The sequence below is a fragment of the Gallinula chloropus genome (genome assembly GCF_964237585.1).
Source record: "Gallinula chloropus genome assembly, chromosome: Z".
In the NCBI taxonomy this organism is placed as follows: domain Eukaryota; kingdom Metazoa; phylum Chordata; class Aves; order Gruiformes; family Rallidae; genus Gallinula; species Gallinula chloropus.
Genome location: NC_140089.1, coordinates 48,307,402 through 48,379,490, shown reverse-complemented (window position 1 = coordinate 48,379,490; position 72,089 = coordinate 48,307,402). Strand labels below are relative to the sequence as shown.

Sequence of the window (72,089 nt, the reverse complement as noted above, 5' to 3'; positions counted from 1 at the left end):
CACCAGGCAAAAGCTGACTAAATACCAGAGCTCAGTCCTGGGTCCAGTCCTGTTTATCAGGATGAAGGGATTGAATGTAAACTCAGTAAGTTTGTGGCCACACTAAGCTGGGAGGAATCATTTCTCTGCCTGAGGGTAGGGAGGCTCTTCAGAGGGATCTGTACAGGCTGGATCAATGGGCTGAGACCAACGAGATGAGGTTCAAAAAGGCTCAGTGGTGAGTCCTGCACTTCGGACATAACAACCCAATGCAGTACTACAGGCTTGGGAGAGACTGGCTGGAGAGCTGTCAGGCAGAGAAGGACATGGGGCAGATGGTTGACAGCAGGCTGAATATGAGCCAGCACTGGCCAGGAAGGCCAGTGGCATCTTGGCTTATTCAGAAACAGCGTGGCCAGCACACTAGTCCGGGAAAATGATCATGCCCCTGTACTCAGCATTGGTGAGGCCACACCTTGTGTGCTGTGTCCAGTTCTGGGCTCCTCACTATAAAAAAAGACATTGAGGTCTTGGAGCGAGTCCACAGAAGGGCAACCAGGCTGGTGAAGGGGATGGAGGGCAAAACTTGCAAGGAGCAGCTGAGGGAACTGGGGTTGTTTGGCCTGGAGAAGAGGAGGCTGAGAGGAGACCTTATGACCACCTACAACTGCCTGAAGGGAGGTTGTAGAGAGGTGGGTGTTGGTCTCTTCGCCCAAGTGAGAGGTGGTAGGACAGGGGGAATGGCCTCAAACTGCAACAGGGCAGGGTCAGATTAGACATTAGGAAAATGTTCTTGATGGAAAGGGTTGTCGGGCATTGGAACAGGCTGCCCAGGGAAGTGGTTGAGTCACCATCCCTGGATGTATTTAAAGGATGAGTAGACCAAGTGCTTAGGGATATGGCTTAGTAGAGGACAGGTATGGTTGGACTCCATGATCTCAAAGGCCTTTTCCAACCTAGTGATTCTGTAAAATTTACTCAAAGGAGAGTGTTACCTGGATGGGCCCTTCTTGGACCTGTGTTCAATTAATCATTAACACATTGTGTACTTAATTATACTCTAGATTAAAAAAAATAGAAGTGACAAACCTAATAAAGATAAAATTTGGTTGGGCAAAACTCTATGAAATGCAATCTCTGAATAAGTCAGATTAGAAACTGGCCCTGGGCAATCCTGTTGTGTGTGAACACTAGCCAGCTGGAAAAGCAAATGCCAAAGGAGAGGTCAAGTGAAAGAACACTCAGAATAAAGTTGAGTAAAGAGTTAAATATGTAGCAATTATTGATACAACTACATGAAATAGTTGGGTTTTACTTTCAGAGTACATATCAATAAGCTTTATAGGAGAGAGTTGTTATAATCTGAGTTATTGATGAGAAAACAGGTACAATTACTTTAGCCAGCAGCTACGTGGTGCTGAGCTGTGGCTGGGGCTAAACAGGGACGACAGAGTATACAGTGACATAGAAAAGGTAGGGAAAGAAAGCTTCTTAGTCTCAGCCCAACTTGTTAACCAATGAGCTGTCAAAAGAGACTGGTGCACAAATAATTAACAACAAAATCAGCTTTAGCATACACAGCCTGCCAACTAAACAGTTTTTGGATATTCATAGTGCTCCTTAGAGCTGCCATGTCTGGGACACTGTATCATCAGCTGGGATTGGAGGACCCACATATGTGGATCATTATTACACAGTCTTAGTGCATGTTCCTTCACAACTGTTCTTGTATCTACTTTTCTCTGTAACCTCCAAACACAAAAGAAATATTTTTTTTTTTCAAGTAGGAAAATTAACTGCACAGGTTGTTTAAATTGATGTTTTATGACTGTTACTCAGACTGCCTAGTGCCTGATGACAAGCTGCAGACATCAAAGGCTGGCTTTATGGCAATCTTGCTTTTCCTGGTAAGAGAGATAGTGGAACTAGCTTATCATTCTTGCCACAAAGAGATCCAAGTCAGGACTCAATACTAATCTGTAACAGTTACCAATTAACTAAAACATTTTATTACAGAAGATGCTGTTTAGGTAAGGGATATCCCCTTCTTTTGAAGCAACAGACTGTCAGAAATAACAGGTAACAACTATAGTAGATAACAATTGTTATACTAACATTTGGGACATACTCACGTATCCCAGCTTAATACACATTCTTGATAAAAATAAACAACACCACATACAGCATGGAGGAAAGAATGTCATTACAAAGACTTGAACATTAGCTGGATTTGAGAGATTGCAAGGAATATTTTTTTTCTTTTAATCAGGAAATACACAAACCTAGTAACAGATTCTAGCTAAGCAAGAAATCTATTATAAGAAGTGCCACAACTCAGGCTACATTCTTTGCGCTTTTCCCTGGGTTCAAAATTATAGTAATGCTGAACATTAGGAAAATAACAAGGGTATACAAATTTCTCCTTGCAATATGAAAAACACCATTCAACTATCCTTTCTGTCTGACTTTATCCTGGCTAGTGTGCATCCAATTGCCAAATAGTGTTAGTTGCTGTAGCGCACAGAAGTGCTGTACCCAAATAGGTACAATGGGTAAGCAATTCAGAGTCATCTAATAAAGCAGCAGCAGCAGCATGGCAACAAGGAACAACATTCGTGCCCACAGCAGTGGAAAAATACTGAAATAAAATTCTGCTCGAGTTCATCTGAGTCCAGACACTCTTTCCTCTTTGCTCTTTAGCCTTTTGACAGTTTACTGTAAGTAGACATTTTTTTTGTGATGAGACCTCTGACAAGATGCATACCTTTCAGGGTCACAATCATCCAGCATTAGACCCTGCACTTCTGTGCCTCACCAGAGCGTAAGGCTGCCTGTGACTCCCTGCGGAATCCAGCTTAGTCCTACACAGACACTAGCAACCATTAGTTCCCAGAGTTTTTGGTGTGAACAGGAGGCCTGATTGCATGTCACTAGGTCTCTGTCACGAGGAGGGACTCCAGAGTTTCACTGGTAGTTTCAGTTGCTTTGGTTTAAGTCATTTGATACGGACAGACAAAAGTAAATGGCGTCTGCTTATATATAAACACATCCTGTTCTGTCAAAACTCGACTGACGGGCTTCAGTCATGGAAAGGACAGCCTGCATCTACCGCAAATCTTGTTAGCAGCCTCTATTCTAGATAGATGGACTTTGAACAATTTAATTAATCTAAGTATTTCAGATTATATTCACACTATTAGCTCTAATGAGTTCAAAGAGTTATATTTTAAAGAGTGAAAGTATTATATTCTAACGTATAGAAGGGAAATGGCACTACTAAAGAGTTTGTCATATCTAATCACCTCAGCATAACAAAATTTTTTCCAGCTTCATCTTTAAAAGAGATAGTTGAAATGACCATTTGCTTCATTTGATTATTATGTTGATTAAAGATTCACAAAATGCAGACTCAACACAGACAGAGCATCCTTTGAGTACTCAGCCTTGTTTCGTATTGCTTCCACTCCAGTTTCCCACTATATACCTTTCTTCACTGGCAAATAAAGGAACATGACCTAGGGGAAAAAGTGTCATGGCCAGGTTCTGGTCAAGAAGGGGGGGCTGCAGGGGTGGCTTCTGCAAGAAGCAGCCAGAAGCTCTCTGCAGGCTCCAGAGAGTAAACACCAGCCACCTTGACACCAGAGTTGTTGTTGACTGAGGCCAAGCCCATCAGCAATGGTCACAGCACCTTTGAGAGAAAAAAGAACCCAAGCAGCTGCATTTTTCCACCACAGAAGGGAGTGAGAAGATGCAAAGAGCTGTGCAGAGACCAAGGCCACTGAAGGGGGGGAGGAAGTGCCCCCGGTGCTGAAGAGAAAGATGCCCCTGCAGCCCATGGATAAACCCAGGGTGGAGCGGGTGTCCCATGGAAAAGGCCAAAACCCCACCTGCAGCCTGTGGAGAGGCCCCACACTGGATGGAGCAGGTGGAGACAGACAGGAGATGCTGTGATCCATGTTGGAGCAAGCCCTTGACAGCACTTGCAGCCCATGGAGAGAGAGACACAGAGATCAGCAAGGGAGAGATTTGCGCCAGAGGAGGTTCGCTGGGGGGAGGCTGGTGACCCTGTGGAGGACTGGGACTGAGAGACATTGTGATTTATGACTGCCCACCATAGCAGTGACCCACACTGGGGCAGCTGGTGAAGAGCTGAAGCCCTGTGGGAAAGGACTCACATTGGAGAAGTTCATGGAGGACTGTGTCCCATGGGTGGGACCCTTGGTGCAACAGGGGAAGGGTATGAGGAATGCCCTCTCCCCCCCTGCCAAGAAGGAAACCAACTTGGGAGGAACTGACCAAAGCCCCCATTTTCCCGGTCCCTGCCCCTCCCTGTGCCGCAGTGGGGGTGGGGGGAAGAAGGGAATGAAATCATGACTGAAGTGAAGTCTGCTGAGAAGGGAGGGGTTGGGGTCTTTTAAGATCTGGTCGTGCTCCTTATTATCTGACTCTGGTTTCACTGTGTGTGCAGTGTAGTGCAATAAATTTTCTTTCCTTTCTTCTGTGTTGAGTCTGTTTTGCCCGTGACACTGATTGTGGAATGATCACTCCCTGTCCTTATCTAACTCCTAAGCATCTCAATATATATTTCCTCTCCTGTCCAGCTGAAAAGGGGAGTGATAGAGCAGCTTTGGTGGGTGTTTGGCCTCGAGCCAGGGCCAAACCACCACAAAAAGCCGAGCCATTGTAAGTGTTACAGGGCTGCAGGCTACACCACTTTTCTGCAGATAAGCAAGGTGCCAAAGTAGCTGTCACAGCTGCTAGTAGGAGCTCCTAATAGTAGTTTTGGCAGAGCACATTGACCCCACTGCTGTCATTTGTCTTGGGGGTTTGCAGATAGTCTCATGAGAGAGTTTTCTATCTAGTATACTAATTTTCATAAGAAATCTGTGGTTTTGCTGTTTGCATAAAAGGAATGCTATTTTAAGGCTAAGGGTCATTTATATTTTACATGCTTTAACTAACCCTAAAAATTCCAAAAACCTTCCCCTTGCACAGGCATACAAGAATGTATAATATTCCACAGCCTTTCATCTCATGGTCTCTGATATTTTAAAACTATTACAAACAGCAAAAGAATTATGAGTTAAGATAGTTAAAACGTGTGGGGTTTTTTGCGCTTAGAAAACAGTATAATCAGAAAATTGGTGTAGGTTGAAGCTCTGCTACAAAAAGAAAAAGCTTAGGAAAAGAAGAGCTGTTCCTTTGGTTGAACATGGGTTAAGAAAACAGTGACTGTACTTCAGAGCTCTGAAATATTTAACTTGGGAGAATGAAAGGTGTCAACAGCTAGTTTCTCTGCTTCAACTTTGGTTTTCATATAATCATATCATTTTCAATTACATACAGAATTATCTTGGCCAGGTGGGAAAAAAAAGTCATAGACAAGTTTGTTGAACAGAATAAATCTTTATGCTACTGTGGTAGGTTAACCTTGCCTGCCTGCCAAATGCCCACCCAGCTTCTCTCTCAATCCTACTGTCTCCAGGGAAGAAGGTGAGAAACTATGATAAGAAAAATAATCAGCTGAGATAAAGGTAAGGAGGTTGTTTACCAACTACTGTCATGGGCAAGACAGACTTGAGCTGGGGAAAATTCATTTATGGCCAGTTAAAAATAGTGTTGGATGGTGACAAACAAAGACAAAATCAAAAATACCTTCCTCCCAACTCCCTCTTCTACACAAGCTCAACTTCACTCCTGAAGCTTCTACCTCCTTCACCCATCCAGGTGGTGCTGAGAGCTTGGCAATGGGAATGTGGTTAGTTCATAACATTCCATCTTTGCTGTTCCTTCTTCTGCACACTTTTCCACTGTTATAGCTTGGGTTCTCTCCTGTGGGATACAGTTCTGACCTGCTCCAGCATGGGTCTCTTTCATGAGATTCAATCCCCTGGGGTCACCAGTCTTGCCAGGGCTCATGTCAGGAGGTCTTTTCTCCATGTGCTCCTGTCAAGAACTGCTCCAGCATGGGCCTCCCACAGGATCACAGCTTCCTTTCAAGTCATCTACCTGTTCTGGTGCAGGGTCCTCCACAGGCTGCAGGTGGATATCTGCTCCACTGTTAACCTCTGTTTTGGGTTTGCAAGGCAAGGCTTTGGTAGTCAGGGGTGAGAGGATGGGGGGGGGGGGGGCGGGGACTGCAAGGGTGTCTTCTGCCCTAGGTTTTACAGAGCTCATGTTAAACAGCTTCAATACTGATCTGTCACTGGCGAAAGCTGAGCCCACCAGCAACAGTAGTAGCATCTCTGGGATAACATATTTAAGAAGGAAAAACCCCCAAAACTATCAGAAGTTTTTGCAGCCAAGAGAGGAATGAGAAGATGTAAAGAACTTTGCCAAGGTCAGTGAAGGTGGCTGGGGAGGGGAGGGGATCCTCCAGGCGTGGGAGCCCTGCAGCCCATGGAGAAGACCTGGCTGTCCTCCTGCAACTCATGGAGGATGACAGGGAGCAGATCCCCCACCTGCAGCCTGCTGAGGACGCCACACTGGAGAAGTTGAACCTGTTTCACTTGTGATGGTAGTTGGTGAGTGATCCCTTACCTCTATTTTCTCTCCCCGCCGAGCTGAGGAGGGGAATGATGGAGCGACTTTGGTGGGCACCAGACCTCCAGCCAGGGTTAACCCACCAAAACCGCCGTGGGCTACAGGGGGACAGCCTGTCTTATCATGGTGTTATCCACAGGCAGGAGAATCTTCTCCAGTGCCTGGAGCACTTTCTCCCCTTCCTTCTTCACTGACCTTGGTGTCTGCAGGGCTGTTCCTCTCACATCTCACTCTTCTCTCAGAGCTGCTGTGCAGCATTTTGTAAACCCCTCTTATGTGGTATGGTCAGAAGTGCCACCAGCTTGGCTGATGAGCTCAGCCATGTCCTGCAGTGTTGGCTGTGTCCAACCTGTGGGCAGGTGCTGGCCTCTTCTCAGAGGCTACCCCTGCAGCCTCCCACCTGCCCGTGCCTTGCCACACACACTGTTTTAGTAAAACAATGCAACTGTTTTAAATTCTTGCATGCCAGGAATAACTTAATTCCAAAACGTTTTATGTGGCTGAAACAATTCCCAGGGGGAGTTTATTTGAAATCAGTTGTCTTCTTCATATTAAAGAAAATTCAAGTCTCTTAACTCTGAAAACCAGCTGCTCTGGGGCGGTTCTGGGGCTAAGCCACAGTGACAGGTCACTGCAAGAGGGACGCTGTGAGGCAGAAAGTCAGACCCAGGATGCAAGGACCAGGAAGCTCTCTACAAGTCATTTGCTGCTAGAAAAGCAGATCTGTTGTCTGCATACATAGGGAGTTAAGTTCTTTAAGAAGCCACAAATCATACATCTTGGATGTTTGCAGTGAGACCACATTGCATTCTGCAACTTCGGCTGTGGCACTAATTCTTACTGCCTGAAGGGCTTGGACCTTGAAAGCAACAACAGGTTTAGAGTGGGACAGGACTCACCCAGTGCCAGAGCATCAAGACTGAGCCTATCTCACTGTTAATCTCCTTGCAAAGACAGCGCTACAGTGTGGGACAGACCAGCCTTAATCTGGCCCACTAATCAAAGGCTTTTTGCGTCAGAGCCAAGTATTTATGTTCTTAAAGCTATGGTAGAGAGCCCAGTAGAAAGCAGGTTCGGTTGCCGCTGTACCTTGTGGGAGCCTGTTCTCTCAACACCGCTCCAACAGACAGAACAAGACTTCAGTCATGTGGCCAGGTGACCTCCTCTTCCTCATTTTCTCTGGTGGTTTTTCTGCACCTTCACCCTGGTGAGTAGCCATTAAAGATTAATGACTAGCCCTAATAAGAAAAACAAAACCATTCAAGTTCCTGTCTTCAGCAGCACACAGGATACTTCCCTTTGTTCTTTGACTCCAGTGGTCAAAGTCAAACAAAACGAAACAAAAGCTCCACGGAGGGGCATGTCAGCAGAAAGCATGAAGAAAAAAATGTTTTTCAGGGACATGACCACATGCATCACAGGGTTTCCACAGTGAGATTTTTAGCACCCTTCAAGCATTTTCCTTCCCTTCACACCTGCTTGTAATCTATGAAACTCTCAGGCAATTCAGATCTTTTTTCACACATTCATATTATCCATAAGAGTGTGATGGGCTAGTAATTTTGTAATCTGCAAGAATGTTACTCAAAATATGGAGAATATTCTATGTTAATTTGGGCAATTTGCCTGCATAATTTGATTATGTTTTTAAATATGAGGATTTCCATGTGTTAAACTAATTCTATGGAAGCCAAAATGCTATCAATCTTCTGCTATGTACACTACTAGCCTGGTAATCTCAGCTACAGACCACAATAATGATGTTTGGATTAGAGAGTATTTCCCATCCTGGGCAAAAATCAGGATTTCTGAATTCAAGTAGTTAGCTTTTCCACCTCTGTTTTTCAGAAAACTGCACTGTAACACCACTTGTTTCATTTTATTCCATCTGCCAGTTTCTGAGTCGACAATACACTGCGCTGCTCTAACAATAGAAGAGAATTTTTCTGTCAGGCAGAGTGAATATCCTTTTAAGGCAGAAAACTGTGAATGAGTGAATAAAGCCCAAGATTAATGAGGATTCCCACAAAGAGTTTCAACCTTCCATAATGAAATGTGCGGTAATGCAGAAAAAAGTTACTCTTGTAACTTCTTGTTCCTATCTTTTTACACACTTGAGCACACCCATTGAACCCTCATAAACATCTCTTCTAATGTTTCTGCTGCTAGTGTTCATTTGTTCTTACAACTTAAAATGTTACTTTGGGTTTTATTTATTATTCACAAGCTTAAGACATCTGCTTCTGTGAACTAAAAATGGCTAGGAGTTTGCAAACAGTGTTGTAACATCAACTACACCAGACCTTTTAAGAAAAGCATGACAACCCGGTGCCTGACTCCAGTAGTAAAAATCTTTGACAGTAATTTAAGAGGTCATCCCACAGTCCAATTAAAGGCAAGTATATACCACACGTAGCTAGTTACTGCGACAGAACTAAAAATCACTAGCCCAAAACCTGGCTGAGTGAAGTGTGCAACGATCTTGCTCTTCCTTTCTCACATATAAAGGACAAGCTGCCCTGTCACGGAGCAAACTTCCGCACAAATATAAGAACAACCCCTCCCCAGCCCTCTCCCCTCCCAAAATAGCGTCTGTTTACGTGAAACCACTTGAATGTGCATAAAGTAATGTAAAGCTGTGTTATTTTATTAACAAAAATATGCCTTGTAAGTGCCAAGTCTGGGTGGAACATCTTTAAAAGTAACAGAAGCAGTTTGTGCAAATCAAGCATACAGATGTCTATGTTCATTACCCAACTTATCTTTGACTGGATCATTCTTTGTGCAGAGACCTGAGGAATAAAATTGGCACCAAAACACATCAAAATGTTCAAAAAGGCCTTGTAGAAGTCAAGTCTCCATTGACTACAAGTGAATTTAAGGATCCATTGCGCAGGGTGAAACCACTGCCACGCCATACAGGTTGGTAACGGTCAAGCTACAAAACCATTTACACAAACTGTAAAGTCATAACCGCTCTCAGACAAACAGCATGCAGAAATCTGTAATACACATATAAGTAGACTAGGGAAGTGTTAGGCAGGCACCAGCTTGTTTACCCTGGTGAGACCTCGCTGCTTGCTGCTGTGCATTCACAGCTGTGTATTGTGTAGTGTGCATGTGCAGCACCGCACTCTGAATTTAGAAGAACTCACAGGGCAGAATAGTTTAAAATGGGAAGAGCAGAGCCTCAAAAAAAATGCTTTGCAGCCTGGTAACTTTCCCAGGCTTCCAATCTCAAAATGAATCAACAGGTATTGATATCGGCAGGGAAGAGAGTTAAGTGATACACCAGGGAGAAGCTTTTCTTGAAAACAGAACCTGTTCATAAGCACAAGGATAAACCTGATGTATGTGAACAGAAAGCATTAAAGCTGTAGCTCTGGGCAGGACTTCTAACCTCCACACTCCTAAACCAGCAGCACACGTTGCTGTCTTCAAAGCATCGACACATGAGCTGCTTGTAACAGCTCCTGAGCCACCAGCTTTCCGGGGAAGCTTCATTACTGCAGTAACACAAGACAAAAACATCTCTATTTTTGTAAGGCTGCTTCCTCTGTGAAGCAAGAAGAGATGCTCCAAACCTGAGGCTGGCTTATCAGCTCCAATACTGAACAGGTTAGGCATTAGTCACAAAATGCTAGCGTTACCTATTTTTAACTACAAGTTAATGTAGCCAGCTCACACAGACTGATGCCTACTTTTTGGATGTAATGCTCTTGCTAAAGCAAAGTCATTTTGTCTCTCATCATCAGCTTTACAGCACATAAATCTGCAGCGGTGCCTGTTCTCTCAGGCACCAGGATACAAGGAACAGCACAATGAACTACGGGAACTGGAGAGGCTCGGGTATCCATCCACGCCGCATGCTGGCATGCTCCAAGATCTTCAGTACACATCTAATGAGCCTGGTGCCAAAAAAAGTATTTTGGGCTGTCCATAGAATGCTTTCCCCACCACTATAAGAAAAGAGGTAGGAATAAAAAAAAATAAATCTGTTCAATGTTGAAATTCTGCCTCGGTAATTTAACAATGTAGGATGATAATTAAGTCTTCATGCATTAATCTGAACAACTCACATGACTTGAAGTCTGCCGCACGGTGATGCTATCTTCTCTGCTCAGCACCTCTAATTCGGATCAACTCTGCTATGTTTTTTTTTAATCATCACTGAAATGTGCTTAATTGAAATTAGAATTTTATTAATTCAAAGTAAACAAATGTCTCTCCTCCTTAACACTGCCAAAGATTTCTGCTGGTCCCCGCTGCTGAAATACTCTGTGCTCCACAGAGACGCCTTCGCAGAGCGGCGTACTCCCCTGCGGGAGAGCTTTTCTGTCTCCAGTAAAACACAATTTAATCTGGATGTTTAACTTTAGCCAAGGTTCTGTCTTACCAGTATTTATCCTTACTTGGAAAAAAAAAAGAATAATAAAGAAAAAATTGGCTTATTTCATAGAGGAAGTCGTGTAGCAGCATATATAGCTTCAGCATTAAAATAATGAATCTTTTTTTAATTAGAAAATTGAAGAAACTGCTTCTTCACAATCTGAAATCACATCACTGCATTTTGCTCATGAGAACAAAGTTTACAGTCGTAAGTTGCACATAAAGGGTTTATTTTAAATGTTTTAAGGATAGAGTTACATCATAATTATAAAAATTACTTACAGAATTAAGTAACAGATTTAAAGTGTTTATACTTCTAAATGCAGAGAACAGGGAACTGTCTACATTGTTCAAAATAAAATAAAAATAATGAAACCAAGCTCTAAAGATGAAGTCATTACCTAATTTTAAAATGTGAACACGAAGACCTTTGAACTATACACATACCAAGAACCATCCAAATTGCACTAATGATGTAAAATACAAAAAGCACAGCATTTCCAAGGAACCAGAAACTGTTTCTACCGTATTTTTTTCCCTGAAGCAACTAGTCAGCCCTATGTAAAGAGAAAGCCTCCCTTTTTAAATAATTCAATTACAGAAGGCTTCTACTTGTTGCAATAAAAAAGGGTTTTTCCAATGCAGTTTAGGGTTTGGCACTCAAAAGAAAGAATAAAAATGTAGTGTTTTTCTAATCAACTGCAACTTTATTTTTTCTCTTTAACAGAATACATGGTCCCTTCAAATGCTGTATGACACATACAACTGGAAAATTACCTTCTGTTGGCACTATGCTCGTCTCACCGGTGCATTTAATCCTACTAACAACCATTAAAACAGCACAATAAGCAAATTCACAAAAAACTGAACACAAAATAAAAAACAGAACAAAACAAAAACCTAAACATTTTAACATGCAACTTTAGTTTGTTACATTGAACGTTCTAACCCTCTAAGCATGCAAAAAAGGATGGTCTGCATTTAAGGTTGTTTTTTTTTTTCTTTTTCTCCTTTTAAAAAGTTTTACATGGCAGCCTGACGTCACACACACGCACACACACAATATACAACAATACTACAGCAGGTAAATGTGAAAGGCGATTAACTTTTATACAAAGATCCATGGCTTGTGCCATCACAAGCCCTATGTGATTTTGGAAAGTAATGTTGAACCCCTATAACAAGGAACCAACATTTAGTTACCAGGGTAACGCAAGCACTGCATGCAGATCTGAAACATGAGCCTAAAACAAAGCCCAAAGCAGATGGGCAGGGAGTGGAATTAGTCTCAAGCCTCAAAAAGGTGGTTTAAGCTATCCAGAAAAAAAACCAACCAAAAAAAAAAAAAGGAAAAAGAAGAGGAAAAAAAGATGAAAAGAAATATCCACGCAACAGAGACAACGGGGACATCTTAAACAACCGTAAAATTTACAGTTTACAGATTATGCTCTAATTGGCAAAATACGTGGTGTGTTCAAGAGGCTTGCAGAAAACCCACAAATGCAAGCCTAATGCTAAAAGTGTTCCAGTAGACCTAAACCTCAGATATTTCAAAACAAACCTTGTATTCCTCAGTTATATAGCCCAAAGTTCAGCATACTAGGTTATCCATGTATCTTGTGTATGATCAATACTCACTCATTCTTGTGCCACAAATATCAATTTGGGCTCATGGAGCCAGGCTCAGCTTTGAGATTTACATGCAGGACTCTTAAGAGTCAATAGAAAACACTTAACAGATCTGCAGGATGAAAACACTGTGTTGCAAATCTGCTCACTTTGTTCAAAACACAAGGAACATTTACGACTCAGGTACTTAGTGCTTAAAGACTGCATTGAGAAGCTATTCACTGAAAGACAATAGCCTGCCTTTGGTTGCCCAAGATGAAATACTGGACATAATGCAATATAGTAGCAATGGACAAAGAATTAAGGTATTATATTTATATGGAGAGTATTTATTACCATTCAACAGCATAATGAGGCACAAGCCTTAAGGCTAAAATATGAAATCAGGCAAAAAAATAGACAGAAAGGGGCTTAAACCACTGAGTCTTCAATATCAAGAATACCCACAACTGAGGTCATCAGGACCTCTGATCTCTGGATAACAGCACCTCTCCTACATCTTCCACTAATGGCATACGGTTGGATATCAGAGTATTTGTTCCTTCCGTCAACAGTGTTGACTGTCTTCACGTACTGTACTTCTGTGAAGAAGCAGTTCTTTGAGACGTGCAGAGCTCTGCCTTAATGTAACATGACAAATTTGTTGCTGTGCTGATCGGTGTTGCAATTCCGATACTTTAAAAAGCTGCCACACGTTAAAAAAATCCTAATCTTCATGTACAAATCTCTTGCAAGATAAAACTGTGAAAGGATTTTGCTGTTGTGGGCTGCTATTTACATCCACAATCTAATGCAGATGGGCTGAACCACTGAGACTGCCTAGAGCTTCCATTAGATAGTACATCACTGGCATGCAGAACTCTAGTGTTCATAGAATGAAGTTCACTTTTAACAGCATAACTCGAAGCAAATACAATGTACACCACAAAAGGCAACAACAGGTTTACGCTGTAAATTTGTCCAGACACTCCTTATGTGGAAAAGCCAGAAAAAAAAAGTGGGGAGAATGCCTTCTTGAACCAAAATAGTTAAATCAAACATATAAAGAAATGCAACAGACTGAGCAGAAGGCAACAAATGCTTCTCCTTCTCTAAAGTAAAATCTTCCATGTAAAAGGACCCCCCAACCCCGCCCCCCCTCCCAAACCCGTGGCATGAGATTGTGTTTTACATGGTAAATATTAACTACTGTTAGGCTTCTAAGTCCACACACAAACATTCAGGTTGCTAGGTTTTGATATTAAATGAGAGACTACTGATTGCCAATGCGTAGTCTAAAGTCTTCCAAAGTAGCATATATACTGTTAAAGTTGTGGCACCAAGCACTTGGGTTTTGCTAAGAAGTGTGTATAGCAAACAAAGAAAGAAAGAAGTACATTTAGGATTGAAGGCAGCCTTGTTGCATGTATTTTACTGGTTCCTACAACTTGTAAATATTGGGCCATTAACCTGCATTTTCTAATTAACTGGTTATACAGATTAAATACATTTTTAATAGTTTAAAGCCTTTTCACTGAAAGGTGCATAAGTCAAACACTTGATATCCTACTGCCCTGTGACTACTAAAAATGCACAAGTGTTTCCACGTACTGCAAGTTCTTAAAAAGCTAAATTTGAAATAAAGTGTAGAAACACAGCAGACTGATGTTACTTGGGTTAGGCACTCCTTCCTCAATGCTGCACAAACTCTTCAAACCTTTCAGAAAAGTCATCTCTGTCCCAACCCTGAAAACAAGGACTGCCAGTAGCCAAGAAATTAAATTTAATGTTACAAAAGAAGGCATACCAAAATATCAAACTACACTTGCATGTGGCAGTTGAACAGGTGAGTGCAAGGTTGAAGAAAAAGTTAAAATCTATGAAAAAATTTAGATTAATGATTACAATACTAGATCAACTTTACACAGCTTGATTTTGCAGCTGTTCTTTGCTTGTAACTCCCCCTCCTGCCCAAATATATTGACTTCCTCGAGAAAAGGAGTTCTCTTACACAAAATGTGTCATGTTTGTATTATTCAGAACAAAACAGTTTTGCTGGCAGAGATTGTGGGTTCGCAGGGACATTTAAGCTTTCATTAAACTGGAAAGCAGTCAAGTCTTTGTGTCTACAAATTTTACATTTAATAGTTCCACAAATTTGGCAAAAGTTCACTACGATGTCTAGGATGTCTTCACCAAATCGTAGACATAAATATGGAAATCATCATCAAACTTGATGAAATACACAGATGGTTTGGCTTCAACTTGATGAATGACCATGCCAGTCCTTTTTGAGCCATCTTCTTTGGCATATTCCACTTGTTTGCCTACCAGGCTGTCCACAACTTCACCTGGTTCCCGTTCTGCAGGAGGTGAATCATCTGCAACACAAAAATAGTGCACGTTGGCAGACATAAATTGAATTCATCAGTACAGAAGACAACTCCAGTCTTCTATTAACAATCCAAAGTTTCAAAGACAGCCTTAGTGGAAAATCAACTTTGTTCAGATAAGGCAGTAACACTTGCTATGCTTCTAGAAAGAACAGTTGCAGAAAAATTTTCAAGTAATACTGTCTTCAGTTTTTATTAAGACGAAAATAGCACTTTCATTGGTAAGAGAAGTAAATCTTGTGACATGAAGGAATTTGTAAGGATAATGAAAAAGGGGGAATGATTCAAAGAAATGTAATCATGCTGAGTGGATTGATGTAGGTGTAGCTTAAGAGACAATTAATATAACTTTGATGTAAGGATTTTCCTGGTTTTAAGAATAGCTATCCAAATCTCTTGAACAACACTGATTTGGTGAAAATCCTACACTAATAGGAAAAGCCCCAAAGACTTTCACTTCAATAAAGGAGGAAAATATCATCCCTCCAGTGGAAAATACTGGGGAATGTTGCTTTTGCAAACTGAACTGGGTTTGCGGTAGTTTTCTATGCTGACTTGGGAAGCTGAGGACTAAGGCTGCTTCATGGGGAATTCTTTGTCAGGGACTTAAGACAGACAAAGAACAACTGCTAATCCAGATATGCAACAGATAGCACAAGAGATATGGGGGAACACTGCTAATGATTATAATTAGCATTATTGTAATAAGTGTTGCTGTTGGTTGTCTTAAAGAACTATGATAAAATTGCTCTCTTGGATAAGGGTTCAATTAGAAACTGAGGAATACATAGCTCTGCTAGAAGATGCAGATGAAACTTATACCCATACATCGGACAATGAGAACATATAAGTGGTTGAATAAGTGGTAACTCAGGTCATGGGGTGGAATGTAAGGAATTGTCTGGCTCGGAGTTCCACAAACAGGTTTTGGCAATGTCTGGCCCATCAGGCGACTCATGGGGGGGTTGTACAGGGACTCAGCCTTGGTTTGCCTTAAGGCCCCATCTCAGCAAAGACAACCCATAGGGAGCTGTGTAGCTAGCTCTGACTTGAGTTGTCCTGTAAAACTGATTAATCAAGGCACTGATGAGTAATTCAGTGAACTGAAACATGGGTTGAGCCTTGAATTCCTTCAAAAGGCAATACGCCCTGAGTCCTAGTCAAGTGACTATTCAGTTGCCTGGCAGTAAGATAAAGGCAAGCAGTTGAGGGTCCCCATTTGGTTTCAACAGGCCTACACAAAACAAAGATGAGCAACAGTTAAGGGCTGTGTAAGAGAAGCAATAGTAACTCAGTAAGATACTGCACTTCGCTCTGTAAACTCATGAATATTGTTTCCTTCACCAAGGGGAAGCAGGAACCTGCCAGACATGCAGTATTTATTATACTATGTACCGCTGTGAAGAAGGCGCTTTGCTTGAGCCTGTAAACCTTGTAAATCCATCGGTAAACAGGGGAGGGATTTCGAATGGGAATAGGGTATGAAAATGCTGCAGACTCTGACCACAGGTGTGCCTACTTTTCTAGGACACATGGTCTTGCAAGAATGTATAATAAATTACTGCTTCACTAGTAAAGTCTACTGTGAGTCCTTGGAGAATCTTGGAGAGATTTGTACCTCCTTCCTCAAGAAGCTACTCAGCTTTTGTACACTGAAGACACCTACCCCCAATGAAACTAATGTGTCTGTATTAGTAGGGCTCAAAATATTATTCCCACAAGAACTGCATCAAAACCACAAATCAAAAACCATCTGAATGAGCTTTGACACTTTAATAAAAGAGTAACAATGCAAAATATTTGGTTTGTCAGTTTCCATTTTAAAAAACCCAAGCATATGCTCTTCCACAGTAGTATGCCTGTATTTTCAGCAGTTAGGAATTAAGTAAAATACTTTTCCTGCAGATGTCACTGGAGATAAAAGTAGAGTATCTTGTCAGTTAACACAGGTGTTCTTTGCTGTGCTATAACCTTTGTTAGTTGTGATACTTAAAAAAAAGGGGAGTAACAAACAAGATCTTTGTCACCTCTCCTGCCCATAAATTAACCACAGCCAGGTGTTAATATAAAAAGCTGCCACCTTCCAGAAAAAAGCTGTGGCCTACTTACTTGAATCAGGCATAATGCGAAGGTCACCTTCTTTATAATCATCTAAGAGTTGGTACATGTACAAGACGGGATCCTTCTCATAGGTAATATAAAACCACGTGTTCATAATAGGAGCTCGAGCCAAAACCATCCCCCTCCATTCATCTTTTGAGCCATCTTCTGTCTCAAACATGTGTTCCACAGCTTTACCAATCATTGTGTCTGCCAGGTGGGCATCACTAATTCGAGATGAAGCTGAAACGACAGCATTTCATAATTTCACTCAAAAGCACAGATATGTCTTTGTGAAAAATAATCCTTACCCTGATTCATAAACAAATTTGTTTGGAAGTTAGTTAGTTCATACACTAAACACATATTCCAGAGTTTACTACTGAAGAACTTCAGCAATGTTGTTAAAATAACAATATATCATTCTATTCACTATGACTAAACAATCATAACGTAATAGAGATCAATCACACCAGTGAAGACTCTATTTTACCCAGACACTGGAGGGAGAGGGGCAGGCAGGGAAGAAGAGGACGAGGTTAATCACAGAACAGTTCTATGAAGCTAATTATCAAATTTGGGATTTGGTTCCCCCTAATACCACTCTAGAAACTGATACCAATTGTGTTGCAGTCAGAATAAGCAACAGCTTATAGTTTATAAACTAGTAACTACTTGGGTAATTCTTGAACTTTGCCGTTTGAAATATCTGCAATTTAACAATCTAGTGCTAATTCTGAACAATAAAAAACCCCCTGCTTGTTACTAATCAAGTTATTTAACTAAGAAAACATCTTTTCTTCCTGTTATTAAAAGTACTTAGGTGAAGCACACGAGGAAAGATGTGATGTTATTACAGAGACACACACACAACAAAGCCAAGGTGGCTTACAGGTAAAAATTTTAACAGAAATATCAACGTTAGCTTTACATTTGGTTCTCAGGGATAATACTGTCCTAGGTTTGGCTAGGATAGTTAATCTTCTTTATAGTAGCTAGTGTAGTGCTGCACTTCCTGGTATCATCAAACCTTTATGGAACCAAGAAAACTGAATAGAACACTAGATTACCTGCCCTGTGACAAATATTAATGTGACCAGTAACACTGAAGTGGTCAGTTGTTGTCTTGGCAGGATTCTGCAGGGATTAGTAGAGAATATCTAACAGCATATGTTAGTTTATATGTATGTGAATTTAGCAGAAAAACCCAGAACACTTACCAACTCTGTCTGGAAGAACTTCAAGTGCTGAAACTCTTTCATCTTTGTGTAGTTCTAGTCCATACACACAGTCAAATCCATCATACTTTATAAGATAGAGGGAGGGATTTACAGGAACTTGGTCAAGAACTGTGCCCTTCCACTGTGTTACCGGTCCACTCCCTTCTTTCCATCCATGCTGTATTCTGCAGCCTACAATATTTCTTCGTGGCTGAGAAATAGGTTTGCTTGGTCCCACATTGTTTCTATGCTTTCTGTACAGATACAAATATAATATTAACCAAGCACATACATATGCAAAATTCTACTCCAGACAAGAGCTGTGTGGCTTAACATGGCAATACATTTTTTAGCTTAGTGTACCTTATTCAAATTAGGGTATAAAGCACATTACACTATATTGGAAAAAAAGAAAAATGCCCTGAAAAGTAGTGAAAAGTTTTATAAGGTCAGTTTCCGGAGAGTTGTTTCTGAAGAACTGTTTTAGCCCTTACTACACTGAATCACAGAACTAAAACTCACCTTACCAGGTCTCAAATCACAAGGTTACCTTGCAGTATTTTAACTTTACTACCTTGTTGCTCTCTGCAGTATAGTAAAACACAATTCCTGCCCCAGGAGGAAGAAGTCAGTGGAAGCGTTACTGGTGTCGGACAAAAATTCTTCCAAAGCATTTTTCCCTAACCTTTAGCTTTCTCCTGCATTTACAGATATTTTTGACTCAAAAGTATTTTTATATACACATGGGGGCAACAACAAATCTCTAGCACTTCTTTTTAGTAAAGCAAAACAAAACCAGTATGTAATGGTACAGCAATAAGAAGGGAGACTCCTTCGTGTGAAAAACAGGTCACATGTAAGTTTTTGTCTTTCCTCTTTTTTCATGGAAGTTGCATGAAAATTCCACCTGGTGAGTAAGTTATTCTGATAAACAGTCAAGTAAGCTATTAGAAAGTTTCAAATCACCACGTTTTGTTCTACCCAGTTATTAAAAACACTAACAATTTTGACTACAAATGGAAGAAACTAAGGAACATTATGACAGTATATTGATGACAGGGAACGGTTGTTATTATTGTATCTCTATTAGCATGTTATAGTGCACTTATTAATTCCTACAAAGACTGTTTAGATGGTTGCCTGATCAAAATTCTCGGGAATGTCAACTAGTTGTAAAATAAATTTTTGAGTTACTAGTTCTATCACACAATTTAAATCACAATAAAATACGCACACCACTATCATACTTAAAAGCAACATATAACCAAGAAATTCAGTTGCCAAAACCAACATTCTCCCTTGGATGAGAGATAGACACCTAAGAGAAATGTCTCCAGGAACATGAATGCTCTTAGAGAAGTCCTTATGTGATCCAAAAAAAGACAAATAACAATCATATCATTGAAATCCTGGGAGCAATCTTGCAGAGTAATGCACTGAGTACATGTTACTGAAATGCATGATCATCGAATCACATAATCCTGAGTTGGAAGGGAGCCAACATAAGGATCATCAAGTCCAACGGCTCCACACAGGGCCAGACAAGTCACTGTATGTGACTGAGCCCATCTTCCAGATGCTTCCTGAACTCAGTCAAGGTCGGTGCTGTGACCACTTCCCTGGGGAGCCTGATCCAGTGCCCAAGCAGCCTCTCAGTAAAGAACCTCTGCCTAATATCCAACCTAAACCTCCCCTGTCACTGCTTTATGCTGTTCTATCACTGGTCACCAAAGAGAGATGAGTGCCTGCCCCTTCACTGCTCCTCATAAGGAAGCCATAAAGCGTGATGAGGTCTCCCCTCAGCCTCCTTTTCTCCAGGCTGAACAAACCAAAGGACTTCAGCCTCTCCTCCTAAGACTTCCTCTCCAGACCCTTCACCATCCTCACTGTCGTCCTCTGGACACTAACAGGTTTGTGTCCCTCTTGTCTTGTGGCACCCCAAACTGCACACAGTACTCAAGGTGAGGCCGCACCAGCACAGTGTAGAGCAGGACAATCTCCTCCCTGGACTGTCTGGCCATGCCGTGCTTGATGCACCCCAGGGTATGGTTGGCCCTTCTGGCTGCCTGGGCACACTGCTGGCTCATGTTCAACTTGCTGTTGGCCAAGACACCCAAATCCCTCTCAGCATGGTGGCCTCCAGCATCTGATCCCCCAGTCTGTATATGTAGCCAGGGTTGCCCCTTCCCAGGTGCAGAATCCAGCACTTGCCCTTGTTAAACTTCATGCTATTGGGGATTGCCCAGCTCTCTTATCTGTCCAGGTCTCTCCATGCGAGGCTTCTCCACCATCAACAGCTCCTCCCAATTTGGTGTCATCGCAAATTTACTTAAGACACCCTTTAGTCCTGTGGCCAGGTGGTTTATGAAAATGCTGAATATGTAACCATAAGGATTAAAAACAATATACATGATTCTACAACAGCTTGTCCTGCCTGTAGACTTTTATTCACCAGGAAGATCTTGGATGGAGGATTGTCGAATTTCACTTTAGATATCATTTGACCATTTCAACAAGATCAACCTGCAGTTTTTGTATTCCTAACTTTGTTAGCACAGATTATGATAGGAACTCCAACCTCTTCTAGTTAAGAGGCACTCTTGTACAAAGGTGGTTCCAATTTTATGCAGAAACTGGAATGCACTTTCAAATTTCACTTCCTGGTCAAGTATACATGTTTTTAAAATTGTAATAACCTTAGTCATAGCTTACTATTACAGAATAAGATGAGAAATCTGGTTCTCAGCACAGTAAAAATTGAGTTTGTTTTGCATGTAATTCTTTGGAGCTATTATATATTATATATCCATTCCAAAGCAGAATAAACCCAAATGATTAAAAAAGTGTAAAATACAATGTCACTTTGAAACAGTTAGTTGATGCTGCTAGTCACCTCATTGTTGAAAAGGTAAAAATAACACTCTTTGTGTTCAACCCTATAGTCTAGTTTACTATCTGCCTGTAAAGCATACTTGATACTTTAATAATTATATTGGAGCAATTAAGCAAAAACCTTCAAACATTATAAATAGGACGATGGAAAAAGATGACATAACTGAGTTAAAACTCATAGCTACCTTTAAACTGCCTCGGAGAGCAAAAGGCATTTCAAGTTTAATTACAAGTCAAGTACCAGGTGTACTTGCAGTTCAAATTTTTGTTTGAAGGTTGTATTACTGCACAGGCATCCTTTCTCATCTGCTATGGTTCACACAGAGATTTTCAAACTAGTAAATTATGAGGGAAAACCTACTTCCTGTATTTGAACACATGGTAGGAAAGCAAGCTAAGGCTTCTAACTATTAATAAAAGAATAGCTATTGATATACTCTCATGAAAGACAATTGAGCAACCAACTCAAACCTCTTGTCTCATCAAAACTGTCATACAACAAAGTGTGACACACCAAGTAATATGAGTTTACATAAGCTTCTATATGATCAAGAATGACCAATATTTTTTATACTTCTGTTCCATTAAGATTATTTTATCAATTCCACTAACACTGGCTTTTGAAGACTGTATAACAGTTTTCCTTGACACTTGGAAATGTGGAGCCAGGAAAACCTGGAAACATCATGTTCTGCAAATATTAGCCCTTGGCACATGAGACACATCCTCATTGTAAACGCCCCAGAAAGCCCCAAAAGTTTCAGATCCTCTCCCTTATCTTGAAGGCAGCAGCTGGTAAATAAAAGCTAGTTATATGAAAAGGTTTCATTATCAGGACTAGATACTTTAGAAACTACACAGGCAGATAGCAGTTTTCCCAGATTTTAAAGTTATATTTATATGGTTTGCACACAAACTTTTCCTTGGCATCTGCTATTAGGGAAACCAATGCAGTGCAGAACTGCACAGGACTGCCAGAAAAATCAACCATTACTTCAGGGTTGTGCCTAAAAGACAAACTAGCATTTATAAAAAGGAGAATTATGTAAAATTACCTATTTAGGCTTGGTTGCTTTGTGTTTGTTTGGGTGTGTTTTTTTTTTTTTTCCCTGATCATCTGATTTCAGAAAAAAAAGCACAGGGTACAACTCAGGAAAAAAAACTAGAAGGGTGACAGCAAAGCATAGGTCTCACAGCTGTGAAAAATGGGAAGGAAAACAGTATAAATACAGTACAACAGTGATGGTCAGTACAGTTGGAAGCCTTTCACAGTGCCAAGGAGAAAAGTTACTAACAACAGGACCCAAAACTTACTACAGCTGTGATCATATTAAAAAGACTATAATTAATAGGAGAATGGTGATGAGAAAGTTGTTATTAACTACTTTTGACAATATTCAGGCTCTGAGGCACATTAATTGAGGCAAGTTTTAAAGTACTTTCTGCACTCCCCTCAAAACCCATCATACAGTTGTGAACTTCATCTTCAGAAGCTGCAGGAATGAATATTATACGTTAACTTATTTAAAGTGGGACCCGAAATTCAAAATGGTTAATTTTGCCTGTAGTTAAATTGCAGGTGTAATCTGTGCCTCAAAGTCCTTGAATTACCAACTGCAAGAAATCTGGAGTTTATGAAGAGAGGATTGTGTTATACTTACACTATTTCTTGTACTCTTTTCCTTATGCACCAAGCACTGAAAGAATGAGATCTGGGAGGTTACTGACTGATCTGATGCCAGTGAGGTCAGCTTCATATTGGCAGAGATCACCACTACCCACTGACAGAGCATTTGGAAGAACTGTCCTATATAACCATGGGAAACCATTCCAAAATGCTCAGTTAACTACCATTTAGTAAAGAAGAGTTCAGAAGCCTCATCCACACTTCTTGCTCTATCACACCCTTAATTACTGAGTCATGCCCTGTTCCATCCTTTCAGCTCTTTCCTCTGTCACAAACCTTCTGAAGCTAACTTGAAAACTTCTTGATGACCTTTGTGTTCCAGTAGGTTTTTTCCTCATTTTATTTAAATGAGGAGCAACTAAATAAATAACTAAATCAGTGGCAAGGTATGCAGTACTAACTCACAGTCTACCTCACAGCTCAGAGTTCTACCAGTACATATGATCATATGGTCATTCATATCCTGCTTTTTTGACAGTAAGCTATATTTTACTACTCTGCCTCACTCTCAGACAAGTCAGCGAGCAGCACACAAGAAATCATCTTTGGTTGGTGCAGAAAACCTTCACTAAATAATTCATAAACAATTGAACTAGGCTAAATTAACAGAAAACTAAAGCTTGGTGGTTAAATGCCTCAAAATCATGTCACTTAGGATCAAAACTTCTTATGCCCCATAAAAGCCTTTGTGCTACAAATTTACAGCCTTTTTAGGTATGTAAGTAAGTGTATATCACCACAACAATAAAGACAAATCTAGCCACCCTCAAGTACAAAAGGCAACCCACCTCTGATAGTCTTCCCATCATACACTCCTTTCTCTGAGCGGTTGAAAGAGAACAAGAGAAATTAAGTTTTAACCAACTCTACCTGCCCCTAGACAAATACATGTTTCTCTTTGCCTTCTATGAAGATAGACAAGAATGGATAATGATGAGCTGGTGGAAGGAATTAAGAGTAGCTTTACATTAGGTGTTGTCTCTGGGCAACAGTTAACAGTTAGCAGTGATTAACTACGTTAATTGTAGAAAATACACCTGTCAAACAAATTGCTTTTGAATGCTGCACCCTCTATAGACATTAAACTTAAAATACAACTAGAAACACTTTAGTAAGTTTCACACTTACCCAGCTTAGATTTCTCCCACCAGATACAGCATCTCACTGTTCCAAACTAAAACCAATTACGTCCAGAACATTACCTCTATTTTCGAACAGCTACTCACCAGTGTTCAGCTGCTACTATTTTAAAATGTTGCAAAAGTACATGCCATGAGTGTGTAGGATAAGCAGGCATCCTTCACACACAAATAGCAGCCTCCTTACACAAGTATTTCAGTATTATTTACTTGAGAAAGGCGAAAAACCCTTTTCAAAGCTACATTTGTAGTGAATACAAGATTAGGTATTTCTAAGGTTATTTCAAGACTGAGATATCAAGTAAGCATGATCTGCAGTTTTTATAGGCTTGGTGACAATGAATGAACTCTTTGCCAGAGAACAGAGATCCTACAGTAGATGTGGCTAATTTCTGGCTCACAGCTCCTTCTCTCTGAATTATAGAAAGATTTATAAAATTGTATTCAAGGATAATTTTGTATAAGCAGTCAAAAGCATGTTTAAAACACTATTTGTAGGCCATTCTTTCCTACCACCCTCCTGAAAGAATTAAAAATCTGACTCCACACATATACATAGACTGTTATTCCACATGACTTTCAAGAACAAAGTGAGTGGGAAAATACAGATACATTTCTAGAACAGTACTTCCAGTAACTAAGAGCTCTACTTTGTACAAATATTAACAACTTACTTGTGGGAAGTTCTTTTCTTCATCATGCTTGCAGACACTCCTGCATGACCTACAACATAAAGGATGATGGAGTTAGTATAAAATAAAGTATGTATACGATACGAAAAAAGCCGTCCTGCACAAGTCTTCCTTTTGAATGTTAAAGAATCCCCACGTTTCATCTTATAACTGATCAAAACATGAACTGTCACAATGGGAGAAGGCTCTGTGGGGACAGACACAGGCTACATGCTCAGGGATGAACAGGAGCGACTGACCACAGCTATTCCAAAGAAAGGTGAACTTCACACAACAGGCACCTGTACGGTCGTTGTTCTAGGAAAAAAGCTGTAACAATTGAGATGATCAATCAGCCTCAACAGTCAAGTGCATCGACTGTGTAACTTTTCATCCTTGCATTAATCAAAAGGGTGCAGTGTAACTTTTCATCCTTGCATTAATCAAAAGGGTGCAAATACATACTGGGGAAGTATATACACATCTCAGTCTAACATAACATACAGAAACCAAACAACGAACAAAGCAAAAAGAGCTTTGAGAAAACCAACAGGCTTGAGTTGGCTCACAAGACATGTACTGCTATCCAGCAACTGGGGTACCCACAACAAGAATTTGGAAGGGCATACACATCCACTGTGGTGCTAAGTTGCCAGCCAGGTTTAACTCATAGTACTCACGATGATTATTCATGTGATTGAGGAAAAGAATGTAACTCCCATGTGTTTGCTCCCATGATAAAAGTTGCAAAAAACAGCTGCATCCCTTTGTGAGAGGTTTTATCTTCCCATCTCCAAACTACATTTTCAGCTAAGCCACAGCATAATCCCCTAGGAATGGATGGTCTGTTTACAGGGGAAAGGGTCAAATCAGGTTAGCCCTCATCATAGAGGAGGCTCATGATTCAGTCCTAAGGACTGTGGATTCTTCTACATACTCTGAATTGCAACAGGCAGGCTTGCCATGGGGTAGCCATGGAGACAGTGGTGGGAGAATACTCAAGAGTTGCAAACTGCAATGCTGAAATCTTCCATCTCAGACATGCTGGGTGTATCTGAGGCTTAGGTCAGGACACGCAGCCACCAAGTCTCCCAGGTGCCACAGCGCAGAGAAGCTTGGTCAGTCATGGGGCAGCCATGTGGGTTTTTAAAGGGCTCAGAATTTCAACTATGGATGCTTAAAGTAACATCTACAGAGAACCATTTGAGTTTCACTGTAAGTCTAAGCAAGACAATTATTTTAAATTTATTATGTGCATGTTACAAGCATAGCTCTGCAATATGTATGTTGAAAACTTTCATGATAATGGTAGTGTTACACAAGAGAGTCAAACACTAGAAGTACCATTAACCTTCAAAGTCTTAAAAAATATTTTTAACATTTACAAGTGGACATATAGAAAAAGTTTTATTAAAATAAATACTACATCTTAAGGATACAATACAAGCTTATATCAAATCCTCAGTAACCTGCATTTCCACCTGTCATGACATCTGCAATATCTGTGTTTCAAAAATTAAGCCTTACAGGCAAATTACTACAGTAAAGATCCTATTTATAATTTCTAGCTGTTATAAGACAAACTGCATATTTATAAAGCCTATTAGATGGAAATTAAAAGCTATCACAAAAAGCTTAATTAGAAATCTAAAAGACTCTGGGACTTGACAACAGTTTTTCTGATCATCCTGCCAGCCTCCTCTTCTGCATATGAGGTGGCTGTGTTTTATTAATATATGATACATTAAAACATGTTTCATTAAAATATGGCAGTGTTTTATTAAAAACAAAATACTTAGAAAAATAAATCTGTTCTTAGAAAGTAGAGGAATTGCATCATTAGAACACGAACATCCACATTTTATGTTTTACATTACTGGCTGATGAGATGAAGATTATCAGCTCAAGTAGTTAAAACCACTACAGAAATTACACCTAGATATTCTACAGAATGGTTGGCACGAAACTTGCTTTTTTTCACCCAGGGAGGTGGTGGAGTCTCCATCTCTGGAGATATTCAAGACCTGTCTGGACGCCTCTCTGTGCAATATGAGCTAGGGAGCTGCTTTGGCAGGGGGGTTGGACTCGATGATCTCTCAAGGTCCCTTCCAACCCCTATGATTCTATGATTTTTTGCCATGTTCACTAACTTCTCACCTTGGGAACATCATATTTTTGACAGGATTCAATTTGTTCATTTATGTAGTACCGAGTTCTAAACCAGATCAACTAAGACAACTAAGCCTTTCTCTCCTGTCAGTCAGTACCTTAAGAAACCTCCCAGTTCAATACACAAAGTTACAGCATTTGGATGTTAAATGCAAATATAACAAGATTTCAAGAGATACAGTAACAAGTATTTGAAAGCCCTAGAACAAATCCACTCTCATAAGGACTACAAGCCTATTTGCCAGAATTCACCTATGTATTTTGCACGCCTGAATTCCATAATGCCTCAAGGATTTGCAAACTACTTTTAAAGACATCTCAGCTTATATGATTGAATTCTGTATCACTTCACTTTGCACAAAATCCTTACATTTAGCATATTCAAGTAACAAGGTCAAAACCAGAATTATCTGATAAACCTGCCTGAATCTTTCTTTGTCCAGGACAATTCCTTCAGCGCTAAGTTTTCCCACTGCTACTTAAAAGTGGAAAGAACTCGGAGCTACATCCACAGTTTGCAGCTGTATCTAAACTTCTGGGGGGGTAGGCTGGGGAAGGAGGTGAGAAGGATGGCAAGCATTCAAGATGTCAACAGTACCCCTTTATTAATTATCACTTGGGACAGCATCCTCCTTACTGTTAACAAGGTATACTCAAATAGAACATCTATACTCCATGCAATCTTCAGTGAGGATTTTGAAATTAGGACAATAAAGAAGTTCTTTCAGTCACCAAAAAACAAGGGTGATGTCCAGACTAAATTGTTTCAAACTGCTTTTTCTCCCATTTGTTAGTGAAACTGCAAAAACAACTACAGATACTGTTTTTGATATATAAAACATAATTTAATAAAATCAAGGAAATGCATTTTTATACCATAGGATTGAAAACCATATATTACATAAGGCTCAAAATTGCCTCAATAGAGATGCACACACTTCTATCTGCTCAACAGCAGCCTGTGAAAGCTCCATTTCCCTAATAGGAGCCTACACTAAAGTCCAATGATGGCACAAAAAGACAGTATGTTCCAACAGACACAAGCATCAGTAGTAAGAATATAATGAGCAGTCCCCATCGCATGGAGGAACAGGTACAGACCTCAAAGCACCTCTTCAACTATTATGTCTTCCTTGCAAAATATGTCATCTGACCCATGTCAAGACTCTTCTTGTTTCAAGCAGCTAATGTAAGGTAGTCTTTGAATGGCTGCAAAAATGTCTCATTTGAACTGGTAAAGCCCATTATAACCAATTCACAAGAAAAATATTAAGAAATGTTGTTATTTTTTTCTTTTCCTTGCAGGAATTAGGTTGTTTATTGGCAATAATAAAATTCCTCTGATGTGTGAAGGTATCATAAATCCTATGTATTTTGGTTTTATGCAAGATTAGAGGCAATAAAGCTGTAACAAAATAAAACAGACACAAAACTCTTTATTCGGCAAGACATCACACATCTGCAGAAGACTATTCTTTCCCAATTTAGAATTGCCAAAAGCCGTTAAGAGTTTCTTTGCAGAGGTATTTATTTGTAAGTGGCATGACAGTTTAATGAGCAATACCTGTGGTGGTGTATTGCTCTGTCTTAATGACTTGAAACATTTTTTGAGAGAAAGTAAATTTTTAACTACCTTTTAACATACACATATATTGCTGATCTTCTCTACCCAATGACTGCATAACATAACAAAACAGTAACCTGGCTTACATAAATTCTCTTGGAAACCTCCAGTACTATCTAAAAAGCTTGGGATAGAAAGCTAGACTGCCTTAGTCACTGTCAGATGCTCAGTTCAAAACAGGAAGGCATTTAAGAAAATCTCAAATGTTTCAAGAGTGGAATCTTCATGCAAAGCTTTCCATAGAAGAAAAACATTTGCATTCAAAGCATCCTGGGGCCAAAGTTTGGCCACAATCACAATGTGATGTCAAAGATGTTAATACAAATTACAAAAACCAGAGTTATTCCATTCCATATCAATGAATGGGTTTAAATTCACATTCTTTAGCTCCTTTTAACTGTGGAAATACATGTAATAACTAGAATACTCCATGAAATGCTGTATTCTAGATAAAATTCAAAATACTCCGTGCAACTAAATTGCCCTGAACATGAAAAACAGAAAAATGCAAGTAAATGGATTAGTCTTAGTCTTCTTTATAGTAAGGAATGAAGGCTCAAACTTTGATGATCTGAGGAGGGAGAAAATATTTATACCTCAGTCACATCAAAGTATAAACACACTGTTTTGTAACAGAAAGTAAACACAAACTGTAACTCATAGAGGAGAGCAACAGAATTAAGCATGTGTCACACAGTCTTGTGTATTTTTGAGGCTAGGTTAAATTTCCTTGTCACAGATACTTAAAATTGATCCTTAAAATTCAATGGCAAAACTAGATACCATGTTTCTGGATACTTCTACTTTATACAAAGAAAAAGACAAGACTCAGTAAACCAAAAATTCTGTCAGGATGTTGATTTCAAGAGAATGATACATGTCATTTCAGCTAGGAGGCACAGGATAGGGAAAAGGATGGGAGAAAGCTACTAGTATTTTTATTTTATTTATTTTTTACTATCATATCAGACAGCACCCTCCACTCAATCCATGAAAATCCATATGAACTCATCAAAACATACCACAGTATCTTATATTTCTGGATGTCCCCCGTGTCTGACAGGCGGCAGAAACTAGATGCCTCATGTTACACTTCAGAACCTTCACAGCAGCAACAGGATCGAGATACACAGTAACTCCTCTAGTATTTCAGGGACCGCTATCCTTACTCACAGCCAGTACTGTCCAACCTCAACTTTAAAGAGTTTGGGGAAAGAAAAGCCTTCGAGTTTCGGGGTTGCCTTGCCAGGGGAGCTCGGTGAGAGCAGAGACCCAGCAGCGCGCAGCGGCTCTCTCGCGAGAGACGCTAACGCTGCGACGGCGTTGCCAGGGCAACAGCGGCCGCGGCACCGCCCGTCGTCGCCTGGCAAAAGCCTCAGGGAGGGGAGGTTGCTGACCCTGTAGCTCGTGTGGCCAGGCAGATAGGTTCTGTCTCATCACCCGGGGGCCTGTCTCACCCACTGAAAGTCTCTGAAACCACAGATTACTGTGTGGCTTCACCAGGCAGAGGGATCGCCCCACAAAGAGTGTGGCGACCCAGACCGAGGGCCTGCCCAGGAGTGAGGCTGTGCAAGTCTCTGGCTGCAGGGAGTGCCTGAGCCTGCTCCGGCCGGCGGATGGTGGTGGCAATTCCACCTGTGTAAGACTGCCGAAAGACAGAAAGGTGATTTCGGTTGGGGATTCAATTCTCAAGGGAACAGAGGGCCCCATATGCAGACCAGACCCTACCCGTAGGGAAGTGTGCTGCTCCCTGGGGCTCCGATCAAGGACATAACTAGAAAACTCCCAGATCCGGTTCACCCCTCTGGTTACTACCCATTACTCATTGTTCAGGCAGGCAGTGATGAAATCTCTCAGAGAAGTCTGAGAAGTATCAAAAGAGACTTCAGGGGTTTAGGGAGGCTGATTGAGGGAGGGAGAGTGCAAGTGGTGTTTTCTTCTATCCCATTTGGGACAGCAAGAACACAAAGTGGGCTAAGAAAGTAGAGGTGATGGATAGGTGGCTGAGGGGCTGGTGCCACCTCAGGAATTTTGGGTTTTCCCATCATGGGACAGTTTACTCAGCACCTGGCCTGATGGCTGTGGACGAGTGTCACCTGTCTCCAAGAGGGAAAAGAATCCTAGCTCAAGAGCTGGCAGGCCTCATTGACAGGGCTTTAAACTAGGTAGGAAGAGGATATAACGAGGCTTGCTAGGGTAGAGCAAGTAGCCTCTAGCTTTATACTAGATTTGAAGGGGGAAGAGGGTAAAATTCAATGAGATAGAAGGGCTTGGGGATGCTGACATTCTAAAAGATTGTGGGGAAATACCTCTGTAGTGTCCCATAGGAACTTCTAGGGACTCCGCAGAGAAGGTAGTATTGCTGACCCCCCTTCCAGAACCTTCTAATGTCCCTCTAGGAAGCAGTGGGAAAACTTCAGATTCTTCCCAGAGGTTTGAGGGAGGGCTTGTCAAAAGAGGTGGTGAGTCAGAAAGGCCACCTGAAGTGTCTTTACATGAATACACGCAGCATGGGTAACAAGCAGTTGGAGTTGGAAACCGTGATGTCCTTGGAAAATTATGATCCAGTTGTAATCATGAAAACATGGTGGGATGATTCCTACAGCTGGAACACCCCTGTAGAAGGGTATCGCCTTTTTAGAAGGGCTAGGCTAGGTAGGAAGGGTGGTGGAGTTGCCCTCTATGTTAAAAAGTGGATAGACTGTGAGGAGCTCTCTCTGAGAAGTGGTCAGGTGCAGGTTGAGGTCATAATTAGGGATGGGACTAATGAAGGACAGCTGGTGACTGGAGTCTACTACAGGCCACCTGATCAAGGAGAGACTACTGATGAGGCTTTCCTCCTTCAGCTGTAGGAGGCATCGCAGTCACTAGGCACTCATCCTGAAGGGGGACTTTAACCACCCAAATATCTGCTGGGAAAACCACACAGAGAGCTGCAAGACATCCAGGAGACTCCTGGAGTCTATAGATGACAACTTTCTGGTTCTGGTAGTGGACAGACGGACCAGAGGCCATGTGTTGCTGGACCTGGTGCTCACCAATGTGGGGGCGATCATTAAGGGTGTTAAGACTGGAGACAGCCTGGGTTGCAGCAACCATGCCCTAGTTGAGTTTGTTATCTCAAGGCACATGGGTCTGGTAAAGAGAGGGATCAGGACCCTGAACTTTAGGAGAGATCTCCTGGGAGGTGGTCCATAGAGACAGAAATGTTGAGGAAAGTTGGCTGCTCTTCAAGGGTGCCTTTCTGAGAGCTCAAGACCAGTGGGCAGGAAATCAGCATGGCTAGGTAAGGCCCTGCTGGTCAAACTAAGGGAAAAGAAAGGCAAATACAAGCTCTGGAAACAAGGGTGTGTTGCCTGGAAAGAATACAGGGACGCTGTTTGGACTTGCAGAGATGGGATCAGGAAAGCCAAGGCGCAGATGGAACTGAACTTGGTGAGGGATGTTAAAAACAACAAGAAGGGATTTTACAGGTACATTGGCCAGAAGAGACAGGCCAAAGAGAGCGTACCCCCCTTGGGAAATGAGAAAGGAGAATTGGCTGCAACTGATGTGGAGAAGGTTCAGGTACTGAATGAGTTCTTTTGCCTTGGTCTTCTCTGGCAGCCAGGATTCTCATAATTCTCAGATCCCAGAACCTTGCATCCCTGGACCACTAGGTGGGAACTGGGGGAGTAAATCCCACCCCACTGTAAGGGCAGAGCAAGTCTGAGACCGCCTCATGAGACTGAATGTCTACAAGTCTCTGGGGCTGGATGACATGCATCCCAGGGTCCTGAAGGAGCTGCTGATGTGGTTGCTGAGCCGCTCTCCATCATATTTGAAAAGTCGTGGCTGTCAGGAGAGGTCCCTGGGGACTGGAAAAAGGGTCATGTCACTCCCATTTATAAAAAAGGGAGCAAGGAAGACCCAGGGAATTACAGGCTGTTGAGCCTCACCTCTGTGCCTGGGAAGATCATGGAACAGATCCTCCTGGATGACATGTTGGAGCACATGAGGGATGGGCGGGTGATCCGGGACAGCCAGCATGGCTTCACCAAGGGAAGGTCGTGCCTTCCCAATCTGGTGACCTTCTCTGATGGAGTGACAGCATCGGTAGATAAAGGGAAGGCGACCGATGTCATCTACCTGGACTTGTGCAAGGCCTTTGACACAGTCCCCCACCACATCCTTATCTCTAAATTGGAGAGATGTGGATTTGATGGGTGGACCATCCAGTGGATAAGGAACTGGTTAACAGACCGTAGCCAAAGGGTGGTGGTCAATGGGTCTATGTCCAGGTGGAGGCTGGTGACAAGTGGTGTCCCCCAGGGGTCTGTTTTGGGACCGGTGCTCTTTAACATCTTTATCAATGACATCAATGATGGAATTGAGTGCATCCTCAGCAAGTTTGCAGATGACACCAAGCTGAGTGGTGTGGTCGACACAACAGAAGGAAAGGAAGCCATCCAGAGGGATCTTGACAGGCTGGAAAGATGGGCCCGGGTGAACCTAATGAGGTTCAACACTGCCAAGTGTAAGGTGTTGCACTTGGGCTGGAACAATCCCAGACATAGATATAGACTGGGAGAAGAGCTTCTTTAGAGGCCCTGCTGAGAAGGACCTGGGGTTCTGGTAGATGAGAAACTTAACCTGAGCCAGCAGTGTGCTCTTGCATCTCACAAGGCCAATGGTATCCTGGGCTCCATCAGAAGAGGGGTGGCCAGCAGGGACAGGGAGGTGATTGTCCCTCTCTGCTCTGCCCTCATGAGGCCCCATCTGGAGTCCTGTGTCCAGATCTGGGGCCCCCAATACAAGAAAGATGTGGAACTGTTGGAGAGGGTTCAGAGGAGGGCCACAAAGATGATTAGAGGGCTGGAGCACCTGCCCTACAAAGAGAGGCTGAGGGAGCTGGGCTTGTTCAGCCTGGAGAAGAGAAGGCTGCGGGGGGACCTCACTACAGATTTCCAGTACCTGAAGGGAGCATACAAACAGGAGGAGAATCAACTTTTTAAAAGGGTAGACAATGGCAGGAGAAGGGGGAATGGATTAAAACTAAAGGAAGGAAGGTTTAGATTAGATTATATATTCTGGGGAAGGTTTTTACAGAGAGAGTGGTGAGGTGCTGGAACAGGCTGCGCCGAGAGGTGGTGGATGCCCCATCCCTGGAGGTGTTCAAGGCCAGGTTGGATGGGGCCCTGGGCAACCTTGTGTAGATCTAGACCTGGAGGTTGGTGTCCCTGCCTGTGGCAGGGGGTTGGAACTATGTGATCCGTGGGGTCCCTTCCAACCCAGACCATTCTATGATCAGTAAAGTAAGTTCTGGCTCTGCTAAAAGATTTCACTGCAATCCTAAACAAGTCCCATCTAAGAGTGGGTACTCTTCTTAGTTCACTAAGACAGTACTGGAAGAATTTGCACTTGCTTTTAAATGAGAAGAAATACAAACTCTAATTCTATTTCCATGCTTTTACTGTATCTTTTCATCATAAGGAAAAATGAAAATTAGATTGCCCATAGAGGTTATGTAGTCTTCTGTAGAGGCATTTAAAATCTGCCTGGACACAATCCTGTGCAACATGCTCTAGGTGATCCTTTTTTAGCACAAGGTTAGATTAGATGATCTCCAGAGGACAAGTCCCCTACCACTCTGAATAACAGAAGTAATATTATTAATGCTTAATTACATACTCCCAGATGACAGCACTCAATCCCACTGTTTAGGAGATCTAACAAAGATACCAAATAGTACTGTCCCTGTACAGACCTTTGAGGGACACCACTTGTTACTGGCTTCCAGTTGGAGATTGAGCTGTTGACTGCAGTCCTTTAGATGCAGCTACCTAGTTAATCCTTACTCATATAACAATACATCCATCCTTCAACCCTGTATCTCTCCAACTACATAGGTACCAAATGATGTGTTAGGTTGGAAGTGACCTTTTTAAGCGTATCCAGTCCAAATCCCATGCAGTAAGCATGGACACCTTTAACTAGATCAGGTTGCTCAGCTTCATCAAGCCTGACCTTGCATGCCTCAAGTGATGGGGCATGCACCATCTCTTTGGGCAACCTGTTCCAGCGTCTCACCACCCTCACAATGAATAGCTTCTTTCTAATTCCTTATCTAAACCTATTTTGCTCTAGTTTAAAACCACTGCCCATCATCCTATCACTACATGCCCTTACAAACAGTCCCTCCCCAACTTTCCTATAGGTGCCCTTGAGGAACTGGAAGGCTGCTATAAGGTGTCCTCTAAGCCTTCTCATCTCCAGCTGAACAAGCCCAACTCTCAGACTGTCCTTGCAGAGGAGGTGCTCCAGTCCTCTGATGATCCTTGTGGCCCTCCTCTGGACCCACTCCAAGAGTTCCATGTCCTTCTTATGTTGAGGGCTCCAGAGCTGGGCAGTGTACTCCAGATGGAGTCTCACCAGAACAGACAGGGAGAGGTGTTACTGTCAATAGTAATTATTTCATATAAAGTACTGAGTTCAGTAGTCACTTAACTGGGGTAAATCCTTAACATTCCCAATAAAGAAATAAAAAAAACCAACCCAAAACACCACCATTACCGCTTGTAAAAGTCTATAAAAAGTCACAAGGATCCGTGATATGTTGTTACTTTGAACACACACAACAATGGCAGGACTAAAAGTCAATCCTCCCTAGCAAATAACCTTTTAACATAGAACTAAGGAAGATTATCTCTGCCTGTTAATAACCAAATTCTCCTCCTGAGAAGCAGGAGAATTGCCACCTAAACCACTCTGGTTGCACTTATGACAGTTTTCTCTCTTCAACACACTTTTAAAAAACATACCCAAACAACTAATTCCCTGTGATCTTAATTTATATCACATTGCAAGATCTCTTTTCCAGCCATTAAAATAATTTTATAAACTCTGATGAACTCAAGGTACCGCATTTGCTGTTCTTTTCAAAATGAAGAACTTGAGCACTATCAGTGGAAGTACTACTGTGATAAACAAGGGAGTTCTGTCTCTTGCTCAGTAACAACAGCCACCTACTGCACTCTTTCCTAACGCATATCCATAACCAAGAAATAAACAGCTGGTAATTCCATGCTTCTCTCCCTCTCCCACCCCACTAAAAACAAACCAAAAACCAGCAATAAAACCTATGTAGCCTCAGACCACCGAAAAAGATCTGAAGGAACAACAACAGCAAGATCAGCAGCTGTCTTCCTCAATAATATAATAGCTGGAGCCTGAAAGTTGGCAACCCCACAACTATGTCAGGAGTCAAGGCAGATGATTTTTATGATTGATGGCTTGTATTTAAATGACAGCAATAGTACATTAATCAAATAAAGAAGCTAAGGAAGGACTTCTCAGTTAAGATTAAAAGCCTTCACAGAGAAAGAGAGAAAGACAAATTGTTACTGATGTATAGGGATACTAAAAACCAAAAATGGAATCTAAAGCATGTCAGTTTTAATGACAGTTTGGCATGGTGCCAGTTACAAGAATAACTAAAATGAAGAAATAATATAAAACACCACTCTTCAAAATAAATACTATGAATTCTCTCTTTTTTTAAGTCAAAAGAAAGCAAAATTTTCTTCTCAACATATTTCAAGAAAATATCCTACCTTAACCTTTTTTTGTTTCAGAAAAAATCCAGCCACATAATCACTCTCTAAGTTTCACATTATGACACCTCAAATCTGTGTTGTAGTTTTGTGGTTCATGGCATGTCACACTGAAGTCATTAGAAAAAAATTCTTCTAACAGTTGCTTTAAGAACCCAGTGTCCAAAGTCTTTGAACTTGGGCTTGGTGCCCAGTTAATGCTTAGAAGTAAACAGGATTAAAACTAAGTACCAGGTCAAGGCCTGCTCTCCTTTCTTTTATCTTCCAAACACAATTCTATTCCCACAGGAATTCTGCTAGTATCGAGAGGAAGGATGAGTCATAAGTTGATGAAATGAAAACTCACTGAACCAAGTGTTAAAAGATTTTTTACTGGGTCTCTCCTTAAACACCATTTATTAAAAGTGTTTGCTGAAGTTACTATTTAAATCAGTAAAAGTTTCCAATGAGTGACAGCAAATTAACATGAATGTAATCTCATCAGAGGTATACACAGTTTTGAATGTTTCCAAACTCTTTCAGAGAAATTTCCCACATTCAGTTGCTACAGTTCCTAATGACATGGATCTGTTATTTGAAAGCACCAGAATGGACTATATTGCTTGGGTAGTTTAAAAGTTAACTGAACTTTCCCATTCATACGTGACAGTTTCTTGAGATTTTTAGAAAAGCACCAATTTTGTTGGTCACTGGATGCTGTTATGTATCATTTCTGATAATTCCTTACTACAGAACACACAAGACAGATTCACTAGTCTTTCAAACTGAAAAACACTGAGTAATCAGAGAATGCATTAGGTTGGAAGGGACCTTTAAGGGCCATCTAGTCCAACCCCCCCTACAGCAAAGCAGGGACACCTCTTTAACTAGATCAGAGTGAGTCTAACTACTCATAAGATAAACACTCTGGTTTTGCATTTCTCTGAATAAAAATTAAAAAATACTCTGACTAACCTATTCCAGTTTACAGAGCACACATTAAAGATTGGAGAGCACACCAGAGAGAACACGTGAAGTAGCAACATTATTTGCATTTCTGTAGTGTTTTCAAGAGGTTCTCTTTTACATTACTAGATGATTAGCTTCTTTAAAACCATCGTTTTACACTTAGGTTATAAATATATAGTGAATTTATCTGTTTTAGCACTTCTGAGATAAACTAGGAATTATGCCCTTAATGTCAATGCCATCCTACAACAAAATTTATTTGCTCCTTATTAGAATTAAGTAACTTACAGTTCTAATGTTGATATAGTCTATTAGAAGCTTCTTACATGTATGTCTGTACTACTAAGTTAAATTTACGTATGCCTTTTCAATTTATCGGCTTCTAGAACAGTAATAAAATTTCTTTTAAAGTGAGTAATGTAATACCTTCATGAAACCATTAACATAACATTAACACCGCCCCACCCCCAGATCTGTAAAGTAAGAACACTTTTTACCCACCAAAACCAAACAAGGCCACCCAGAAAGACACCTCACCTGCATCAGCTCTGGACCGCTGACCTGGCGATTTTCCAAATGGGGTCTTCATTCATCTGTGTTTAAGTGAGCAGCAAAGCTGCTGGACTAGGGTGAAAATCCAGTTCTTCCCAACTCCCAGGATATCTTCTTACTCTTGGAATCAGACAACTACTTACTAATCCACCATTCAATCATGAATTTGTCCTTCAATGTAGACAGATGCACTTTCAATTACAGTACTCTGAAAAACAAAACAGGTAAAACATAAGTAGTTTGATTTGAGACTTGGCTAAGATAAGCATAAACTGACTTGGTTTTGGGTTTTTTCTCTCACTTTAATGCTAGTTTTCATATTCAACAGGACGTTCCTTCATATTGTTACTCTAACAACATTCAGCAAACAGAGGGCAGGTAGGCAAGAGAGCAAAACAACTACTAGGGCTGCTACTTAATACTCCATATCACATCAGTCAACTACATACAGAGAGGAAAGATTAATTGAGTTTAGTAGAGGGAAGAATGACTACCAGCTTAAAAGAAACTGTACTACATTCACTAGAAGTAGAAAACACATTGACCATCTCAGTTTATTAGAAACAAAATACCCTCACACCCACCTAGCAGAGTAACTTTGCTTAATAGAAGTTTAAAAAAAAAACACTGTTGAAAAAATCCAACACATAAAAGCCACCAAAACACCAATTCTACTGTAATGACTTCTCAGGCCACTGGTTTGTTCAGTAAGTCACTGGTTCACAGATCTGCAGAAGCTTTTGGTGACTGTCTACACCTAAACTCACCAGGGTCCTTTAGATGAGGGAGATGAAAAAACCTTTCAATTCTTTTCAGGATTTAACTACAGAAACTTGTGACCACCTGAAAATCTAAAGAATTACAGGATACTTTATTTCAGACTAACATTTTCAGATAGGAAACATCCAGATTTATCGATTACTTCAGGGTTAAGACAAGTGAGGTCAGGTAACATTTTAGTCTCATGTCCTTGAGAAATGTCATTGCTGTAATCATGTTCACTGTATTTCGTTAATCAATCAGTTCTGGTCTTTCTCCTTTTGCTTCAGTTTTGGAACCAGCTGTCTACTGTCACACCATACAGGGGTTAAAACCAAAGGAATGCTCTTAACTAGCTCAGGGAAAAATAATTCCATATGCTGTGCCTTACTGAATAAGGGAACATACATGGATGTGCCTTGAGGTATGGTAAGACATGCAGAAAAGTACACTTACATCTAACAACACTTGCTAATTCTTCCATGAAATGAACCCACTACATCTAGGAACATCAGAGCAACACAGAAATATTCTTCAGAAAAAAAGCAGTGACAGAAAGACACACGTTCAGGAATTTGCAGCTTTTAGAAAAATCCGTACTATATATGGAAGAGCTAACTTAAGACATTCAGTCAGGAATTCATAAGAATTTGTAAAATTAAAGTTAAAAATACATTCACAGGAACTTAGGTGCATTTCCACATCTCACCTCTTCCTGAAATCTAGCAGTATATACACAGCAATGCTGAATGATACTAAAGCAACCACACAGTCAACTTTTTTAAAGCACTTGAAGGTGCAATAGGAAGCAATTAGCTTGCTTAACTACTGTACTGGAAGACATTTTTCTAGTAAACTAAAAAGTATTTTACTACGGACTAAAATACATAAGCACAGAAGCATTGTTGATTATGCAAACGCTGAATTTAGAGCACTGCTGTGAGACACTACTATATTTGGTCTCAGAGGCACTGCATAAGCATACAAGAGACAATTTTTTCCCCCAGAGAGCTATTAGTTGAGAATTAAGTGTAACCTAGTCTGCATTTTTGTTACTTTAAAAAAAATAACACTCTCCAAACACCCCACCAAAAACACACTTAAGAAGCACCTTAAAAAACCCCACCCTGTAAACCAAACCCCTACCACCACAAACCCAGGAACTGAAAATCCTTCAGATTTCAAAACTAACATACCCTTTTGCAATAAGCTGTTGACCTGTTAAAGATGAATATTTCATAACACCTGTATTTATATATTTTTCCTCCCCAAGATTTCCTATTCATGCCAAAAATATAAAGTACTATATAGATATTTTAGTTTCGCTGGGTGTTAACTAACTATATTTATAAAGATAACTACAACAAACCACAAAAGTTGTGTTTTTCTACCAGTTAACTTTTTAAAGGTATGCCCCAAATCATTAGTATACCACAAATCCAAAATCCTATCTCTAAAATTTTTTTTCCTATTGCTTTTAAAGTTTAAATTCATTTGCTGCCAGCTGATGAAGTATGCTCTCTCAGCCTAAATCACAAGGCTACTGAAGTAAAAATGTGATTCAGCAGTTCAAACTGATTTTCTCAAAACTAGGCCACTAACTTGTCATCAATTTAAAACCTCACTGAAAGTTTTTGTTGAAAGCAAGTGAAACTTCCTAGAACCAGCATTCTGAGTTCAATTTACATTTTAGTTTCACCCTGAGAGTTCTAAACAGATTAACAAGGAAGAACAAAACCTGGTTCTCTGAAAATAAACTAATTCACTTTGAGAACATCTTGACTTTTAAAGCCCATGTAACCATCTCACTACTTGATTAAAAATAAACCCAAATCCATAAAATTTCCTATTTTCAAATATGATTAATAGCAAAACATTTGTCATCATGCAATATTTTAAACTCCTAAGTGTTGTGGTTTCACCCCAGCTGAGAGCCGAGATCCACGCAGCTGCCTGCTCCTTAAAGGAAAAAGAGCAGGGGAAGAAGTGGGGGTGGGGGGTGTGTGTGTGTGGGGGGGGTGACAGAAGGGCAAAGGAAGGGGCAAATAACAACCCCAAAACCAAGAAACCAAAAGCCCGTGGGTTGGGATAAGGATAGTTTACTAAAATAGCAGAAAGATAAAATACAACAATGCCAACAGGACTTTAGAGCAAAAAATATATGAAGCTGTTGATACACAATGCGGTTTCTCACCGAACCCACAACTCAGGCCATGCCACCCAGAACTGTCCCGGAACCCGACTGTCCCCCAAAAACCACGCGTCCTGAAGCCGTCCTGCTCCTCCTCCCATCAGCCCCCCTTTATACTGAGCAGGACGTAATTGGCATGGAATACCCCCTTTGGTCAGTTAGGTCACCTGTCCTGGCTTCGTCCCCTCCTTTCTCATTAATAGGGAAATATGAAGAGCTGAGAAAGTCCTTGACTGCTTGACAACAACTAAAACCATCAGGGTGTTATCAGCACTGCTTCCATTTTAACTCTCAAACACAGCATTCCATCTGCTGCTACAAAAGAAGTTAACTCCATCCTGACCGAAACCAGGACACTAAGATGTAAAAGAATCAAGAAAAAACCACACAAATTTCAAACCCTTTCATAGCAGAAGTTTAAGTCTCAAAGCATTGCATGTTCCATATAAAAGCCGAAAGTTTTTAACATGCTTCTGATGTACTCAATAGCAATGAGCTATACTGTTAAGAGAAGAATTTCCTTGTTTAGATGCATAAAGGATGAGTTAGGAAAACTTATTAGGTCAATTATGTCAATAGCAGCAGATATAGACAAATGCAAACAGCTTTTCTAGATGCAAACTAATTCGTTCAAACCAAGTTATACTAGTCTTTATAGACTACCAGCAACTTTCAGAAGAGTAGCCTTGCTGTCTACCAGTTAGGCACCAATTTCTCCAACACCAAACAGTACAGGTCATCAGCAGTCCAAGTTTCACTTAAAGACTGGCATTCTTTTGACTCACCATCAGCTGCAACTACTCACTATCCCAGATGTTTTGCTTTTACAAACCTTGCTAGATCACAGTACATTCATAAAAAAAAAAGTGGAAATTAGGTGACTTTTTCCAACATTGGAGAGTTTCACAGAAGGTTGGTTAACTGTTAGACTAAAAAAAAAGGTGTTAAAACTGAAAATACAAGCACTGCAAACTGTCAATCATACCAGTTTTAATAATGTCACGGTTTAATCCAGCAGGCAGCTAAAACCACCACACAGCTATTAACTCACACACACATTGTGCCCTCCTGCCAGCAATGGGATGGGAGAAACAACCAAGGGGAACTTTGGAGAAAATAAAAAAGGGTAGAAGTCACGGGTTGAGATAAAGACAGTTTAATAGCACAGAAAAGCTGGACAGCAATAATAATAAAAAAGAATATACTTAACATGTGATGCACAGCACAATTTCTCTCTGCATGGATCTGATTTCATCTGATTCCTGCATCTCACTGCCTTCTCCTGGCTGTCCACCCCCCAGTGATATACAGAACACGACATCATTGGCATGGAGTATGCATTTTGGCCAGTTTGTGTCATGTGCCCTGGCTGTGCCCCTCCTCAATTCTTGGGTGCACACTTCCCACCCCACTCCACACCCCCTTTACTCATCAAGACAGTGGTGTGAGAAGCTGAAAAGCCCTTGACTGCTTGGCAACAACTGAAAACATCTGTGTGTTATCAGCATGGCTCTCCTCCTAAAAACCAAGCACAGCCCCACACCAGCTGCCAGAAAGAAAATTACACAATCGTTATAGAGTAAGGAGGAAGACACAGTATTAAGACACCTATCTCCACGTTTTACCTTCACACACAGAGAACACTAACAAAAAGTTTGCAGAGGCACTGATATAGGGGTAGAAGTTGGGAAGGAGAGGGAAAATAACGGCATGTGTTGCTTCCACCTCTTAGGACACCCTTTGATGCTACAGCTGCGGGGCCTGTTCGGCAGTCAGCAGTCCCAGTGAGGAGGACTTCTGGCACCACCTGCCGGACTCCAGCGCCTTCGCTTTGCCAGCAACAGCGCTGCTCCTGCCTGCGCCTCCCTGGCGCGAAGTTCGCACTGGTACCTGTTCAGAGCAGGACGGGCATGCCGCAACACTGCCTCACGGCTGCGCTGTGGAAAAAGTAACTCTGAAATGAAACGCATCAGCTGCAAAGATTCCTGTATAAGCAGCGTTGTGATTTTGGTAACTCAAGCTCAGGACTGCTGGTACGTTTCAGCTGAAGTAACGCATGTCGTTTAGACTCCCTAATTCCTACCATATGAACAGGAAGTCTCCTCTACCCCCCCTCCCCAACACCAACGTTAATGTTAAATTTTTATTGCCTAAATGACAGGGGAAATAACAATACATAACCTATTTTCATTTGTGGTGGGGTTTTTTTTTACCTTCCTCATAAAAGCCCTCAAACATCTTCCTGTGGTGTTAAGAATTCTGCACCAAATTCCAAACTTGTTTTGAAGTATCCTATAGTCTCATCCAGTATCTTAGTAAAGAACTTCCATTAATCCTGTCACCAGGGTTTTGTGTGAGTAATAACACCTTACATGCTGCTATCGTAGCATATAAACTCTGGACGTGTGTGATTTACAAACAATGGTGGATTTCTGAGCTGAAAGACTCCAAATCAAGTACTCCTATCCCTTGCCTCTGACAGCTTCTGTAGTTTTCCCCCATAGAGGTGTTATATTTGTCTACAGTTGTACAGAAACAAACAGCATTGGCAAGGGACTGCATGTGCATACACACACAAATGGACATGTATTTTGTTGGTGTCCTGGTTTTGGTCAGGATGGAGTTAACTCCATTTGTAGCAGTGGATGGAATGCTGTGTTTGAGAGTTAAAATGGGAGTAGTGCTGATAACACCCTGACGTTGTTAATTGCCGTCAGACAGTCAAGGACTTTCTCAGCTCTTCATGAGAAAGGAGGGGCGAAGCCAGGACAGGTGACCCAACTGACCAAAGAGAGTATTCCATGCCAGTTACGTCCTGCCCAGGATATCGGGGGCTGATGGGAAGAAGGCCGAGGGCGGCTCCGGGACGCGCGGTTCTTGGGAGATGGTCGGGTTCTGGGACAGCTCTGGGTGGCACGGCCCGAGTTGTGGGTTTGGTGAGAAACTGCCTTGTGTATCAACAGCTTCATATATTTTTGCTCTAAAGTCTTGTTAGTATTGTTTTATTGTATCTTTTGGTTATCTTAGTAAACTATCCTTATCCCAACCCCCGGGGCCTCTTAGTTTCTTGGTTTTGGGGCTATTTGCCCCTTCCTCTTCCTTTTCCCTTCCCTTCCCTCTTCCCCCCCGCCCCCCCATCCTCCCATCTCCCCCATTCCCTCTTCCCCTGCTCTATTCCTTTAAGGAGCAGGCAGCTGCGTGGATCTCGGCTCCTGTGGATCTCGGCTCCCAGCGGGGGTAAAACCACGAAAGTTGGACAGGGCTTTGATCCTGCCTTTGATCCCAAGGCAGGGGGGTTGGACTAGAGAGCCTTTAGTGGTCCTTTCCAAACAAACCATTTTATGACAGAAAACCATTAATAAAATTAAGCTATTTCCATGCTACAATGCTACCTATAGTGATTCAACTGCTAATTATATACCAGAACACTGAAAGAATCTGAAATTTGTGCAAACTGTCTCCTATTGAAAAGGTTTCTATCAAATAAAGTTACTATAATGGACCTGTGTGGAATAATCACTAGGGTAACTTAGAAACTAAACCTACGTTCACATTTGAAAGAAAGGTTCAGTATTCAAGAAACATTCCAGGGTGATGAGCAACTGATAGGACAAGCATCCTTGTCAGATTAAGTTCCTAAATACCCTTCCTCCCATTAAGTTCCAAGGCATTCTTGAAAGTTGGTAACATCAGGGGAGCTTGATGTTTTAACCCTGAGACAGCTGCACACGGAGGGTGAAGCGGAGACATTGTGGACAGGCTCTGTGATAATATGGAAACTTGAATATTAAATGGAACTGACAAGCTGCATGTTTGCTATCCTGAGCCAGCAATCTGTCATGTACTTGACAAAATGCTGTCCTTTACTAAGCTTTGCCCATTATAATATCATTATAATACAAAACCAAACTTCCACCTGGAAAGCTACCCACCTCCAAGGTGCAACCACCCCCATGGAGCATGCACCTCTGGATTTTGTTAGTCTATACCTTTAAATGCTAAGTGCAGGAATTTCACAGCAATTCCAGTAAAGTTATGTATGACTAGAGTCACTCAAGCTCCACCTTGGAGATAAGAACACAAAAAAGCTTAAGGGAGAGAGGATATTAGGAAAAATACCATCGCATAGGGAAGATACCATTGCCTACTATTCTGACTTCTGGGACCAGTCGACAGGCAGAGTCCCTCTTTCCCCCCACATCGGGAGGCCATTGGGTAAGATTCGAACACTTGGTTACACCAAGTGCTTCCCCAGGAAACTATAAATCTCCACACAGCCGCTGTATATATCCTTAAATGTGTTTGTGGTTATGCTGTGTTACTAATACCTTTGGTATTTGCATGTGCTTTGCAGACAGTGAATTCATCACCAGCAATCCAAAGAACCTGTGTATCTCCTGCTTTAATAAACTGCGTGTTCATTGAGCTAACCATGACAGCTCTTACTGAAGGCGACCAAACTCACTCACTGAGGCTGTGGTAGCTCAAGGAACGCAACTAGACTGAAGGTGTATCATGTTATTTCTGCATCTGTAATTGTGATAGTTCAGTACACTGAATGTGATCAGACTCAGAATGACAAACTGGGCATTCCTCCATGTTACCTCAACCCTTAATGCAACAGACCTGCAAACACTGTAGAGCTTCTGCTAAAGAGGAAGCAGCATGTGTACATTTAAAGTCTTGGGATCAGACTACAGGACTTCATGATTATTCTGGAATTGAATAAAAAGCTTTTAACCTTTCAGCTAACTCCTGTATTTTAACTGTGTGTTGGTAACACAGAATGTAAGAGACAGTCCGCTGCAGTTTCTATTTACAAATAATGATTTATTGAAACATTTAATCAGAAATAAATGGACAGACCACTTATGATAATATAGAACAAAAAAAGGTTTAGTTGACAAGTTCTGAAGACATGCAGTCCATATTATAGCATAAAACCAGGCTAGCTGACATAGTTTAGGAATCCTAAAAACCCTAAAACTGATATAGTAGAACACGTATTAAGAGTTATTATTTTGAAGGATTATCCCATTGGTTCAGAATGAGATGGGAAACTTTACAAATGATTCTACTCTTCTATCACAGACAACAGTTTGAACAAGTTTTATCTAAACCTTTCAGCACAAAGATCTATCCAGAAATTGTCTCAAGTCTAGTGTGGGTTGGATTTTTTTCTGAGTAATCTTCATTAACGTGAAGCATTAGTACAGTTTCACAATAATACATGCAAGTAATAACTCGTGAAGACTGCATTGAAAATCCTTACACAACCAAAAAAAAAAGAACAGCCAGAAAGCAATCTTTGAAGTCTAGTTCTCCCTGTTGTCTACCCCTTTTTTCCTCTTTTATTAGCAACACATAGCTGTTACTGAGACACCAGTATAGTTCTGTATTTGCCTCATGACATAGATCATTAAAACAGTCTGTCCCAATTATTTCAATTTAGCATTTAAGACCTCTTATTTTGGCAATAGACAGGGTATAATGCAACTGCTTTGTAAAGGCAGTGGTAAGAACTTTGTAAAAGCCAGTACTGTAAAACAGTATTTTAAGCAAACTTTTTTTTTTTTTTTTTAATTTCAGAGACTTAATGACCACCCTTGAAGCATCACAGTATCATCTTCTAAGATTAATTTTCAGGACTCCCACACTGAAGTTCTGAATTGTAATAAAAGCAGCAGTAAAAAGGGCAGGAAACCACAGGACTCTTGGCACCCATGTCAGAACACACCGATTTTTGGTTTTAAAACACTGTCACAGGTGAAATGCAAGAAAGATTTTATTCCCTCAAAAAGTTAATAAAACACTTTTTAGCCTTGTCTGCATTACTCTTACCTGGGTGTCACAGTGGATGAGAAACTTAACACAAGTTGGGTCTTGTGGCTCTGAAGGCCAATAGTATCCTGGGGTAGAAGAGGGGTGGCCAGCAGGGACATGGGGGATGACTGTCCCTCTCTACTCTGCCCTCGTGAGGCCCCATCTGGAGTCCTGTGCCCAGGTCTGGGGGCCACAATACAAGGAAGATTTGGAACTGTTGGAGAGGGTTCAGAGGAGGGTCACAAGGATGATTAGAGGGCTGGAGCACCTCCCCTACAAAGAGTACCTGAAGGGAGCTTATAAACAGGAGGTGAATCAACTTTTAAAAAGGGTAGGTAATGGTAGGAGAAGGGGGAATGGATTGAAGCTAAAGGAGGGAAGGTTTAAATTAGATCTTAGGGGGCAGTTCTTTACAGAGAGAGTGTGAGGTGCTGGAACAGGCTACCCAGAGAGGTGGTGGATACCCCATCCCTGGAGGTGTTCAAAGCCAGGTTGGGATGGGGCCCTGGGCAACCTTGTCTTGTCTAGATCAGGCCTCGAGGTTTGTGGCCCTGCTTGGTGGTTTAGGCCTGGCTGGAGGCCAGACACCCACCAACATCAGTCTATCACTCACTCCACTTTTCAGTTGGACAGGGGAGAAAATATATATTGAGAGGTTCAGGAGTCAAGATAAGGACAGGGAGAGATTATTCTGTAATCAATGCCATGGGCAAAATAGACTCAACACAGAGTGAAGGAAACAAACTCTCTATTTATTACACTACACACACAGTGAAACCAGAGCCGGATAATGAGAAGCACGACCAGATATTAAGCTTTAAGCACCTGTCATTCCCCCTGCCACCCACGCACTTCTTCACAGACTTCACTTTAGTCTTGATTTTGCTCCCTTCTTGCCCCCCATTGTGGCACAGGGAGGGGTAGGGACTGGGAAAATGGGGGCTTCGGTCAGTTCCTCCCAAGTTGGTTTCCTTCTTGGCCAGGGAGGGCATTCATTTCACACACCCTTGGTTTCCTTATTGGTAGGGGAGAGGGCATTCCTCATACCCTTCCCCTGTTGCACCAAGGGTCCCACCGATGGAACACAGTCCTTCATGAACTTCTCCAATATGAGTCCTTTCCCACAGGGCTTGAGCTCTTCACCAGCTGCCCCAGGGTGGGTCACTGCTATGGAGGGCAGTAGTAAATCACAAATGTCCCTCAGTCTCTTAGTCCCAGTCCTCCACAGGGTCACCAGCCTCCCCCCAGCAAACCTACTCTGGCCCAAATCTCTCCCTTGCTCATCTCTGTGTCTCTGTCTCTCTCCATAGGCTGCAAGTGCTGGCAGGGGCTTGCTCCAACATGGGTCACAGCATCTCCTGTATGTCTCCACCTGCTCCAGCATGGGGCCTCTCCATGGGCTGAAGGTGGGGTCTCGGCCTTTTCCATGGGCTGTGGGGGGACACCCGCTCCACCCTGGGTTTCTCCATGGGCTGCAGGGGCATCTTTCTCTCCGGTACCTGGGGCGCCTCCTCCCCACCCTCACCCCCTTCCCTCCCCAGCCTTGGTGTCTGCTCAACTCCTTACAACTTCTCACTCACTTCTCTGGTGGCAAAATGCAGCTGGTGGCAAAATGCAGCTGCTTGCGCTTTTTGATTCACAGAGGTGCTGTGACCATTGCTGGTTGGCTCAGCCTTGGTCAGCAGCAAGTGATGCTTATGTTCTGGGGCCTGCAGACTGCTTCTGGCTGCTTCTTGCAGCAGCCATCTCTGCAGCCCCCCATTTTTTATCAGTACCCAGCTACACAAAACTGTGATACCCTGCCTGTGGCAAGAGGTTGGAAATGTATGATTCTTGGGGTCCCTTCCAACCCAGACCATTCTATGATTACATAAGCAGTTACTGTGGGAGATGCAAGGTACAGAAGTGTGTTTTAGTGTGCACTAGAGCACACACCCAGTAATAGCCTGGCACACACCAAACACAGCCAAGTAGGATTTTTGACTTTCTATGGACAAACACCACAAAAAACCCCAAAACAAACAAAAACCCGAACAAAAAATCCACCCCCACATAAAACCACATCACCCCTCCAACCCCCAAAAAGATAAAAATCTGGAGCAATCACATTTGACACTCCCATCTTGGACAACTCCTCCTAATTACAGGAAGAGCACACTATACCCTGTTTGGACGTATTCTGCTGGCATCTGTTCCTTGACAAGTCCTGGACTACTGGGAGAAAGATCACTTTCAGGAACTTAATTCCTAAAAAGATGAGTAAGGCGTTTGTCTCAAACATTCACAGGTGGAACACCGCCATAAAACATGAGTTTTCCCAAATGTTTTTGAAGAAAACAGTTGATGGATCTGACTAGTGATACACTAGTGAACCTTATTAAATTTAGCTGTCTAAAATTATGTACTGAAGGAGGCAAAGTAAGCACTACTTTTCTGAAAGTTTAGGTATCTAGAATTGAACTGCTTTTTAGAAATACATCAAGGTGGTACTTTGTAAAGTGCATCTAAATCCTACTGCAATCAAAGGACTATTTCAAACATCCTGGTCAACTATACATTACAGTGACATCATTGCCTTCTCATCTGGTTGGCTTGACATTTTATGTTAGTCCTCAGTATAAACTCCATAACCCAATGTAAATGTGGAAATCTGGCCTTGAAAAACAGCAATCTCCACAAGCAGCATACCATAAACACGATTCCCCATGAAATGCACTGAATTTAAAAATATTGAATATTCTCCTCAGTGGGCCACAAGTGGAACTGGAGAGTAAACAGTAAATTGCCCAAGATAAACTGCCCAGTGATGACTAAACTAGCACATCAGCTGTTAACCTGGCAGAACCTAATAACCATTTGATGAATAGCTATCTGAACATCTGTACAGCAAAATGAACAGAAGTACCTCAGATGTATTTCAATTTATCTTTTTTTTTTCCTAACTAGAGTTAGGAACTCTATTCTAGTATTATATCTATTACAGGTAGTTAGCATAACTTTTGACCATAATAGCAGCCAAAAATCAGGCACATATCCTATAGGGCAGTGTGTATCCTGTATGCCCTCTATATTGATTTCTTTTTCTCTTTCCCTCTCAGTTTCATCCCACCATCTTCACAGAATATCTGTTTGCACAATACCAATTGTTTTCACCTGCCATTCAGGCACCCTTAAGAGACACTGTCTGTCTTTCTTCCTTTGCAGAACCTTTCATGTGGACCACAGTATTTCCAGCATATGCAAACACAGAACCTTAATTATGTACAAACACATCATAAAAGAATGAAATGGTATTTAGCTTCGGGGTTATGAAGCCCCAGGTTGTACCAGTCAAGTTTTTGTGTTTATTCTTCAGTGGAGCATGAAAAAAGCCCTTAGAACAAATTGTCCAACGACTCTCAGCAAACAAGAGTGCAAGTTGAAGCCTGATCCATTAAAGACCTGAAAGTATTTTCTAAGTTTCCTGCATATAAATGTAGGTAGGAATCTCAACATAACTCGTAAGAAATTCCATTATTAACTCTCTAGTATCTGTTCATGTAGTTCAAGAAATCACTGTGTGGGAAGCTTTCAGGTGCAGTTATGATACTGAAACCATAGGCTAGAAGTCTACAGAGCTATGAGATCAACACATAAAAATATTCCCATTAAGAGATTTCTTTTCTAGCATGAAATTAAGATCACCAATTGAAACCATTCTATTATTCTGTGATAAAGGGTAGAAATGCTCTACCCTTTACCCTTTTAAGTTTAAAAGCACCTTACCTGTTAACTAGTTAGATCAGACACATCTTTATCCTTGCTGACTTCACAAATGGTGGTCAGAGAACTACTTTTAGAGAGAACCCTTAAGTAGACATTAAGAAGAAAACATTTAAGTGCTACACAGGGTAAGTAGTTACCTTACACAGACTACCACCCAGAAGTTGAGACTGAACTGTATGTCTGCCACTTAACATAGAAGGATCTGTAAATATTCTCAGAGGGTGACATGCTTCAGTGTCATCAACAATTAATGCAGCAGCAAAATGTAACTGGCAAATAATTGAGCGTGACAGTTTTGACACCAATACTGAGTAAAAGTTTTGCAACTAAACTTGTGTTATATCAGAATCACTTTATACATCATTCAAAATTGCCTAAAACTATTACTTCAGATTCTGGTAAGACATTAGAGCTGTAAAATGAACGTGGGAACAATAACCCAAATGAGTATGCTTTTGATCAACAAAATCTGATAGAGAAGCTTGCTTCACAACATGTGAACTATGTATTCTCTTGATCTTATTTCATCAAATTCTGTGCCACTAAGAACGCTGGAAAACACAGCCCACAGTCAAACCACAGAACTGCAATATGAACCATTGTACCCCAAAGTCAATGTAACTAATGTTTAGATTTTACTTAGATTTCTTATTTCAGAGTAATAAAAGCTGCTCAAGGAACATTCAAACTAAACACAGCGCAAAGAAGCAGTGTGCAATCTAAACTATTTGAAGCTTATCTACAGGTTACATTTAAGAAAAGTACATTTCAGAAATCAAACCTTATACACATCAGTTAAATGCAAGGGTGTTTTTTTTCACACAGACACTGCTTGATAAGTAAAAAAAGGCTTCTAGATTATTTTAAAAATTTTAAGCCTTTCATATATCATTACAAATTTCTTTTTCCTAGTAGGATCCTTAGATTTTGTTGCAATGCATTACTATTTATTGAGGTAAACATTAAAGACAAAGTCATGCACCTCATAACTGTTTCACTCTAATCACCTGTGCCTTTCTTTACAGAAACACAGTTAGTTCTTTCCATGCTCTTTAGAGCTCTGATCTTCTGGCATTCCATAGCATTTAAGTATACAGATAATACTGCTTTAGAGGTGAGATATGACTTAACAAGTGCACAAGAAAAGTGACTACTAATATTGTGTATGTGCATTCAAGCGCTTCTTTTGAGGGTACCTGGTTAAGAGGTCTCTGCCACTGTCACCAGCTAGCTTGCCTGGCTCAGCCCACTTTTATTACACATCAGTTACCCTTCCAGATTTGCTAGGTCTCTTCTCCTGTGAGAACTACCTGTCACTCTATCACAGTTCCTAAAGGTATCTGCCACTCCAGATTACTGAATTAGAGCAAGCCAAGAAGGCTCTTAGTTTTTCTTGAACTTTAAAGGCCTTACTTCCCAAGCACTGCCTTATGTTCTTTCTGCATTATCCTTCTCCGTGACTTCACTCTGCAGTCTTCTTTGCATTTATCTAAGTCATTTTACCACTGCTCCATAGGCATGCCTCTTTGTGGTGTCTCATGGAGGGCTACTGGTTACAAATAACTTTAAGCCAGCACCTCTGAAAAACTCTGCATTTTAGGGAATAACAAAACTATTTTAAAGTGTAAAGCAGAATAGGTAACAGAAACAGAAAGTCTCAATGGTCACCTTCAGCAGCACAACAAATGACACACTTCCAATTACAGTTGTAATCCCATCCAGCCCACCTAATACTGGATAGAGAGAAAACATACACAGGGACTTAGGGAGCTGTGAGGCGAAACCCCAGAGGGTGTCTACTAAGCATGCATGAACAGGCATTGTCCAGTACCTACTGGCTCACAGTTTAAGTTCTTCATTATTAGTTAACTAGATTTTTTTTTTAATTAAGTAAAAAGCATACACAACTGCAGGCAGCAAAAGAAACAACTATACTGGTAAATTCAGGTAATCTCTTCACTTTATGAGTTTAAAAGGCTGAACAGCTCTAAACTCAGAAAGAAATTCACTTACCACAGCTGACCACAAAATGCAATGATCACATACGACAGATAAGCACTTTGCATACATTAAGCAAGGGATGTTCTTGAGGTATACAGAATATGTGAGATAAACAGTATTTCCAGAGAAAGCACAAGAACAGGGTGTTTGGTTTGTTCCCTATTTTACTGTTCCAGTCAACAAAATCATTAAAGCTATCAGTTGTGGATCTACAGGAAATCCATTCCTGTTCCATGTAGGCAGGGAACAGTTTCCCTTTTACAGGAGGCAATCACATAATTCTGTCTGACCTGCTTACTATTAATTGCTTCATTGTAACATGTGAGTATGTAACTACTAACTGCACAGGATTTTCACCCCTGTTGTCTGCAGCTAAAGAAGTTTTCAGAGCAGGGAAAGTTCTCATTTTTAGTTTTATTTCCAACAGTATCTTTTATCACAGTTAAAACACTATTTTTTCTACTCTACATTGCTTGCAACCTGTGACAACAAATACTACTGGTATTAAAAATGCTTCAGGCATTGCCAATATCCTTTCAGAGGCCAAATATTCCAGCTGTGAACAATGCACTGAGCACTTGGCCCAATTTTGCAGCAACTCAGCATCTCCCTCATGCCGTTTTTACAGGATCTAAGTACTACAAAATGCATCTTGGGTTTCTCTACGAATTATAGCTGTTTCTATAGAAGGCCCCCAGAGGCACAGTATTATTCAATGCATACTGTAGATATTTTTGGGGGAGCGGGGGATGGAGAGAGGGGAGGGAGTGTCATGAAAAATTATTGTAATTTAGTGTTAGGCATGTGAGTTGCACCTCTTTACAAAAGAGTCATAAGTAAGGCTGGGTCTTGTTGGTCATCTAAAACAAAATTGAACTTTTCTAGGTCTCAATGTCAATGCTGAACAAGTCTCCAGATCACCTGCTCTAACACTCAACATATGCAACTCTCCACTTACATTATGTTTAACGTATGCCTGCCTGTAAATCTGGCTGGAATCAAGTTCCTATGCTGAGGTGGTGTGGTTTTATAGAGCAAGGTTCTGGCAGAGAAGGTGGGCAGGGGGTGGGGGGGGTGACAGAGCTGGCTTCTAAAAGAAGCAGCCAGAAGCTTCCCCCAGGCCCGACAGACACGAGCCTGCTCAAGGCCAAAGTCGTTGCTGACCAAGGCTGAGCCCACCAGCCTCTGGGAATCACATTTAAGAGAAAAAAACTCCAGGAGCCGTCACTTTTTGCTACCAGACAAAGGAGTGAGAAGACATAAGAAACTGTGCAGACACCAAAGCCAGTGAAGAAGGAGGGGAGGCGGCAATCCAGGTGCCAGAATCCATTCCCCTGCAGCCCATGGAGAACGACCGTAGGTGAAGTAGGTTCTCCCCTCATAGCCCATGAAAGATGCCAGGGAGCAGAGACCCCACCTGCAGCTGTGGAGAGGCCCCATGCCGGAATGGGTGGAGACATATGGAAGATGCTATGACCCACACTAGAGCAAGCCCCTGGCAGCAGATCTGCAGCTCGTGGAGGGAGACAGAGTGAGAGAGAGACCCATGCCAGGGCAGGTTTGCTGGGGGGTCTTGCAACTCCATAGGAGACAAGGCTGGAACAGTCTGGGCCTGAGCAACTGAGAGACATTCTATGATTTATGACTGCACCCCACAGCAGTGACCCACATTGGGGCAGCTGATGAAGAGCTGAAGCCCCATGGGAAAAGACTCCTGTGGAGAAGTTCATGGAGGACTGTCTCCCATGGGTGGGACCCCACAGTGCAGCAGTGGAATAGTGTGAGGAACGCTCTGTGTGCTGTCTCCCTAGTCTATACCCCACCCCACCAACACTGCTAAGGAGGAAAACAACTTGTGAGGAACTGACTGAAACACCCATTCCTCCCTGTGCCATCCTTGGGGGAAGAAGGGAGAGAAATCATTCACATATTTAGTCTATGAAGAAGGGAGAGGTGAGGGGGTAATGTTTTAAGATCTGGTTTTACTTCTCATTGTCTGACTCTAGTTTCTCTGTGTGTGTAGTGTAATAAAAATCAGTTTTCTTTCCTTTAGTGTGTGTTGAGTCTGTTTTGCCCATGACACTAATTGTGGAATGATCTCTCCCTGTCCTTATCTTGAGTCCTAAGCCTCTCAATACATATTTTCTCCCATGTCCAGCTGCAAAGGGGAGTGATAAGAGTGACTCTGACGGGCATCTGGCCTCCAGCCAAGGTCAAACCCCCACATTAAAGTACATACCTAAAATTCTTTGGAGATTTTTAAAGCAAGCTTCCATTGTATCTTTCATATCACTAGTGAAACTTGAATGAAAACTAATCCAAGGACATGGTTTATCATAACTCCCCAGGAAGTCATGTAACAAGTTATACCTACATAAATCTTCCACAGCCAAGAGTTAAGAAACTAAACATCCTAACAAGAACTACCTCTCACTGTATACCTAAAGTTTATTTCTTATTGCTCCTTAAGTTGGTTAAGTGATGTTTTGATTTGATAGAAGATGATTAAATCAATCTCTCTTCTAGTACAATTGCCTCACAATACTTCACTCTAAAAAAAGTATTTCTGTTGTAAGAGATTACACATTTTTTTTCTCAAAATTCACACAAGCTCTTGTGACTCCTGTTACAGATCCTTATGGAGTAAAAACACCATAATTTAAGACAAACAAACCAACCCAACACAACAAGGAAATAACAAATTTGCAGATAGGAAATGTGGTATACATAAACACCTGAAAAATTACCACATAAATGTCCATAAGTACACCTCATATCTGCATTACAAATGTAAGACAGAAGATTCATCTAATAAATAGTAAGAACTCTTTCTATTTTTCCCTCACAAACTTTCAATAGCAGTGATCAAACAGAAATTTCTCAACCCTCAGAGGCACCAAAAAAATGTAGAAATTAGCTTTAATAATCAAAATAATCCAAGATGTGGCAAATTCTTGTATCATTTTTTAAATGTTTCCTAAACTGTTGTAAAACATTGGCAAAGCTACTTGAAGCTAACGTAAACTCAACAGAAAGCAACATAACCCTGTAAATAGTTGCAGACAAATTTGTATCACTCCAGCTCATTAGTGACTGATAGAGCTATCTGAACTCCGAACTAACAGGAGAAAGAATTATCCTTCATCATGGCAGAGAACTGTGGAAATAATTTGAAATCTGAGGCTCCTTTAAAACCTGTGAAAACATAATTGTCCATAAAATACCCTAGCAACTTTTCAACTTGCAGCCTTATTTATGTATCAGGGAGTAGTCACTGAAATGAAAGCTGGTGAGGGACTTTTAACAAGAGCATATAGCAATAGGTCAAGGGGTAAAGGTTTTAAACTGAAAGAAGCTAGATTTAGATCAGACATAATGAAGAAATTCCTCCCTGTGAGGGTGATGAGGCCCTGGCCCAGGCTGCCCAGAGAAGCTGTGGCTGCCCCCTCCCTGGCAGTGTTCAAGACCAGGTTGGATGGCACTTTGAGCAAACTGTTGTACTGGAGTGCGTTCCTTCTCCTGGCAAGCAGATTGAGCTAGATATCTTTATGGCTGCACTGAACTGAACCCATTTTGCAACTCTACAAATACAAAAAAGTAAATTAATAGATGTTTCTGAACTTTAGGAACTTGCATAGCATGCAGTCTCTGTCACACCTGCATGGACACAATGCACGGAGTGACCTTTGCAATTGCCTTGGGTTTGGGTGGCAAGGTTTAGGTAGCTGGGGGCTAGAGGGGTAGCTTCTGGCTTATGCAGGAAGATTATAGAAGCCTCCCTTCTGTCCAACAGAGCTGATACCAGCTGGCTCCAAGTCAGACGCACCACTGACTGAGGCCAACCCCATCAGCACCAGCACCTCGGGGATAACATAGTTGAGGAAAAAAAAAGGAGAAATAGTTTTCACAGGAAAGAGAGAAGATGTGAGAAACAACTTTGCAGATATCCTCCTGCAGCACATGGAGAAGATGAGAGTGTGGCAGGCTGTCCCACTGTAGTGATTTCCCTACAGCCTATGGAAGGCCCCATACTGGAGCAGAACTTGTGACCCCGTGAGAGAACCACATTGGAGCAGCCGGGTTCTGAAGGACTGCAGCCCATGTTGAAGCTGTCTGTGACAAACTTCAGCCCTTGAGGCTGATGTGGGATAGGTTTATGACAGACTGTCTCCCATGGGAGGGATCCTATGGTGCTGTAGAGCGTGAGGAGTCCTCTGCTGGAGGAGGAAGGAGAGGCAGAGACAACGTGCAATGACTTGTCTGCAATGCCCGTTCCCTGGGCCCTGCTGTTGGGAAGGCAGCAGAGATAGCAGAAGTGAAGTTGAGCCTGGAAAGAAGGAAGGGGTGGAAGAAGCTGTTTTAAGATTTGAGTTAATTTCTTTTTAGTCTACTTTGTTTAGCTTGGTAATTGATTGTTTTGCTTGTGACATAATTGGTGAGTGATCACTCCTTGTCCTTACCTCTACCCAGGAGCCTTTCATTCCATTTTCTCTCTCTTGCCCAGCTGAGAAAGGGCAGTGATAGTGCAGCTTTGGTGGGCACCTGGCCTCCAGGGTCAAACCACCAGAGCAGCAGCACCAGCAGTGCAGATACATAAGTGCAACTCCTACCCCTCTGCTACCAAATAAGCTATCCAGAGGCCAGAGTTTTTCCATTTGTGGAATTAAAATAGATGGACAAAGAAGGTCCAAGGGGATGACTATCTTCACTTTCATCAATAGAAAGTGCTTTAATCTATTTTTAAATCATGCCCTATCTATTTTTCATATGAAAAGCAACAAGAAGCTCTATTAGTGGATAAATCATTCAGACCAGTACAGCTGTTTTGGAATTTGCTCACCTCTGTTGAGGTCTTCAACGTTCTTGATCTTCCCTTGATGAACATAAAAGTACATTTGCAACAGATTATCACCCTAGCTGGTCCAGTTCAAAGATCAAGGCTTCTCCCATTCTTTGGTCCTTGATCAACTGGAAACAGTTTGGGAACCTCTGATCAAAGCCTTCCTCATGTTTAATTATGTCCTGCTCTGTATGTTCCTGGAGTAGTTCTGTGAAAGCAGAAAGGCCTATAATGCTGTACTAAAGCAACACAATGCCAGTGGTTACAGAATTGACACATAAAGAGCAGTAAGGGACTGTCATGGTTTAACCCCAGCTGGCAGTTAAGCCCCACACCACTACCTGCTCACTTCTCCAACCCCTGGCAGGATGGACCAGAGAATCACAAGACTGAAAGAAAGAAAAACCTCGTGGGTTGAGATAAAGGCAGTTTAACGGGTAAAGCGAAAGCCCTGCATGCAGGCAATGCCAAAACAGGGAATTCACTCACCACTTCCCATGGGCAGGCAGGTGCTCAGCCATCCGCAGGAAAGCAGGGCTCCATCACATGTAGTGATCGCTTGGGAAGACGAACGCCATCGCTCTGAATCTCGCCAGCCCCTGCCCTTCCTCGTCCCCAAGCCCCTTATATGCTGAACATGACATCATATCGTACGAATACCCCCTTTGGTCAGATGCAGTCAGACATCCCGCCGGTGTCTCCGCCCAACTCCTTGCGCATCCCAGCCCACTTGCTGGTGGGGTGGGTGAGAAGAAGAGGCCTTGACTCTGTGTAAGGGCTGCTCAACAATAACAAAAAGATCTCTATGTACCCAAAACATCTCTGTACGACCAGCACTGTTTCAGCACAAAAATCCAAAACATAGCCCTGTACTGGCTACCGTGAAGAAAATTAACTCTATCTCAGCTGAAACAAGGACAAGGTCTCAGTGACATTTCGCCACATGCTTGCCCTTCAAAAAATTCCTTTTACCCTGTATTAGTCAAAAAAATAAATTCCAAAAATTGAAGAATAAAAAAAAAAGGATCCAAAATTTGGTATTAAATATACACATACTGGCTGTTATACTGAATGGCAATCAAGCTAAAGAATAAAAAAGAGAGTTGACTAGTGCCAAATAAGCTTGCCACAGCTTTATTTTTAAAAAAAAAGTGCTTCTCAGTGTAAAATTTTAAATTCCCCATTAATTCATGTACAGGTTTTTTAATGAAAGTTTCTAGCCTGTTTCTAACAGCTTAGAAGCAAAACAATTATCTATGCACAAAATTTTCAGTCATTATTTGGCACAGCAAAACTAATTTTGAAGAAAAAAATTTTTATTATAGCAAAACTATGAATACTTCTAGTACTAGAACAACAAAGTCACAGTCATAAAGCATTTTTGAAGAGCTGGTTTAGAGTTCAAATCTACTCTTCCCTCAAGCCCCATGGATTAGCACAACCTCTTTTCCTTATTATGGATTCACTAATGTCAACAGTTGGATTTCAGTATTTTTCAGTCCTATTATGGAACCATCACAAACAGCTATGAAAGTTTAGCCAAAAAACTTTAAAAACAGTGGTAAAGCTTATCACTTACTTAGTAATGTTAATATACGATTTAATTTCACCAACTGTTACAATTTTTCCCCTGACTTTAACACAATATACCAGGACTCCGAAGCACAACTTCTAAAAGCATCCACCTAATTCCTTACAGGCAATGCAAAACTACTCACAGACTGAAACTTGTGCCTGTTCCAACTTACAGATATCTCAAAAGACAGTTTTTACAAAAAAATCCCAAACAAATCCAACAAGACTGTAGGTAAGACCTAATATTTATTTAAAGGCAGGAGAACCTTCCATGCATCTCTTTATCCAAAGCTAAGTTTTAACTCACTTCTAATAGTTAATTTTACTGCAAATTACCATGCATTTAACCACAGGGCAAGAGCATACACAGACACCAGGGGACTAAGTTGTGGCAGGTTGGTGTAATTGTCTTAAGTTGCACACTTTTGCATCGTGGCAAATACTGAGCAGTTTAGCTTCTCCTTATTGGTAGGTAGCTATCCTCTTCCCCTGAACTGAAAAAAGAAAAAAAAGGTGCACAAACCTGGATATGACAGTGGCAGTTTATTACTGTACAGGCTTGATATAATTCTATGGTAAAGGCAAGTGAACTTTAAGTTTAATAATGTAAATATTTTGACCTTATTCATGCTCATATACAAGACGGAGTTGAACCAAGTAATTTATTGTAATTGTAAACAAGCATACTTGGCTTGCTTGGGTAACGGAGACAGGTCTCTGGAAACCAGAGAGGGAAACGTCTATTTGAAAAAGTAAGACTTGCCTCTGGTCTTTGCTTAATCATTTCCTCCTAGGGATACTTAGGTCACCAGCCTTTGTTTGAAGGCTAGGGTTAATTGCTATTGTGTTAGTCTGAGCAACATTGTTCCAAAGTCAAAAGGATCAGTCAAACATTCTGGAAGAGCAAGCTCAGAGCAAACATACCTAACCCTGCTGTTAGAAAGCAATGGAGTGGCAAGTTACTGCACTTAGCTAAGTCAGTTAGGTTAATTAATCAGGGCAAATCAAACCCTTGGGTTCATATCTCTTAAGAGGCTTGTTATTCTTTCTATGTGACATTTTAAGTGTACAACAGCTAGTTCTCAGCAATCCAGGCTAATAATGCTGCTGCAAACACCTTCCAATATTAGGAGAATAAAAGTTTCACAGTATAATTTAAAGAGGAGAAGGGGGGATAAAAGTCTGCTATCTGACAAAACAGTATCAAGCTTTTTAGCACACCATTAGTCTGTGGTTGTTAAGTAACAAATTATTCTTAGATCTTGGACCTATGTGTGGTGACAGACACCTTCTTTCTCCCCCTTGGCCTCCCTCTTTTTCTTAGAAGAGCTCCTGGATGATGGGCATCAAGACAGTGCTCACTGTTACATGAAAAACAAGTGTTCACAGTGAAAACGCAGAAAAGCCCTTTACCCTGTGGTTTGCGATTTGATCTGGGAGTGCAAGCTGCAGGACTGAACTAGTCTGATTTTGGGTAAGTCACAAGTAATTGCATGCAGTAAAGCAACTCCAGAAAAGCTGACCTTAGTGCAGGGACATTCTCCTAGTCAGGGATGCCTGGTCATAGTTGCCTCAACTCCAATTCTGAGCGCTATTTGTTATTATATTTTTTATTAACATTTAATTTTTAACAACATTTACCTACAAATATCTGTATACAGTTATAGCTAACACAGCAACTATTAGCAAATATTTAGATGCTTCATATACATTTATTGGCAATCCTGATGTTTATGTGGTTCAATTCCTTGCCTCCTGGAACCCAGTACTAGTTCTCCTGCTTTTCTAACATTATTTTGGTATTCTATGTATACCTACTATGGCACTGGTGGGTGGTAGGGGGACAGTCAAAGGGAAAGCTGAGTATTGCACTGAGGTTATAATCACTTCACTAAAAGGCAACCTGGATTTGTCTCCTTGGCAATCTCAATCTTTACCAACACATAAACCCTCAGAGCAGTCAGGTTATGACACTGTGTTCTGAGCCTTCAGTGCCTTGAATGCTGCGAAAATGCCACTGCAACACTAAATTGAAAAGTAGCATAATTAAAACATTTTATTAAACCAAGCTTAAGAACATGACATCAGTTTGTTTTGCAACAGTTTATTCTGCTGACACACTTGAAACATATTTTTTCCCCTCTAACACAGCATGTTTCTCTAACTTTATTCATGAAGGCCATACATAGTAAGGAGGATGCTTTGGTTTCTGCCTTCAAAGACAATAGATCATGTTTTAACCATCAATTTTTACTGTTTACATCCAATTTCTGCAGCTGTTCTCTAACTTGCTTATGACAAAACTCACTATTTGTCTTCAGAGAAGCAGTGGCAGGCCACTAATGTGGGGGAGAAGGCTACAAGACACCAAAAACAGAGTAGGGGAGAGAGTAAGGCAAGTAATTATACATCAGTACTTAAGACTTGTGCTACAGCAACTACCTACCAGCTTTTAAAGCAGACAAAACGCATGAACATACAAAATTCTTATTACAACAAACTGCCATTCACAGCATTGATTAGAATGTAAAAATTTAATTATTATGAACCTCCACCTAAGAAATCAGTAAGGATATTGACATCACATAGTAACTCAGCACTTCAAAAAAAGCAGGACAACAGAATATTTAAAGTCACCAGGTTAGAAAACAGTTACCCAGAGTAGCCCTGTATGCAACCAAAACTATGACAAGCTGTACTGTGAGCCCATTTATTCATGGATTTGAGACATACAAGCCAAAACGTGTCCCATAATCAAAACCATGGTATCATAACAGTATTTAATCAGAGGAGTTGACTGGGGTCTCCACTGGACACAAATACTGACTGCCTCTATTCTGGTAAAAAGTAGTTGTCTTTCTTAAATCAGCTGGGAGTAAGGGAGGGTATGAGAATGAAGTTACTGGGTAAACTAAGGCCTCCTCTAGTCACAAGAAAACACAATTTTTTTAGGGATTAATGTAATGAGAGAGAAAATAATTAACATTTAGCAAACTGAACTATGATCACAGTTATGAAGACCTTAAGTCCATACTCAAAAGCACTCCATACTCATAAGTGCCTGATTTTAAGAAAAGCTTATAGACATGATTTGAGTAAATTTTCATCACATCTTTACAGTGATCAGGAGAAAGACACAACAAACCCACACCTGAAAAGAAAAGTTGGGGACCATGACCTCTTGCCTTTAATCTGCATCTCGAAAAAGATGAGCAACCAGTCCTAATTAACCTTCCACCACAGCACCCAAACAAAACACGAAGTCTTCTAGAAGTGTGGTTAGAGGCCTAAGTATGACTGAAAACTAGAATGCTTATTCAGAGCAAAGTCTCATCCCCCTCACACTTTTCCTCATTTAATTAATTTTACACATACGGGGGAAAAGCCAAAACAAAACCCACTTTAAATTAATACGTATTAATTCTGTTCTTCAATCATCTAGCCCAAAACTACCTGTAATGCAATGCTTCCTCCCCCCCTGGCTCCCCACGACAAGAACAGCAGTATATTATATTACCATGTAAAAATGTACTTCTCATCCACTAATGGTCACGTGTCTCTAGTGATATGTAGTAACATATATCTGTCTCCAGACAAGCCACAGGTATACACATAGGGTGTAACTGAGGGTAGGAGTGAATCTTTCCTCCCAGCTTGGTCAGGAGAGAACACAAACCAGAAGTCAAGTCTGCTTGCCCTCTGTTTTAATGACTGGCATCTACCAATAAAGTAAGCTTTTATCAACAAAAGAGAGGTGCAGAAGATGGAAAGATGCCATTCACCTGAGATGTACTCCTGCAGTCTAGGGACTAAAAGTAATTCCTATCCCTATTCACCCCTAAAGAAGCCTTTTCCTCCTCCCTTCCTCAGTGGAGAGATTACCCTGAGGACAGACACTGTGAATGCTCCCTTATCCTGCTGACATGATGTCAACCGTATGTGTATTTAACCATCTGCAGTTCCCAAGTATATCAAACACCTGCATACTTCTTAACCCTAAAGTGTCAAGACTCTGACTCACCATTAAGACAAAACTTCTGAACAGAATTAATGAAGAAAAAAAGTATCTTAATTTAAATAAATTTAAATTTTAAATAAATTTAAATTTTTAATAAAGGTCTCTGCAATTAGCAAATTTTCAGAACAAAGTCGTAAATTAAACTCTAACATACTTGCTCTCATTATGATTTTACTTTGGTGTTCTGATCACTGCCTAAAACACATGTAGTTATTTATGAAGCAGGGCAGGCAAGCAATTGTCCAGAATCATGCAGACATGTCCAACTGTCTTCCAGGAATAATTATACAGGTTACATGACCTACATGACCCAAGTGATATTTTCATTTATCATTCCTAGTAGACTGAATAAAGACAGCTTGTAAGAGTCTGCGGCTCAAGTTGAAGGCCAGAGATAAGTTAAAGACGTTGAAAAAGCAGACACAATATTTGCCATTATGTGATAGCTCCTTTCCAGACTAGAATCCTAAAAAACATACTGAATTTTAGCACACATTATTTTTGGCATTTGAAAAAGGTTGCAAAGAAAATTTAACCGAAAAGTTGCCAGGGATACATTCTAGAGGCCTTTTTCTATGTCATTCCATTCACAACACATGAAATCTAGAAAGCTGAAATTTTCCATACTTAAAAATCTCAACAGCAAGCACAAGATTATACACTGGACTTAAACTACCTTTGTTCTTCATACTAGGGAAGAATTCAGGATGAGTCCAGAGTAAGACCACAACAATGCATCAGAGGGCTGGAGCACCCCTCTCTGAAGACAGGCTGAGATAGTTGCGGCTGTTCAGCCTGGAGAGGAGAAGGCTCCGGGGAGACCTTACAGTAGCCTTTGGGTACCTGAGGGTAGCCCACAGCAAAGACGGAAAGGAACTGTTCAAGGCCGGGTTGGATCGGGTTTTGGGCCACCTGGCCTAGTGAAGGTCTCCCTGCCCATGGCAGTGGGGGGTTGCAACTGGATGATCTCCGAGGTCCCTTTCCAACCCAAATCAGCCTGTGCTAAATTCTAAATCAGGTTTGCAACAGAAATTATTTTAATAACTAGCAGACTGGAAGTCTGACATCTATTAAATCTTTCGGTTTGTGACTCACTTAGGGTAAGAGATTATGATCTAGGAAAGCTCATTTTTACTTTTAAATTGGAGTAATGCAAGCTCACAAAACAAAAGAGGGGAGTTTTTTGAAACATGGTCAAACTGAAGTCTGTATAAGTGATTTTGAAATCTCAGCATGATGGCATGTACCTATTTGAACAGTTTACTATGCTTTAGAACTAGTGAAAGAACATTACTGGAAAAATGTCAAGCTTATTGCTTTTTCATTTTATACACTGCTGGCCACATCTGGGTCAAGTATTACTCTAAGAAGCAGCATCACTGGTGGAGATTAAATTAATATCACTACAATTATAAATATTACTCTTTACAACCTAATTAGCACAGTAATCTTAAACCAGATTAAATTAATAAACATTCCTTTTACTAATTGTTCTCCTCTAACAGGAATCTAGGAGAGAAAACAAAGCAACAATGCCGGCAGCGGGGGGGAAGCCTCTGAGGTACACACTTGGAGGGAACTGTCATCTTAATAAGCCACTCCCAAAATGACAGAGTTACTTTGTGAAATTGGTATCTCAGGATTGAAGGCTACCTCTGAACCATCAAAAAGACTCTCTGAAAACAGAAGGATGGAAGATCCATCACTGACCTTAAAAGATCAACACATTTTACTGGGGCACTTTAATTCCAAAGCTGCAGATAAAACCAGCCTTAAAACTTTACCAGACAATCCCCGAGACTCTGACATTAACACAAGTCTGGAAATCAGCATTAAGAACAGTTAGGTTACCACTCACAAACAGGAAAAGCGGCCACAGTGATTGAACCTAGGGCCCTTCAGCCAAGGTGCTGTTAGAAGGGGACAGGCAGCTACAATGCAGGACCTGCACACAGGTGGGCTAAAGGTGGTGAAGTGACAGTGAAGAGGTGGACTTCAAGGATGGCAAGTGGACTCAACAGTTGGTTTCCGTGACAAAAATGTTCTTCCTATGCAAGGGCACCATAAGCCAGTAATGTGAGAACTGGAAAACACAAGAAAGCAGTAGCTAAAGTGATACCCTTTATTTTTGTTCTAACTACCTTATGGAACTGGAGGTGTAAAGTTCGGCCGTCATTCTGTCTAAGTTCAGCATTTATTAATCACTGAAATCCACTGAACTGCCCTTGAAGCAAGTTATCTACTCTCACCAGTAATTGTAGATGCAGATATGAAATACCATATTGGAACACTCAAACAACAGCACTTAAAAAAACAACCAAACAAAACCCATCCCAACAAAACCAACCAAGTAAACAACAACAACAAAAAAAACCCCTATGCCCCCCAACAGCAGTAGTTTACAAGCTTTGGGGGATTTATAATCTTTAAAGTCTTATTATAAAAACTTGTTTTAAGTGCTTACAGTGTACCGTCAGTAGCTTACTCTGTAATCAGATCTCAAAAAACCCAGAAAATATCAGATTCTTAGTATCTCAACCACCTTTCAATAACTGCAAAGATTAGAACATGCTTAGGTACCAGTCACCACAGGTAATGACAACAATCTCTATATATTCTAGCACTTTGTGGAACAATTTCAATAAAATTTCCAAGCAAACAAGTCAAACAAGATGTCACATAGCACAGATTTACAGCCATTTCATGACATACATTACAGGAATGAAACATAAAAAGGTAGCCTGGATTTGTAGAACCAGTCCCCACAACCCAACAGTCAAATCAATTTACCTCTTGAATTCTGCATGCCATCAGGAAATTCCCATTTTATACTACAAGGACAAGTAACTGCAACCACCCCACCGTGAAGGTGGCAAGCTTGAATTACATTATTGTACCACTGTTTGAAATGAATCAATGGTAAGGCCCCTTTATCACTAGAATCAACTCTTCATAGATAAATACACATCAATTAACTACATTTTTTCTAGGAACTCAGCAATTATCTGTGTCACACAGATGTGGATGGAAGCAGTGTGGAAATGTATACCAAAGTTCACATTCTTTGTCATGTGGTATGCAGACACCTAGGTACTATCTGCACAGCACGTGGGACACATCTAGACAAACACAAACTAGCTCTTAGGAAAACCAGTGCCACGCAAGATCAGCTCAAGATCAGCTTTCACCATCCCACAAAGCCTCTGAACTCTGCAGAGTTCTGAAGGAAGGAAAATGAAAAAAAAAAAACCAACGAACAAAAAGAAATCTCTCATACCTGGTACAAGCTATTTAACTATACAAGAGAAAGTAACATTCAGTAATAGCGATTCTCCCTCTTGGTTCAGCTTCAGTAAACAACTTTCAAAAAGATGGTTTTTAAACTATTTTGTGCAATCAGTTTTAGTCATCTTGAAAAACATATTCTTATGCTTATCAAGAGGTCAAATTTGGCATTTCTAAAACCTGGGGAAAGAAAGGAAAGGAAGCAGGGAAAACGAAAACAAAAGCATTAAGAGTTTACAGCAACAGGTTTCATTCTTTAAAAAAACCCTCCACCTGCTTTGTTGTGGGGTGTTTTCATTTTTTCAGAAACTAGAATCTTTGAAAAACCTTTAATTTTTCAAACATTAAGCAAATTATGCATTACAGTAAAAAAAACACCCAACTTTAAACCAGCTATTGCATCAGCTAGATGTTTACAGATCTGAACATCTCAGAGTATAGCTTGGCAACAGATAGCAAAGACAGACACAGGGTAAGAAGTCAATGCCAGAATACTACCTAGTTTGAGAAAATACACAGGCAGTATTAGTGTATCATCAACTAGAAGTGTTAATTACCTTTAGGACTTTTTAAATTGGCAATTCCATAAATATTTAGAACTAACACTTAGACATGATTTGCTTGATTGAAGATAGAAAAAGTATTTGTTGTTAAATTAGTTCATTTCCAACATCTTCCAGCAAGCTGATCACTGAGACTGCACTTCCTGGAGTTGTCTTTTCTCGTTCCCGTTTCCCAATATGAAAAAATAAGTAATTTTGCAAAAGATGAATTTAGTAATACATGACTTGTAATTTGTTTAAACCCAGTGTAGTAGTGCCCATGATGTGTCTTGTCTTAGTGGTTTCAAAGGCAAAGATCTGGCAAGTTCTTCACCTAGATCAGCTGTTTGTAGCGTATTAACACCTACAACGCTAAATTTTGACCAAGTCATCAACACAACCAAGATGGCAAGAAAGACCTTCTCAAAGTCATAGAAAAGACCACAATACCAAGTTACAGCAAAAATGCTATAAACAGCAAATTTCACAAAGCTAATGAAATAGACCTGAATTTTACATGGTAAAAATTCAGCTCTAGTAACCTAACTAAGATGTACCAGAGTTAAGAAGTGTGAATATATTTTAAGTGATCCATTATTAAACAAATGTGTTGTGGATGCGTTACTTTGGTTATTTTGCTTTTCAGCCTAAGAATCAGCTTAAGTATATATAAAGGCTCACTCTGGGGGAGGACCTGCACACTTCAGTACATTTCACTCTTATAGGAGAGCAGTAATTTCAAAACTCGGTGGCTATCATAATGAATGACTGGTTAGCTACAACTGATCAACTATTCTAGTGGCTTTACTACCACTGCTTTTGGGCTGTTAAATGTAAAAAACCCCTGACCGACTGCTGCTGGAATTCACGGATATATCAAATTACAGACTTTTCAATCTAGAAACTGTACAGTTGGCTCAGGAGCCATGACGTAGATACACATTCCAAAACGATCTTGTAACTTGGATGACTCCACTCAAGTTTTACGTTGTTGTATACTCATTATTGTAAATAATTTTCTCCTCACCTCCAGCTAATTCACACTTGTAAATGGGGATGGAAACAGCAGGAAAAAGAGTGTAAATATATGATAGTCAATTGTAATATTTAATTCAGTCTCAGTAAAAGCTGCATGATTGTGCCACGCCAGTGCTTCTCCACTAGAAGCTTCCAAAGGCAAGTAGACAAAGACGACAGAGATAGAACATTTGTTACTTTAGGGCAGTGCTTGGATATTAACAAAAGCAGAAAAGCTACGGCTATACATGTGCACAGAACTGAATAGAGACCGTGACTTTAAACAGTACCTTTGAAAAATGAAACGCTAGGAATTACATCAAGATCTCTTGAAAGCAGTATAACACATGCCTTTGCAGCTTCAGCATTCAATCTTAAATTACAACCTAGATATAAACCGGTCCCAGGGCAGATTGCCCAAACTACCTTCAACTGTTATCATGGTCTTACGTCATAAGCAAGCAAAAAAAAAAATCAGCCTTATTCATAAAAGCCAGAAGGGGGTGCTCTGAATAACTGAGGTGGGGGGTATTGAACTGAGCATTTGCCTTGTGTTAGGAGAGGTCAGAAGCATGCTGCCTTGTTTTAGTTCGGGAGCTCACTTAAGTTTACGATGCCATGTCTTTATTACAAAAAAGCAGGAGCACTCCTTTTAGCAAAAGGTAATTGCTTTGGTTTGTGCTATTGTCATCACAAGGGCAAATTAATCTGTGACATAAAACTAGCAACACAAAGACTAGCAAGTGTTAATTCCAGTTTTGCATCCCATGAATGCAAGCAGTTTAAGATACTGACAAGGAGATACACGAGTCCAAAAAGGCTATGCCACGGTTTTTACCGACACAATGCCAATTCTGACATAACTAGTTCAGGTCTTTTTAACGTGACTGTGCTGAGTTGATACCTTATACCAAACTACGTCCTGGAAGAAATGGCCCTAGATCATTCTTCAAGTGTAATACAGTATTTCATCTGTGCTAGCACTTCGGTGCATCAGCCTCCCCCCACACAGAAAAAGACACGCACATTCCAATAAAGCCTCTCTCAGCGGGGCTCACCCAGTTCCCCCCCGCATTCCCTCCCTTCCTCCCTCATCCCAGGCCTTGCCAGGTTCCCAAATCCCCTTTGATTTTAGGTTTCATTTTGTTGTAAACAGCAAAACGAAAGGAGAAAGCGTCCAAAGCGAGGATCCTTACCCTTGAAATCCCGCCATGTGCGCAATAAGGAGGGTGAATTGTTTTTCCTCTTTTTTTTGGATGGGAGATGAGGGGGGAGGGGGAAGAAACAAAAGCCTAAACGGAGGAGAGGCTAAGCGGCGGAGACAGAGAGAGAAGGCGGAGACCCTGGTGGAGGAGCAGGGCGAGCGTCAGCCATGTTGTGTGTGTGTTGGTCCAGTATTTACAAACCTGCAGCTGCAGCAGCGCTTGGAGTCTGGGAGAGAGGGGAACGAAGGGAGGGAGAAAGAAAGGCGAGGAGGGAGGAGAGGCAGGCACAGGGAGAGGGGAAGGGAGGGCGGGAGGAGGGGAAAGCGGCAGCGGCAGACAAAGGATCCCAGCGCAGCCCGAGCGGAGCGCGCACTCACACACGGGGCGCCTCACACCGCGGCAGCGCTGCCCGCAACCCCGCCGCTAGCAGCCCGGGGTGGCAGCGCCGCGGCTCCCCCTCCGGCGGCCGCGGCGCGGCCCGGCCCCGCCGCCACCGCACTCACGCCCCCTTCGCCCCGCTCTCCCGCGGGAAGGGGGGTGGGGGGGGAGAGGCCGGGGCACGCTTCCCTCCGCCTCCCCTGGCGTGCGCTATCGAGGGGGCCGCTTATCAGCCGGCAACCCCTCAGCGGGCCCCAGCCCCCATACAATAGCACCGCAGAGGGGAAGGGGGGAAGGGGGCGGCACTAACCCCTCCCCTACGGCAGGGGATGGATGCCGAGCAGGGCCCGTGCCAAGGGAGGGAAGCAGCACCCCCAGAGCCCGGAAGGGTGGGGGTTGCCAGGCAGCCGGGCCGCTGCGGGGGAAGGGAGGGCAGAGACGGCAACTTCAGCCCGGGGCCCCCGCGGCTTCCGGGCTGCTCGTCGAGGCGGGGGCGGGACGGGCGCCGAACCACGGCGGAGGAGGGGGCGCACGGCCGGGATACCGCGGGTGGAGACATAATGTCAGCCCCGGGGGAGGGGAGGCGAGGCCGGGCTGGGAGCGGCGGCTCCGGCTGCCCCCACAGCGACTCCCTCCGGCTCTGCCTGGTACTGGGCTGAGCCGGGCCAGGCCAAGGGCGGCGCGACGGGCTGCGCTCCCCTCCCCCCGCGTTCTCCCCCCCCCCTCTCCTGCCTCCCCTCCCCCGCCTTGCCCACTCGCTCACCTGCCGGCGGGACGGGCGCCCGGGGGTGCCAGGCGGGCGGCCCGGGGGTGCCAGCGCTGCAGCCTCTACCGCAGCCCCCTGGCTTGCCAGGCCGCTCAGCTCCTCCGCGGCGGCAGCGGGGACGGCCGCTCCCCTTGTCTCGTTTGCCCCCCTCCGCCACCGCCGCCGCTGCCTCCTGCTCGCCTCTGCCACATTTGGAGCCCCCTCTCCCTACGCCAGCTCTGTCGCCAGGATAGAGGCCTCCTCACCTTCCTGCCAAATAGTGAGCCACCCGCATCGAGCCGTTCAAAACACAGGGCCGGACCCCGCCTTCCTCCCCCACCCTGCTCCCAGCCCCCCCCATCCCGCTCCCAGCACCCCCCAACCCCCTCCCCCCCCCCGGCCGGCGCGCAGGCGCACTGCGACTCCCAAACTGCGACAGGAGCGGAGGACGCGCTCCCGCGCCCCGCCCGCCGTCACCGATCACAGCGCGCCTGCGCGGCCGCCGCCGCCGTCTAACGCTGGGTGGTGGCCCCTTCGTCCCAGCGGGTACTCACCGTCGTGGCGGTGCCGCGGGCCGCTCCCGGAGCCCTTCGGCTGGCGGCCGACTGTCGGGCCGTCTCGAAACACGGCCTACCCGGCCCTGGGGCGGTGGTGGCCCTCGCCCCGCCCCCCCGCCCGTTCGCTCTCCGCAGCGCGCCCAGCACCGCCTCACGGGCGGGCCGCAGCGGTCCATAGCGGCGGTGCCGCTCAGCAGCGGCGGCTCCTCCCCAGGCAGGCCTTGGGGATGCGGCCTACCTGGAGCCCAGGGCCATGGCTGGCTGCCTCACAGCTTTCAGGGCGCCCAGTATTTTATGGCGGGTTTCTACGGGGTCTTTGGGCGTCTTCTAACCTTCAAACAACGTTCAGGTGTTGTGGGGAGGTGTTTGGTGGTCATGTTAGTACAGAGAAGCCCGAGAGTGTGCGGGTACCTGAAGGCTGACTGGCATTTCACGTGACTAGGCAGAGTTGGTAAGTAATAGAGGCTCGTGCTTGTGCCAAATACAGTGACTGTGAAAGGAAAGCAGAAGACTGCATTTTGCACTGAACTGTCTTACGACTGCAACAGATTCTTGGGATGGAGGAGTAGTTCCTTCAAAATTTAAAGGATTGTTCTAAAAATGTGTTCTTGTCATCTGTGGAAGAGAGAAACAGGAAGAGGGGAAACCCTGAAAAATCACAGCTTAACAAAAGCACTGGTTACAGGCTCTTCACGCAGTGATTCTGGACTGTCCTTACTGCTCCCAGCTTTTCGCTTCCAGCAGCAGACAAGACCTGAGAGGGCAGTCGATAGAAAACCTGCAAGTAGTTGGAAGACTTCTGTTCAGGAATTGCCAGACCACGATTAAGTGTCACCTACTGAACCATTAGTTTTAAATCCCAGGACACAAACAAAAACAAGTAACAGATTTTTTAACTGCCATGGAGAGCATTTTCTAATTAAAGTGCATGAGTTAAATGGAGGTAAATACAAGGACTAAATTGAAAACTCTGAAACAATTTTTCAGGTGAAACTCTATAATCCCTTAATCATAGGAAAGAAAAAACTAATCTGTAGGCATACTGTTGAGTGTCATCAAATCCTAGTGCATCACTTTGGTACATCATTCAAACACAGACTTCTAAGCCATTTATAGCGTCAGACTGAAAAAATGGGAAATGCCAGTAAGATTGGGTTTTCCTCTGACAGGTAATTTAACCAATGAAAACAGGTGAACAGCTGAGGTCCAGTCTGCTTTAAGTCAAATACATAGTTTTTTTCCAAAATATGAGCTTTGCAAGAGTATTGTGACATGATTGCACTTTTTTGTCTCAACATCCTAAGAAATTATTAATTAAAGGAGGGCTTTTGCATACAGCTAAGAGCCACCTGTACACTTGCAGTGGAAGAAGTGAAATGGATTTGAGGAAAGGGTTTGATTCAAAAGATAGGTATATATTTGGGATTTTAATTTGACAGTAGTCAAATCTGGATAAGATCCAAATTCCCAGTACACATGGATCACATTCATAAATTCAGGATCTTTAACAGAAAACAAAGTCCAGGAACATGAATGTAAAGGCATACATATTTTGCTTTAACTTGTTGCTGGCAGAACAGGAGAAAAAGAATGCTATTTTTAGTCAATCCTTTGTTAATTTCACAACTCTCAAATTTCATCAGATGGACTATATCCCCAGTAATTCCTCTAACACAGGGGATCTCCCAGAATCTATGACATTTGATAATCACTTTAGAGGAACTTGGAATGACGGTGATGTCAAGGATAAATCTGAGAGCATTAGGAAAAGAGGGAAAGAGGGTATGCTTTGGACCTCTCACCTCCATTCCTTTCCTTTTCTCTCTGGCTCCTGCAGATCCTAGTTGTTTGGGTTTTTTTTTTAAATTTGCATTGAATCTTA

The 72,089-nt window shown here is 41.9% G+C and overlaps 1 protein-coding gene across 1 annotated transcript; it reads right to left on the bottom strand.

The window, feature by feature from the left end:
- Window positions 1-14,700: 14,700 nt before the first annotated feature.
- Window positions 14,701-69,715, bottom strand: SPIN1 (spindlin 1; the record flags this gene model as incomplete). Its single annotated transcript, XM_084278757.1, has 6 exons — window positions 69,669-69,715; window positions 37,492-37,714; window positions 24,625-24,673; window positions 18,233-18,486; window positions 17,022-17,255; window positions 14,701-14,900 (listed from the first exon to the last, which is right to left on the bottom strand). The coding sequence occupies exons 2-6, from the start codon at window positions 37,541-37,543 to the stop codon at window positions 14,701-14,703; spliced, it is 789 nt and encodes a 262-aa protein (XP_084134883.1). The 5' UTR covers window positions 37,544-37,714; window positions 69,669-69,715.
- Window positions 69,716-72,089: the final 2,374 nt, after the last annotated feature.